The 72,089-nt window shown below is 37.7% G+C and overlaps 2 protein-coding genes and 2 long non-coding RNA genes across 10 annotated transcripts; 2 read left to right on the plus strand and 2 right to left on the minus strand.

Annotated features, from left to right (window-relative positions):
- Nucleotides 1-11,873: 11,873 nt before the first annotated feature.
- LOC140872668 (transcription termination factor MTERF6, chloroplastic/mitochondrial-like) lies at nt 11,874-13,007 on the plus strand. The gene is given in 3 exon segments (XM_073275556.1): nt 11,874-11,909; nt 11,911-12,696; nt 12,698-13,007. Coding segments are annotated over 3 exon segments (993 nt in total). The 3' UTR covers nt 12,869-13,007.
- Nucleotides 13,008-13,348: 341 nt separating this feature from the next.
- On the minus strand, nt 13,349-18,135 carry LOC140872447 (probable plastid-lipid-associated protein 14, chloroplastic). 7 transcript variants are annotated; one of them, XM_073275275.1, is made up of 14 exons: nt 17,979-18,135; nt 17,447-17,782; nt 16,978-17,021; nt 16,813-16,891; nt 16,455-16,568; nt 15,963-16,145; nt 15,772-15,858; nt 15,503-15,609; nt 15,303-15,390; nt 15,132-15,212; nt 14,975-15,051; nt 14,611-14,746; nt 14,206-14,268; nt 13,349-14,012 (listed from the first exon to the last, which is right to left on the minus strand). In XM_073275275.1, exons 2-14 carry the CDS (start codon nt 17,774-17,776, stop codon nt 13,365-13,367), a joined length of 2,037 nt encoding a protein of 678 aa, XP_073131376.1. In that variant the 5' UTR covers nt 17,777-17,782; nt 17,979-18,135; the 3' UTR covers nt 13,349-13,364. The 7 variants fall into 7 exon arrangements, with proteins under 7 accessions (XP_073131376.1, XP_073131375.1, XP_073131377.1 ...); XM_073275274.1 differs by having other exon boundaries at nt 16,978-17,024; XM_073275276.1 differs by lacking the exon at nt 16,978-17,021 and having other exon boundaries at nt 16,813-16,899.
- Nucleotides 18,136-26,411: 8,276 nt separating this feature from the next.
- On the plus strand, nt 26,412-48,159 carry LOC140872598 (uncharacterized). Its single transcript, XR_012147871.1, has 2 exons — nt 26,412-26,551; nt 47,933-48,159. It is a non-coding gene; the product is annotated as an uncharacterized lncRNA (long non-coding RNA).
- Nucleotides 48,160-58,460: 10,301 nt separating this feature from the next.
- On the minus strand, nt 58,461-59,286 carry LOC140872683 (uncharacterized). The gene is made up of 4 exons (XR_012147885.1): nt 59,247-59,286; nt 59,012-59,086; nt 58,814-58,914; nt 58,461-58,734 (listed from the first exon to the last, which is right to left on the minus strand). It is a non-coding gene; the product is annotated as an uncharacterized lncRNA (long non-coding RNA).
- Nucleotides 59,287-72,089: the final 12,803 nt, after the last annotated feature.

Below are 72,089 nucleotides of genomic sequence, written 5' to 3' on the forward strand. Positions count from 1 at the left end.
ACCATATGGCGGTTGGTGACGACATGTCCTACGAGGGTTTGGTAAGCCATTGTCACCAGGCGGAGGACAGCATTCGACGGAACAGGTCTTTCTCTCAGTCGAGACCTGCTAGTTCTTTGGGTCCCCGTGCCCAATCTTTCAAGAAGTCTGGATCTACTTCTTCCTCTGGTTCTGGAGGTGTTGTCCGTTTTGGAAAGAAGGACAAGTGTGATCACTGTGGGAAGAACCATCCATCCGACAAGTGCCATAAAGTTCTGGAGCTTGTTTTTGTTGCGGTGAGGTGGGTCACATCCGGAGGGATTGTCCGCTATCTGGGGGAGGCGGTTCTGGTTCTGGTTCAGGATCTGGTTCTCAGGCCACTATTCAGCAGAGGTCGCAGGGACAGCCTGCTGGGAGTTCTCATTTGAGGCCACGAGCTTCTGGCCAGGTGTTTGCCTTGAGGCATGATCAGGCAGTGGAGGAGAATGAGAAAGTCATCGCAGGTATATTTCTGCTTTATGGTATACCTGCTCTTGTACTTATTGACACTGGTGCATCTCATTCCTTCATTTCTGCACGTTTTGTTAAGAGGCATAAGTTACCATGCATTGCACTAGATGTAGTGATGTCTGTTTCTACTCCGATGGTCCAATCTGCTTTGGCTAAGAATCTAGTGATGGGTTTCCCTTTAGTGTTCGAAGGGAACATTCTGTTAGCGAATCTCATGGTTCTTGCGATGGACGACTTTGATTGCATTCTAGGAATAGATATGTTGAATACCTATCAAGCTTCAGTGGACTGCTATCAGAGATTAGTACGCTTTCATCCGGTTGAGGGTGATAGCTGGTTTTTCTATGGAGAGGGAGCGCGACCCCCGATGCCTTTGGTATTAGCTTTGAGAGCCTGTCGAGCTCTAGAGTCTGGCGGAGAAGGCTACCTTATCTATGCAGTTGATTTGTCCGCTGAAAGTATTGGGATAGAGAGTATTCCTGTTGTGGATGAATTTCAGAATTTATTTCCCGATGAGATTCCGGGTTTTCCTCCTGTTAGGGAAGTCGAGTTTGGCATAGAGCTGATGTCAGGTACTTCGCCTATTTCTTGAGCACCGTATCGTCTGGCTCCATCAGAGATGCGTGAGGTGAAGAATCAGCTACAGGATCTTTTGGACAAGGGGTACATTCGTCCTAGTGTATCTCCTTGGGGAGCTCCTGTTCTTTTGTAAAGAAGAAGGATGGGTCTATGCGGTTGTGCATTGACTATCGGCAGCTGAATCGAGTCACTGTGAAGAACAAGTATCTGTTGCCTCGTATTGATGACTTGTTCGATCAGCTGCAGGGCACTTCAGTTTACTCCAAGATTGACTTAAGATCTGGGTATCATCAGTTGAGAGTCCGTGATCAGGACGTAGCCAAGACTGCATTCCGTACTTGCTATGGGCATTACGAGTTTCTAGTGATGCCATTTGGTTTGACTAATGCGCCGGCTATATTCATGGATCTGATGAACCGTGTCTTCACGGAGTATTTGGACAAGTTTGTCGTGGACTTCATTGACGACATCTTGGTGTATTCACGTAATACGAAAGAGCATGTTTCTCACTTGCGATTGGTACTGCAGACTCTTCGAGATTAGCAGTTGTACGCCAAGCTGAGCAAGTGTGAGTTTTGGATGGATCGAGTGTTCTTTATTGGCCATATCATATCCAGGGAGGGGATTTCTGTTGATCCAAGCAAGATTGAGGCGGTGCTTAATTGGTCGCGTCCGACGACGATTGCTGAGATCCGTAGTTTTCTGGGTCTAGCAGGTTATTATCATCGCTTCATTCTGAACTTCTCTCAGCTAGCTCGACCTTTGATGCAGCTTACCCGCAAGGGTGTGGATTTCGAGTGGTCCTTCGAGTGTGAGGAGAACATCTGTGAGCTTCGATGGCGGTTGACTTCTGCGCCAGTGTTGGCATTACCGTCAGGATCTGGAGGGTGTGTAGTGTACACTGATGCTTCTCTTCAGGGGTTAGGTTGTGTCCTGACTCAGAATGGGCATGTGATCGCATACGCTTCTTGACAGCTGAAGCTTCACGAGGACAACTACCGAGTCCATGATTTGGAATTGGCAGGCATTTTGTTCGCTTTGAAGATCTGGCGTCATTATCTGTATGGCGAGAAATTTGAGATCTTTACCGATCACAAGAGTCTCAAGTATTTGTTCACTCAGGCGAAGTTGAACATGAGGTAGACGTTGGATGGACTTGCTTAAGGACTATGATTGCGAGATTAAGTACCATTCGGAAGCTGCTAATGTCACCGCTTATGCTTTGAGTCGCAAGGTGCGACTATCCGCACTTCAGACTTGTTCGATGTCTAGTGCGATCAGTGACTGTTGTACTTCGGGTTATACCTTCAAGCATAAGAAAGGTATGCAAAGTATCCAGATATTTGCGATATTATCTGAGCCAGCTTTGTATTCGCGGATTCGAGATGCTCAGATGTCTGATTCAAAGACCCAGCGTTTGGCTCGTCTAGCTAACGAGGGTAGCTCGTCTGGATTTCATTATCAGTCAGATGGCTTTCTGTGTTTGTCTGGTTGACTTGTGATTCCGCAGGATGTAGAGTTGCGAGAGGAGATATTGTCTCAGGCGCATCGCTCTAAGTTGAGTATTCATCCTGGGAGCAACAAGATGTACAAGGATCTACGTACTCATTTTTGGTGAAAAGGAATGAAACACAGTGTTTATCAGTTTGTTTCGAGATGTTTGGTGTGTCAACAGGTCAAGGAAGAGCACCGACGACCTGGAGGATTGCTTCACAGTCTGCCTATTCCTGAATGGAAATGGGAGTTTATCACAATGGACTTTGTGACCCATTTGCCGGTATCCCCGAGGAACTATGATGCTATCTGGGTTGTGGTGGACCGACTTACCAAGTCAGCGCATTTCATTGCCTATAGCCGAGAGTACAATGTGGATCGTATGGCTCGGTTGTACATTCAAGAGATCGTTCGACTTCATGGAGTGCCTGTGAGCATTGTCAGCGATCGGGACCCCAGGTTTACTTCTAGATTCTGGGGAAGTGTTCAGCGTGCAATGGGTACTACTCTCAGTTTGAGTACTGCCTATCATCCGGAGACTGATGTTCAGTCAGAGCGCACTATCCGTACTTTGGAGGATATGCTTAGAGCGTGCGTCATGGATTTTGGTTCAGCCTGGCAGGATCATTTGTCATTGATCGAGTTCGCGTACAACAACAGCTATCATACTAGTATTGGGATGACACCTTTTGAGGCGTTGTACGGGCGACGTTTCCGTACTCCACTCTTCTGGGAAGAAGTGGGGGAGAGACAGGCTAAGGGACCGGAGTTTATCCAGCAGGCGATAGACATTGTTGATCAGATCAAGAAACGGATTAAGACTGCACAGGATTGTCAGGCCAGCTATGCTAACACTAAGCGTAGGCCTTTGCAGTTCGATGTCGAGGAGAAAGTCTTTCTGAGAGTGTCACCTTTTCACAAAATTCTCAGATTTGGCCTTAAGGGCAAGTTGTCTCCCAGATTTATCGGTCCGTTTGATATCTTGGAGAGCATTGGCGACTTGGCTTATCGACTAGCTTTGCCACCGTATCTTTTCAGTATTCATGACATGTTCCACGTATCTCTGTTGCGACGATATATGGCGGATGAGTCCCATATTTTGCAGCGGTCTGAGGTTCAGGTGAGCAAGGATTTGACCTATGTTGAAAAACCTATTCGTATCCTGGATTATAAGGATAAGGTTTTGCGGAACAAAGTCATTCCTTTGGTTTTAATTCAGTGGCAGTGCCGAGACACTGAGGAAGCTACTTGGGAGCTTGAGGACAGGATGCGTGAAAACCATCCTGAGTTGTTTTGATTTTATTCTTAAGATGTATTCAGCTGAAAACTTTGTAAACATTTGATTTGAATAAAGAATGTTTCTGAATTCTGTATTTTATTCAGTACTTAAGATCTGATTTCGAGGACGAAACATCTTAAGTGGGGGAGAATGTAGTAGCCCGTACCCAAAATCAGTGATTAAGTGTTAATCAATTCATTAATCCTACAAGTTAAGAGTAAACATGATTAAGGGAACTCTTAATTGGTTAACGAAGTCCGGAATTGGATTCAGAACACTTGAAAATGGTTTGAGGGTCATCGAGTTCGGAGGCTCCGAAGTCAAGGTTCGGACAGTCCGAAATCAGGGTTCGGACGATCCGAAGAGTGGTTCGGACGCTCCGAACGTGCTGCCGATAGTCGTCATGGATGACGTTATTGTGCTGACGTAAGCAATGATGTATTATTGGGTTCGGACAACCCAAAGTCAAGATCAGATGGTCCGATCGTGTTTGGACGCTCCGAAGTCCAGTTCGAACGATCCGAACTCCGTCTATAAATAGGAGGGCCGAGATTCAGATTTAGACGCACCAATCACCTCTTCTCTCTCGATTCCTTAGCCTTCTAACTCAGATCTAGGAAATTCTAGGCGTCCCATTGGAAATCCGGAAGTGACATAGCAATCCAGGCGTCGTAGCGGAGCTGTGGCCTAGTTTTGAGGCACTCGACAGCAAAGGGCTAACGACAGACGAAGGTATAGCTTTTGCTTTCTAAAAATATTTAGGAGTATGCTTTAGCTTAGTTAAGGCTTTTAGAGCGCTATAATGATAGTAGTATCATTTGGTAGTGTAGCGCGGATTATAGGCGTGGACCTAGGGCTGATAGCACTTGCCTAGTATTTGAGGTACGAAAGTACTATTCGAGATATCCTGACTGAGTATTCATGTATTATGTGACTGCATGATTTATATGTCATTGATTTATGCTGCATTCATTTGCATACTGAGCTATCTCCTTCGAGATGTCTGTTAGTAGGGTTTTTCCCTATCCTGTTAGTGGTTGGACTTCCATCGATTTTGGTCCGGCATATCCACTGGTATTATGGTATGGGAGCCACCTCCTAAAGCAACGGCACAGCGTGCTACATACCAGGGCCCGATCTGTCTCTGTTATCTGATCCTTGACCTCGAGTTTATAGGGAGTTCACTTTGCATGCATGTATACTCATACTCTCGTACTGAGCATTTTATGCTCACGTCTCGTACTCTGTGTTTCTGGACACCCTATTCCATGGGGAAGGTTTGCGATTGGACGAGGCGGGTGGATCCAAGAGGGGCTAGTCAGTGTTTGGCCAGCTGGAGCTTCGTCTAGGTTTATTTTTATTGTTTTGGCTTGATACAGCTATTCGATTTGGTTGTATAATATTTGGATAAATTACAGATTCCTTTCCTTGGGATTGTATTTGTTTTTGGTTTCCGCAAGTTTATTCTGATATCTGTTTAATTAAGTTAATTGCATGCCTAAGTTCTGTTTAGTAGGTGATCCAGGTAAGGGTCACTACACTATCCTTTTTATATGAAGTAGGAAAGAAACGCTGATAAAACTCAGTCTTAAACACTACCTCAGTAATAACAGTACCTCGATTCTCCAAAGCTTTCTTAGTCATCACCCAACAACTCTTAGCCACATCAAGCAATTGATGTATAATCAATCTTACTCTACGGTCATCAGAGTAGTCCAATGACTCTAATAATTGTTCGATGTCTTCGAGCCAACTTTCACATTTGATTGCATTTTCCGTTCATTTCAAGGCCAGTGGCTTAAATGACTGAAATCTCTTCATTAATACCTCCATCGGTGTAGGAGTAGTGTCCATTGGCTCAGCGGCAGCACTACCCTATTTGGTCTTTGGTATTTCCACTGTTCGAGATATTTCCTCTGTCTGAGGTACTTCCTCTGTCCGAGGTGTATTTCTTGTCTTACGAGGAGCCATAACTGCAATACTGAGATCATACAACAAATCAAAACATCATAATCATAATCTCAGTTTAATCATTCTCAGCTCATTAAACTCGTGAGCATTCAAATTCTCATCAAGAATCAATCTAATTCGCTCGCTTTTCAAATCACACCTGCTTTACATTTTATGTCAAATAAGCACATAGGCACATAAGGGTAAGAACATTCGCGTGAAAACATTTAATTCAAGCAATGCAATTAATCTCATTCAAAGTAAATCATGCGACTCATTCTACCCCGCTCGCCAACTTCTAATGTAGACTCAATGTATCTTATCTCTATGATACCATCTAATGTGGAGACCCTAGGTGCAAATACATGAAAATAATCAATATGACATTTGACGATGCAAGCCTTACATTTGGCAACGCAAAAACACGTCACCAAAAGAAATGAAAATTTTCTTTTTTTTTTACTGTAGCAGTGAATAGTACCCGTCTAGGCGGGAAAATTTTACGGCCTAGGCGGAAAAGCTACTGGAGTACAAGTCATTCGTAGTACTAAAATCCCGGAATGAGCCACACAATATATTTTCAATTATTACAAATGCCCGGGGGTCTAAATCACATGAAATAACAATAAAATACAATGTGTTTGACAATACAAAATCTCGACAATGAAAATATAAGCCATTGTCCAAATGCAAACCCAAAAAAGAGCTAAACTCAGAGTTTCAATTCTAAACTCATCCCAAGTACTCATGGCCCTCTATGACTTGGCCCTGTATTACCTGTTGCAATGTACACACACAAGACAAAGCAACAGCCGGAATAACGGTAAGTATAAAACTTAGTATGAAAAACGAAAGCATATAATCAATATACAAGTTCAATGCATTTCTAAATCTATAAAACTCAAACAATACTTTTCAAAATATTTATGCTTTTGTAAAATGCATGATCAACGAATTATGGCTTCCAAATGATGGGTATCAAGTCATCGAGGTTCGTATTCGACCTCGGCATTAAGGTTCGCATTCAACCTTGGCAGCGATGTTGTAACTCGCCATCGCATCGATGTTGTAACTCTCCATTGATGGTGTTTAATTCATCGTCAATGTTATAACTCGCCATCGACGATAATTCAATTCAAAAGAACGCAGGCTCAATATGGATGAGATGATGCAATATACATATATCGATGTTGTAACTCATGCATCTAGTTCGTACTCGTGTCAAATCATCTCAACTCATATGCATGTTAACTCATTCGAATCATATGATGGCCACATAGTCAGGGACGGCTCCACATATGCTTCCGCCCCCCCCCCCCCCCCCCCCCCCCCTTGAATTTTTTTTTATAAATTAGTAATATATTTATAGTTTAAAAATTTTAATTTATGAACATAAATTAGGAACAAAACATGAAAATATAAAAGAGGGTCAAAAAATTTAAGTTAATTTTCATCGTTTAATGTGTGGAAAGTGACCCGAAAATTTGTGGCTCATAGTTTGTAAAAAATTGTAGCCCAATCACTACGTTTTTAAACCTAAATACAAATGAGTTTTAAGTTTTTTAAACCTAAAATTAAATTATTGAAGCAAGAATTGTTAGCTTACAAGCTTGTGAATTTGTCTTTTAATTTACGAGTCGCAACAACTGCAGTGTAAAGAAATTTTTTGCTGAGAAGATTATTACGCGAATATTAATTAATTATACTGAAATAAATAAATAAATATATATATATATATATATATATATATTAGTTTGTCGAATGAAGTTATTATTAATTATTTTGAGAAAATTTCAAGTCGTATGGGTAAATTGTAAGTGAAATTTGAAATCTAAAAATTATTTAAATGAGAGTACTACATTTAACATTTGTTATATGATGATTATTATTATTATATATATGTATATATGTATATATGATCTTTTATTATGTTTGACTGTCCTCTCTTGATAAAATTTCTAAATCCGCCCCTGACATAATAAATATCGGTAATCACCGAACAATATCAATTAAAGTTCATGCCATCAGTCAAATGCGTGAATCGAAACATATAATTCAATCAATAGCACATAAACAAGTAAAATGTGTTATTTTTCTCGGGACTCGAGAAATCAACTCATCTCGAAGTTCAATCTCATTCTTTCCTCGTAAATTCATACCTTCAAATCTTGGCTCCGAATAAGCTCAATCCACAAGCTACAATATACAAGACTCATGTCAATTCATATTAATCAAATATCAATATTTCCAAGGCTAGATTCAATTCAAACCTTGATCAAACTCCAACCAACTCGAATTCTTGCAACTTGAATTCGATATAATCCAATTAAAATCTGAAATAGATATTATGATTCATCAATATCATTCTCAATTTCATCAGTTCCATTAGGACTCAAAAACTCATTCAAAATTTGAATCGACGGCAAAACGGTTAACACCCGACATTTCTGAAATTTCTCAACATTAATAACATGATGTTTCTATCACAACATCATCATCAATTCTTCCTCAAATTCTCAATTTATACGCAGCCCCTTAAACGAAAATTTCCAGAAAATAATCCAAAAATAGAAAACATGTTCAAACGATGGTATTTTCTCAAACCGTCTTAGATATACCATCTCTATTAACTCTATAACATGTTTATCAAATAAATTCTCGAATCCAACAACACTCAAAAATTTTGAATTTGGTAGAATCTTACCAAACTTACGTCAAAACGTAGCTCTTGGCGCAAGGATTCCAAAACCGTGCTTGGATCGAAATGCTACCGGTCGAATGATCGGTTTCGGAGCTTGGAACGTGAATAACAATGGTGGCTATAGCTTCTCTCCTTCTTCTCGTTGTTTTCTACTAAGGAGAGAATGATGGTGATGATAATTGAGATGATAACATCTCATTAAATGATGTTTGTTCATTTTGTAGTTTAGTCCCTGAAATAATCAAAACTGTAGTTCAGTCTTTTGAAATTCTTTCAAATTTCAATTCAGTCCCTCAATTTATAATACTTATGAATTTAAATCCAAAATCCCGTAATTTAATTAATCGAGTATTTTTCGGGGGCATTACAACGTCAATTATATTATTTTATTTCATAGATGCCAAAACATCATATAAGATGATGTTTGGCCGACTGTTGCTTCATGAAAATGGGGTAGTTATTTCTACATGGCACCAATGTTTCAAATATTGTCAAGATGAGAATGATAAAGAAAGTTTAGCTTCATGTCATGACCGCATCAATTGTGATGTTTTCCATGTCGTTCGCCAAAAGATCGAGGAACTAAAAGCATTTAAATAAAAAAGATTGGAAGCGCAACAAGAACTTGAATGTTACCAAGCTTGTTTCTCTAGGCCATTCAACAAAAAAGTGCGATCGCACTCATTTCAAGCCGATGATTTGGTACTCACAGTGATAAGGCCCTATAATCACAACTCGTCGAATTGAAAATAAGTTTACATCAAAGTGAGATGACCCGTATGTGTATACACATTTGTGCTCCCGATGTCTTCATTGCCAGCGATGGCCGCAAAGTCGACGGCTAGGAGAGAATTAAGTAGAAATGGATTAGGCGAAGAAGCATAGTGTGATGTATTAAACGAATCAAATGAAAAAAAAAATATTAAAGAACATCAATAAACCACTTATCGGTGCTTGTCACAGCGCCACTATGGTCGGAGAGCATAAAAAATTGATGGCCTAGAGATAATTTTAGAAAGGATGATTGAACGAATTGGGAATTAAGGTTGATAGAATAGAGCAACGTGTTTTTAAGTTGGACCAAGATACTCACGTGCATCTCACGGGACAGATTCCGTTAAACACAAACAAAAAAGGGTAGATGGCGGAGATGGATTTGGCACAATTTGAAAAACATGAGGGATATGAGGGATATAAGTGGCCGCGCAAAAACTTAAGGAACATAATCTGGACTCGATTGAACCTAAGGTGATATTTTAATGAATTATAATGAGATTTAAAATTTTAATGTATTCGTTACATTTGTCGATAATCTTAAATAATTATCCATACACACATAATTATTATTTTTAACTGGATGAGATACTAATCAAAGCTTTTATAAGCAGTGTTCTAAATGGCGGTCGAGGCGGCCGCCTAGGCACCGCTTAGGCGGTAGGCGGCCCTCGACCGCCACGCCTCGGCATGAGGCGGTCGTTTCAGGCGGCCCAAGCTACGAGGCGGGCGAGGCGGGCGGCGAGGCGGTCGAGGCGGGTGCCCGAGGGTTGAAGCGGTTGAGGCGGCCAAAGCTTTTTAAATTCAGTCAAGGTTCATAGTCAACTAATTTTAAATTCTAGTCAAAAGTCAATACATTTTAAAATCCTAGTCAAAGTTTATTTATTTTAAAACCCTAGATCTTGACTCATTTCAAAAACACTAGCCACTTTTTTTCATTTTTGCTCTCCCACCCTCCACCACACACCGCCCGACGCCGCCGCCGCCCTCCACCAATTTAATATGATGATGAATTTTTATTAATTATCTTGTTAGTTTGAGTTTATATATTTATTTGCACCTTGTATATATGGTATTTTATTTATGAAGATTTTTTTTATGCATGACTATATATGATTACTCATAAAAATGCTTTAAAAAAATTCAACCGCCTAGGCGATAAGCGGTCTCGGACCGCACCACCATCGCCTCTCGCCATTTACAACACTGCTTATAAGGTATTAGTATTACTAGAGGAAGAAGATTAATATAGCAATATAAAACATAAGAAACACGGTTTCTTCGTGCGTGTCTCGTTACCACCCGCTTTCTATCATGTCGGAAATGCGACTTCTCTTTAGCGAATGAAACATGAACACTGTGTTTGGAATCACGGAATTGCATTGGATTTGGTGGGATTTGGAATTGAAAATACCGTTTTAGTGTTTGGTAAAACGGAATTTTAAAACGGGATTGGTATTTGATGGGATTTCATGGGATTTCATTTAACTAACTGAAATCCTTATAAAATTGGTCGGATTTCATGGGATTTCACGGGATTTGAGTTTATAAAAATAATAAAAATATTTTAATAATAAATATATATACTTTGGTTATAAATTTTAAGTTTTCTTCAAATTTTTTTTATAAAATATCATTTATATAAAATTTATACCATCAAATTCCAAAATATATTTTAATTTTTTTCCAAACACCAAAATGGAATTCAAATTTCATATATTTAAAATCCAATTCCAAATCCAATTTCAATTCCAAATCCAAATCTTATTTTTTAGGTATCCAAACACACTGGAACAGAAAATATGAACAAGACGAGCATGCATAAAAGATAAAAGAGATAAGAGTTCAACAGCTAATTTTTCAAAAGAAATTCAACTAAGCGATTGGAAAGCCACTTTGAACACTGAACCAAATTGCATGAGGTTTGATTCCTTCTCTAGTTTTCCTGTGTTCATTTCCGTACAGTTTTTGAGTTTATTGGATTGTTCTTCCTTTTATTTTCTGGTGACATTGTCTAGAGTAGAATGCTGAGCCGATGAATTGTTTAACTTTTGGAGTGTTGCTTTTTTTTTTTTTTTTTTGTCATGGATTTAAGTAGAAAAGTCCTAGAATTGAAATATAGTGGTGTTAAAATGGGATTGCTTTCCTTCAAAAAAAAAAAAAAAAAATGGGATTGCTTGGCAAAAGGATGGTCTTTTTCTACAATGTATGAAAAATTATGTCGGGGAAAAAATTTGGTGTTCCGTTAGAAATTAAAGTTCTTGTGATATTGAAAAGCACGCCGCGAAGGAGACCTTGCATTGCACCAAAGGCTCCAGGACTCCATCTCATATTTGGTATTCAATCATGAATGGTACTTGGAAGTTTTTCTTTGCTTGTACATGTTTGGCATCATATAATATAAGAATCAAATGTAATTATCTAGAAGAGATCTAAACCAAGTTTGGTTGTGGTTTCTCTTTGGGGGTCTTCCCTTGCTTTTACATGTTTGTCAAATGAATTATCCATTCAGAACTCTAAATTTAGCGATTTTGCCTGAAGATTTTGTCTTTGGTGTTAATTTTTTTCAAGTTTGTGACCGAATGTTTCCAATTTCTGTCAGGACACATGGAAACTAGTTGCCACAGGACTTCGATTTTGTGGTTTTTTCAAAGACACAGGCTTTGATGACAAAAGTATTCGTGAAATGTTCCAGAAGTGCAAGCCCCTTGAGGGTGTTGAAAGGGAAAAGGCCTCAGAAAACTGGGATTACTTGAAGAGTATAGGTATCCAAGAGAGGAAACTTCCTGCCATTGTTGGCAAGTGCCCCAAAATTCTTACTGTGGACTTGCATGAGAAACTCATTCCAGTGGTTCAGTGTCTTGTAACATTGCAGACAAAACCAAAGGATGTAGCTTCTGCCATAACAAAATTTCCACACATACTCTTCCACGGCGTGGAAGAGAAGCTTTGCCCCCTCCTTGCGTTTTTCGAAGCTCTTGGAGCACCTGAGAAGCTACTTGGCAAAATGATACTGTTAAACCCTAGAATCATCAGTTATAGCATTGAATTCAAGCTATCACGGATAGTGGATTTCCTAGCCAGCCTCGGCCTATCCAAAGACGGGATGATTGGTAGAATTTTGGTCAAACACCCATTTATCATGGGTTACAGTATCGACAAACGTCTCCGTCCAACTTCAGAATTCTTGAAATCATTAGGCCTTACAGATGCGCACCTCCAAAGGGTAGCAATAAATTTCCCAGAGGTTCTGTGTCGGGATGCCAATAAGATTCTTAGACCTAATGCCACATACCTCGAATCATGTGGGTTTGATTCAAGCCAGATAGCTGCATTGGTTGCTGGTTATCCTCCAGTTCTGATTAAGAGTGTCAGTAATTCTTTAGGACCAAGGATCGATTTCTTGGTGCAGGTGATGGGGAGGCAAATTTGGCGAAATTGCTGATTATCCTGATTTCTTTAGGCACGGTTTGAAGAAAAGATTAGAGTCGAGGCAAAAACTTTTGAAGCAAAAGCACATACATTGTAGCTTGAGTGAAATGTTGGACTGTAACCAGAAGAAATTTTTATTGAAATTTGGTTTAGCTGAGCAACTTGCCTAAAGTTGTATTACTATTCTTTCTTGTCTGACCAGGGGTTTTGTTAATCTATGGCCTGGATACGGTTTTGTATCGTATTATTTGAATTCGAACTTGTATTAAATTTGAATGAAATTAGCTGGTAGCATTAGGTACTGGCATCTTCGAATTTATTCAGTGTGTAGCAGCTAGAGACTGACCTTTCTTTTGTCCAAGCATTGTCGTGTTTGCCTTGCTATTTATTTTACTACCTGGAGGTGCTACTGTCTGACTCTGGACACTTTCTTCTTACATGAAACCCCTTTTTCCTATTGAGAACCAGCTACTTGGCTGCTGCATTTTCATTGTTTCCGAGAGCGTTTTGCGCAGAATATCACATACACGAAACTTCTTAGGCTCAGGGCACAAGCGATGGAACAAAAAACAAGACCATTCGACATTCTCCGTGGGAGAGATGCAACTGTGTTATCGACTTGATTGGAAATGACAACGTTAAAAACAAAATGCATAAAATCATGGTTTATATGGTGTCATTTACATGGGATCTGGTGAACAATAGGGCAGAACCATTCACACTACGAAGGAGAAGCAACCTAGAATCTACATATGTCCCACACACGATTTTCGACAACTCGAACAATTCAGGTGGTATTTGCATCCTAACCTCGCGGATAACATTCTTTGCAGTTTCGATATCACTACTCAACGGTTCGTCCAAACTCATGGTCACCTCAACATCACTGTTGGCGAGCTTTGCAACAGGAAGACTAGAAGGGTATTCTTTTATGGGCATGATCTTTCTCCATTTCTTACTAGAGAGCTTCTCTATAATAGAATCTCTGACATCTTGTGTAGCTGACCCGAAATTTGAAGTCGAGGTTTCCTCTTTTATATATAACCGTCGTCCGGCTCTTAATTTGGAAAGAGAGGTAACCTTCAGTTTTCCGTCTGTCCCTGTTTTGTCATGAGCCCAATCTCTGCCAATTATAACTTTGTAACCAATGTCTGATGTAATTGAAAACGTTGCTTCTGGCTTCAGAAGCTTGGATATTGTCAAATGGACGTTGCCGATAAGGACACGAGCTGGAGGCTGGCGCAGGGTTAGACCAATGTGCCTACCGGTGCTATAAAGAAGACGCCATTTTCCAGGAAGCAATTCCAGCCATTGCTGAAAGTGAACGAAAATTTATCAGAGCTAGTGGAAATTAAAACAATTGGTAATCTGCCAGATTCAATGCAGGGAGATTGTTCTCATATCATATAAACCTAAATCGTCGGTTGAAATACAAAATTCAACACCTGGAGGCAAGAAAAAAAGTTATAGGAGTTAAAAAAAGCCAAGTGATGAAGAAATTTATTACCCTTGGCTTTGAATGTGGGTTCAACATTTCCATTAGCTCAATAAAATGTGCAATTCTTCGTCGCTGAAATTTAACAAAATAGCAAAAACAGTTCACTTGGTCAGTGGAACTTCACACGATAATATTCAAAGATAAATATCGAAACTTTATAACTCAGTCTCTGACATTTTGATGATAAGTATGATGATAGATCCTTGAGGGAAACTTCGAAAATTCATTGAGCAAGGTTCAGGTTTCGGATTATATTGTGTAAATTTTGGCTTCATTTTCTTTGTTAAATTAAGCGGCCCTTACATCCAATAAGTATGTAAGACATGCAAATCTAAGATCATGAATATGAAAACTGAAATGTTGGGATTGCTTAGGGGTGACTGACATGAGTTAGAGAGAAAGTATTCATTAAACCTGCTGCTTGCCATAAATATATTCCTCAGCAATTCGAACTGCAGTTGAACCAAGGCTCCATCTGATCATTTCCATTGTTGGGTCCACTCGCCATCGTGGTCCACACAGGAAAGGGTGCCTTAAAGCATCCAAGCAACTGCAGATGTACCAACATAATTAAATTAATAAAAAAATTGGATGTGTCCAAATGCATCTCATCAAGTTTTCCTATATACTGATGGTGAAATGCAGAAAAGCTTGAGGTGCATAAACTTGGCAACAACTATATATAAATATTTTCCTCACTTGACGGCTTTGCATAGCTAATATTTAGTCAATGTGGGACCAACAAAGCACCAAACAGTAACTAACTAAGGAGTGGTACCTTATTCTCTGCAAAGGTTTCATTGCAAGAAGCAAGGACAGCAAGTTCCAACCTGCTCCCCAATTTTTATCAAGTATCTGCGAATAAGATACAGCCTCAGTACAAGTTGGTACAAGACTAGGAGTCAGCATTATGTGTTAAGGGGAAGTTCTCCAACCTGGAATCCAATTTTTCCAGATGAAGAGTTTCTATTGATAATACTAGTCAGAAACTCACGCAAGCAGGAAGGGTTGTTTCCCTGAAAGATGCAAACAAAAGAGAACGATGATGTTTCTGTTAAAGCAAATCATCCTAATTGATTTATAATATGGAATTGAATTGATAATACCTTGGAGAGAAATGATTTGAACTGTGAGAAAATCATGGGATCCATAAGGTCCCTCAGAACCATTTTGGCCATGATGAATCCAACACATCTAGCAAACGCATTTGGTGGGGGGGTGGGGGGGGGGGGGGGGGGGAAGGAAGTCATAAACAAAGGTTCTAGATTGTAACAAGAACACGAGAATTTCAGATTGTATTTTCAACCTCATGTCAAACGCAATCATCATTTTTCGTCTATCCATGTTGCTATCAAGTTTGCTATCAACAGGACTGGACTCGTGGAAATCGGAAGCATTTCCCAGTATTCCAACCTAAGATTATAAAGAAACAGAAAATGATGGTTCCTTATTGTAAAGCAGAAAGATAAAAGATCCGATTAACCGAGTCAAGTTTGGGATGGCACACCAAAAGCTAAGAGCGACAACTATAATTGCTTTGTTTCCATTAGAAGATAATGAATAGTTCATACTCACTTTAATATGTCTATCAACCGGGCTAATATGTAAATTTTCAAGTCTCAGCTCAGTATGGGCAAGTCCATGGCTGTGCAAGTAATTCACCTGGTACATAGCAAGGAAAAAAACATGGTAAACCACCAATGTGCTTTAGCCACAAAAGAAACAATTTACACATTTTTTGGAGATAGTATGACATTGATTCCTACCCCAATCAACAGATCTCGCATTAAGAGTCGAATAACGCGAAGCTGTCGGGAAACTGCCGGTCCTCCCACTGTATCATCTCCAACCTTCCTGACGGACTCCTCATCCAGAGCAAGAGTAGCTTCCAAAGTTGGAAGCCAATCAGATCGTTGAAACCAATGTCTCAAAGAAGAACTTCCATGATACTGCATGACAAATTCAGATAATTACATTGGACATCTGATAGCCTAATCAGTCAAGCAAGAAAAGAGAATTAATCATTAGACCATGAACCATCATAGCTTACAGTACAAAGAAAACACGTGGACATTTTATGAACTCCAATCACATAAAAAAATGAGTAAACTGAGTACAACAGTGGTCATACAATCAATTCCATCTCCTTTTTGTGAATTAATCCAATCATGTCTACACCTTATTAATGATTTCTATTTCCATATGCCTGGAAAATTGATGGAAAATAAGAAAAACAGGCACTAGAGGAAGCAACCTACTCCATGAACTAGAGTGAACGAATCACTATCCTCGGTTTTGGATGAGCACACATAACCATGTACTTGCATTGAGTAAGAATGATATAATCTGCGGCTTCCTAGTCTTCTCAACAACTAGAACAAATTTTCAAATCAAAAGAAAAGACAATAAGGTCAGAATAAGGTCGCAACTTTTTCAATAATATATAAAAAAAAAAGGGTGTAAATTGAAAATAATAGAAAGAAGGTGGGTGAGTGGGGGGTATTTCTGGATTAAAAAAATCCAGACCAAGACACCAAAACAGTTTTTTTAAGGCTCTCAGCCTTAGTATAGATAGTAAAGATAGTAAAGATAACTAAAAACATCAATATCGCTAACCTCCATTGCACGTCTTCCTCTTCGCTTTGCTAGTGTACTGGTCAGTTTCCTAAGCACAACTCTCGTGTTAAACAATTGACTGCATTTCTAGAAATAAACTGATATTAAAATCTCATAAACTTTCTTTCAAAACGAGCTTGATAAACTCCGGAAGCAGAAACAAACCTACGAGGGTCCTTCACAGTGGCTTCATAAACCACCTCATCACCCTGCTTCACAACTCATCCCAAACATAATAAAATGAGGATCCAATCATTGATAAGAGAATATTTTGTATAACAAGAGATTTTGGTAAAATATGCACTAATCTCAAAGATATGATTTTACGAAAACGTGTATAACCTTAAGCTTCTACATTGCTACCATTTATAAAATGATTGTCCGGTTTGACCAAAGTTCAATGATGAGTCAGTTTGAACAGCCAACTACATGCGAAATTATAATCAAATTTTAATTATGCTTTTCCATTTAAAAGTATCCAATTATGTCCGAAAGCCAGATCTAAGTCTTAGGAAGCCTACTTGTTCGTTACTTAGTTCGCCCTCAAATGTGCCAGTGCCGAACAACAGTTTAGATACAATAACATAACAGCATTTACACCAAGATATCAAATTCCCAAGAAACTGCCACATACCCTTTCACCAAGAGCAATGGAAACGCGGTCATGAATCTTAAAATCCGACATCTTGAACTTCATTACATGACTTAATTCATCATCCTCCTCCGAACAACTCACACCAGCATTATCCTCGGATTCTAATTCCTGCGATACATTGCCTCTAGAAGCAAAAACCTTTACACTCGACCTCCGATCTCTGAGCATAATACAGTGATTACTCCTTGCCACAGGCAAAGATGTCTGCATATCCGACGAATAATTTCTACAACTCGATAAACTCATCAAACACTGAACTTGAGAATAATCAAAAGCTGAACTGGAGCATACTCCAATTGGTACCGCCATCACAATCTAAACCAAACCAAAAAAAAATGAAAAATAAAAATCAACTTACTAATAAATTCAATTCCAGTCGAAGACTTAGCAAAACATCAATCACCGCTAAAATTCATAAATACAAAGCCTCAGCAACGGATCACATCCTACTTGCAAAAAAAAAATCAAACACACATTTTCCGACAATATGTAGACAGAGAATATAGCATACCTGAATGCGAGGAAATGGAAGCGTGAGAAATTAACATGAGAAAGTGGTAGAAATAGAGAACACGCGCGTGAGAGTTGCGTGCACGGAAGCTGTGGAAGCGTTGCAACACGAGCCAATCGCAAGTCTGCGTCCGCCCGCTGTGTAAATATCCCGGGGCTTGTCGTTCTATTGCAACTGCACTTTATATTCAATTCTTATTAGTCTGTTTTTTAATGAGCGTGAATGTTTGACGTTTAATGGATTATTATGGATAGAGTTGGAAAAAAATCATCTAAATTTGACTCCAAATTAGTAGCTATTTTGCTAATATTGTGTGTTTGTACAGTTTTTTTTAAGGCATGTTTGTACGATTTTTTTGTTTATGATAATTTTACCATCTTTTTGCCCACGGGGCATAGGCGAGTTGATAAGGCCTGAGATGACGTAAGAAGAAATTCATCAGCATTGCAGGTTCGATCATCATGTGAAGCATATCTCTTGCTGAAATATTGTGGGCATGTTTTGGGGTTGGCCATGTTGCTTCCTCCTTCAGGTTTCCGCGCTCATGCATATCCCTCGATTTAATCTCGCATGATCCAATGAATCTCTGACTCATGTGGAATGATGTCTCTTTCGGTATGAACCCTTCTAGATAATTTTACCTTTTTTTTCATTTCAATATTTTCAAAAAGGTTTCCTTCAAAAAAAAATATTTTAAAAAAGGTAGAATGTTGATCATAAAATTAGATAGCATGACAATTATCAAAATAAATATGGATAATATTGAAAAATGACAACAAATTCATACCATGGTCTATCACCGTTCTCATAATAAATGGAAAAAAATTTGTATTATAGATCATGTCAAAGTTGGTTAGTCTAAGTAACTCGTTATTTATATAATACTAGTGATCCAACTTTTAAGTTTTTTTTTAATAAAATTTGTTTTTTATTTCTGGTTTGGGAGAAAAGAACGTTCGTTTGGAAGACATATGAGAGAGATGTGAGATGAAATTAGAATTATGGAAGTTGTCAAAATGCTATTTTTCCCTTTACCTTCAGAAAAAAAAAAAGGAAGCTGCGCAGAGAACTCTCAATGAACAGGGGTAAAATAAAGAAGAAAATTGGTGTCATCTTGACACACCAAAAATAGTTATTAAAGGGTGCCCAAATTTTATATAATAGTATAGATATTAGCGTCTCGTCGCACCTAATGCATGCTTATATAATCATAATTTTTTTTATTAATGTTTCATATATATTTTTAATTAAATTGTAAAATAATAATATTTAGTAAAAAAAAACAAAAAAGTAAATCAAAGTTTAGAGAACGAAAGAAAAAATAAGGTCACTATTGGTATAATAAAAAAAAAATCTCACTAAATTCAATTACTATTCTTCTCTCTCCTTTTATTAATAGTATAGACAATATGATAATAAATATAATATACATGGTATAGATACACGATGTTTGTTAAGTTTGGATCGAATAACTTTGTTCGTTATGTTATGAAGAAGTATCGTATTATATATGTTGATTTGAACAAAAAATATTCAAATTATTAAAGTGTTATTGTTATCTACATTTCACGTCTAAAGTATTATTTTTTCATTGTAGCTATGTATTTTTTGTTAATTATGTTACAAAATAATATTGTGTAATATATGTTGATTTGAGATAAAAATAAAAGACATATGAAAAATATTGCGTTTATATCAAAAATATTATTTAACTGCAAAAGTATTGCTTTTAATGTCTAAAGTACATTGCGCACAATGCAATAACATCATTTTTCATGGTATGATTAAATATTGTGTTAAATGATTATTTGAGTCAAAAAAAATTTATGTCCAAATTATTTTTTTAAAAAAAAAAAAAGCGTATAATTTTTGTTAGTTACGTTTTGAGAAAATATCATGTAATATGTGTTGGTTTTAGTGAAAAGTACGATTTTTTGAAGTCAAAATTAAGTATCAATTTTCACTACGAGTATTAAACGGATTGATCTGTCTCTCGAATAATAAGTTACTAGCTGCCACACACACGTGTTGCGTGTGTAACATATATATGTGAGTGGGACTGAAGAATCGGTGTGTAATTTGAAATGAATTCAATGTATAAGAACACTGTGGTTCCCACTAATCCACTCCATGTTTGTGCATGCCGATTGTTTTAATGAAATGCATGTAAAAAAATTTAGGAGCAGCTGAAAAAAATGTGGGAGAAACGTGTGTACTAGATTTAATGGCGGAGCCAGGATTCGAAATCCATCCGGGCTAGAATTTTCGGCAAGAAAAAAAAATAATGCATAAAAATTAAAACGATGAATAAGATACTTGTTCATTGTGTTAGAAGGGTGTATTCCGAATTCTGAACAAAATCAGCAACAATCAGGAACAAGTCGAGGCGAGAGAATCTCTCTTTTCGCAAGACGAAATTGCCCGTTTAATAGTGCTTAACGTTGGCGGCAATCGTCTCTAAGATACAACGACTATACAACCGAGATATAGCAGCACAACAAATATCTCAATTTTCGTCGAACGAAAATAAATGTCAACTTTGACTTTGTGAGATATAGGAAAGAATATGCAGAGAAAATCAGAAAATCAATCGTTTGATGTTATTCCATCTTTTTCTATATGTTTCTCCGCGTTATATATATCATTTATATCAACTGAGTTCCCAAAGAATACGTCTAAAGGCCTAGGGATGCAACCCATGACAGAAAAGCCCAGAAAGAGTCGTGTCTTTTCGGACTGCAAAAGGTGCGCTCGATCGTTCAAAATTAACCGCCCGGGGGGCCCAATTTTGGCCAAACTTTCTGCCTCGGAAAAAGAAGGGTGCGCTCGGTCAGTAAATTTCCACCGATCGATCGGCCAACTTTTCTCAAGCATACTGTCTTGCAAGGTGAGGGCTGCGCTCAGTCGATAATTTATGACCGCTCGGGCGCACTAAAAATAATAATAATTTTTTTTTCAATTAAATTTTATCCAAAAAGAATAATTGATCATAATACCTTGCCACGTCACGCTTCGCCGAGCCGGCCGCGCGTGTGTTTGTTGTATCGACTAGCGTCTTGCCCCTTTACATAACATCGTGCCCTAAGAGCTTAATCTCATAATCCAAAGTTGGATTATATAATGTGAGCAATACATTGGAGTTATTCCAATGTGGGATAACTTTCCCTCCAATTTATTTCACTAAAATTCAAATTTTTGCATCAATTGGGACAAGCCTTTTGGACAAGTATTTCAAGCCCATTTCATGTCATTTTATTCCAACAATTTATTCAACATTTTTCCAACACATTGTAGTCTTAAAAAGCTTTTTATTAATAAAATTTTTAATATTTTTTTATGAAATCGTACATAAGATTTAAAAACTTTTGACTGATATCACAATTCAAATTTGTTTTCAATACAACATCATATCAGTAAACGATCAGTGCGATATATAATCTAATATAAATAGAAACTTGAACGGAACCATTAAACTTTTTTATGAAATAAAAAATTACAATTCTAAAAAAAATTCATTGCAATGTAGTCACTTTAAAAATAAATCAATATCACAAACTAAAAAAAAATAAAAAAACGCAAGAAGAAATCTAGGTTATAGAAGTAAAAATATTATTTAAAAGATGAATATTTATAGAGATAAAATTTAAATTTGAATCAAATCTAATCAAGAACACAAGGACGAAAAACCCCAATTTTGATACATATGGGTTAGTTAATTTTTTTAATTGATACATGCGGGCTATTTAATTTTTTAATTTGACTACTCGGATTAATATAGCATTGGTCAAAAAATAACATAACGCAAAAAAATATTTCTAAATATATATATAATACATTTTTTAAAAAAAGTTAAAAATGGGTCACTCGGGCTAACTTGTCTCCGCCCTTGATTATAGTTAGAAGGGTATTTTTTAAATTTACAAAATAACTCATAAAAGTTATTCTGTTTTTATTGTTGATATGAAAGATATATTTGACAAATCACATAAAAATACCAAATATGGTTACTATCAACTACTCTTGCTTTATTAAATCATAAGAGATAGTAAGAGATGAGACCATTGGATAGAGTTCAACCTACCTTTAAGGGTTTTATCCTAATCATCAATTCAATGTCTTATGATTTGCAACATCAACAATATCTCATTAATTATACTCATGTGTAGAGATATAGACCATCGAATACATGATTTTGGTAATACTCATATTGTACTGGAAAACTACTTTCTAACCGTAAGTCAAATTATTTCGATTTCAATTTCCTTGTAGATATTTCGGATCTACTCTTCCAACTTAATTGTCAGGTGAGTATTTTACTCGAAAGAAAGAAGGTAAGTTTTGTTGTCAAAAAAAAATATTTCGATCAAATAACTTCTTTTTAATCAAATAATCTTCTTTTAAAAATGCTTCTAGAAACACAAGAATAATGATAGTCAAAAAGACGAAGAAGCTGACCGGCATTTTTCTCCAATTTATCTATCTTTATCAAAATAAAAACCATCTCAATAAAATCGTATTTAATTAATAAATATCATAAAATAATCTATATTTTTTTATACAAATATCATTAACCAGAAAAAATGTGTGTGTGTGTGTATATATATATATATAGTAGTAAATGGTAATTGATGGGTTATTACCCCAATTTAACTTTCTTTTGGGCTCATGCCCAGTGAATCAATCCATTTGGGTCTCATATTATTTAGTTATTTATTTGGACACTTTATCAATACCCATAAATTCTTAAAAATCTATAAGAGACTGAAGCTCATGAAACTCTCCGACTATCTATAAGTAGCTCAAATTCTCTCATTCTTAAGATACGCACTCTATAGTCATATGCTTTAGTTCTTTAAAACTTTTATTGGACAAATACTGACTTGAGCGTCGGAGTGTTTTCGCTGAAAAACCCCCGGTACCACTCACTTTGCTATGTGATGCAGGTAACAACCCACGAAGTTCATTTTTGGAACAGTTCGAGTATTAATCCGGCTATCCAGATCTACAGAGGTTACCCAGACTTTCTCTAATCAGGTAATATCAATTTTTTGCTACATCATCTTGGCGCCTTTGGTGAGAACTTGCTCACTGCATCATTGAGAATGCATATTCCATCATAAATATTGTAGTGACCCTACATTTGAATCACTTACTAATTGGCAACTATGACATGCATTAATCTTAATTAAAACATAATTACTTACAGAGTAAAACGTGCGGAAACATAACCCATAATTTACATATCAAACTTAATACAACAGTTCAAGGCTTAATTCAGTAGTGATACAACCATATCGAAATAACTTAAAGTAAACATTTATATAGCTATAACAAATCCTGTTGTATAACATATCCAACCATGGCTCCGGCTCCCTAGTCCTGTCTCCAACTCCCAGCTCCGTCCATCCCGCGACCTGCCCCTTGAAATGGGGTGTCCAAGATAATAACTATGACGTGAGCGACTAACGCTCAGTACATAAATATGAGTAAACATATATATATGATGCATGCAATCGTGATGACTGGTAACGGGTCATCTGATAAGACATGCTCAGTACAGGCGCCACATGAGTGCTGCAACCTCACGGATTAACCTTTGGGTACAAGCACACTCGTCTAGTACACCGGAGTAATCAGACATACATGTCCCCGCCGTCGTGGTACTCCCAGTGATAGACTATATACAAGTATAGAGCTGAGCGGCTCAATAATCAGGGTATAACAAGGTATAGGCTCAACATGTATGTGCAAATAACATATGAATATCGAAAGCAGTAAAACCAGTGTTCTAAATTTTTCCCTAGGCGACCGCCTATGCGCTGCTAGGGCGCTGGGCATCGGGCGCCGGCTGACCGCCCCAAAAAAAGGCTAGTCGGTCACCCTAGGCGGTCCTGTTCGCCCCTTGGAGGTCCTGGGCGCCCCTAGGCAACGATGGCAAGAGAGGTGAATGGTTGCGGCGGAGAAAAATGGGTTCGACAGGGCGAGCTCCAAACTTAGAAAAATAGGTATTGGAAGAAAGCTCTTGCAAAGAGGATTCCAAATCTATGCTCAAATCAATTTTTCAAGCAACGAAGCGGCGTAGATCGGAGCTTGAAGTTTCGAAATGGTGATGAAATGAGGGAAAATATAGAATCTGACGACAGAAAATATGCGAGGAGAGAGAACTAAGAAAATGCCTAGGGATTTAAAAATTTTTTTGGGCTTTTACTATGCATCTTTTTATGGGCTTTTACTATGCATTTATGGGTTTTAGGATTTTTTTTTTTTGGCTCATAAAAATAACAACCCAATTAGGTAGAAAAAACAAATTAAAGGATGTTGCATATTTATATTGGGGTTTAAATATTTCTCCAACGTTCGAATAAATCAATTTATGTTGATATCATGGAATCCGCCTAGCTGTTCCTAGTCCTCGCCTAGGCGGCCTAGGCGCTGGTCCGGTGCCCGACTAGCGCCTAGAGAATTTTAGAACCTTGAGTAAAACATATATCACGCCACATAATAATGTCAAGTAAATGCAACATATAAACATGTATACTCGCTGGCAATCTCAGTCAATATTTACGTACCTTTAGGCTAGTTCGAGTCTAGTAGGACCTATGTTTCAAGCCTATATTCAAAAATTGACCGTATCACTACATAAGTTCTATAAGCCTTAACTAAGCTAATAAATACTTCCAAAACTTAATATGATTCCCGGACCATACCTTTGTCCGTCGTAAGCCCATTGGAGTCGGTTGTTCTGGAGGACTATAATAACACCTTTGTTATTCCAGAACCTCTCTATAAACCGATAGGGCCTTCAAGTATATACCTCACACTATATATAACTGAAGAAGGAAACTCGGGAATTCGTATTCAGAAATGAAGTCTGAAGACCCCTATTTATAGGCCAAGATCCGGCCAAGGTTCGGAGCCTCTGCTCCGGGTTCGGAGCATCCGAACTCTGCATGCATCTGCATGCGTGACACTTCACGATCGAAGCGTCCAAACTCGGGATCGGACCGTCCAATCTGATGACTCATGGACACTTGTAAAAACTCGTGGCTTAGTTATCTAAGCTTGCTGGCTGAGGGAGTTAGGACCGTTCGATCAGGGTTCGGAGCAACTGATCCTGCCCTGCCTCCAAAGTTAAATACTAAACTTCGTTGCCTCCGAAGTGCTGGGTTCGGAGCCACCGAACTGGCCCATGCACAAAAGTCCATCTTTTGCTTCTAAAGTCCCATTAAGCCTTAGAATTGGTTAAATAACAACTCTTAATCATGATTATCATATTATTATCTTAAAATGGAGTCTGAGTTACTGCATTCTTCCCACCTTTAGATATTTCGTCCACGAAATGAACTCTAAAGACAAATCAAGATAATAAGAAACAAAAAATCATGTTTTATTACAACAAATTGTAATTACACTGATACATGACAATAAAAAATACAAGGCAAACAACTCAGGATATTCTGCCCGCATACGACTTTTCTTTTCCCAAGTTGCTTCTTCCACGCCTCGGCGCTGCCACTGCACCATCACAAGTGGCATAGTTTTATTCCGAAACACTTTCTCTTTCCTGTCAAGGATACAGAGTGGTCGTTCAACATAAGACAAATCTGGTTCTAGCTTAACGTCAGTAGGCTAGATAATATGTGACTCGTTAACTATATACTGTCAAAGCAACGTGTAGTACCTAAAACCCAATCTACTAAATCGCATACATTAAATTTAATAAATATTAGGATTATTATTTTTAAGTTTAATTGATTTAAATTCTTTATTTGAATTATGTGCTAATAGAATATTTTATTAATTATTCAAATGATTTTATTGTGCAGTTTAAATTGTTTTAATATTTTAATGGTTTAAGCTTGCACATTTAAATAATTTTAATAGTTTAGTTTATCATTTAAATGATTTTAACTATTTAGCTTATTTGTTTAAATATTTTAGAGTGTCCAACTTATTTATTTTAAATCATTTAAGTTTAGCGGTTAGTTATTTTAAATCATTTTAAATGTCTAGCTTATTTATTTAAATTCTTTTTAATTATCCAAATCAGTTTAAAAGATTTTATTTCCTCTTGTGTATCTATTTAAATTATTTTAAACATTATTCTAGCCTGTTTAATTTATTTTAATCGCTCTGTTTATTGTTTAATTATTTTATTTATCGTTGCGACATCAAAATATTTAAAGTTTTGATTTTAATTCTAAGTAGTGTTTAATTTTTGGATTTTCAAACTTAAGTATTTGCGAAAATTTGGGCATAAAACTTCTACTCGCACCATTTAAAATATTACCTATTATATTATATATCATATTTCATATTTTTTGCACACTTAAAAATTCATGCTGGCTCGACCCAATTTCTATTTCCTTTTCTCCCTAGTCCAGTTCACGGGCCAATATAGGAATTCACACAGCCCAATCTCGGCCCATTTCCCTTACCCACCTCTCCAAGCCCTAAGCTGATATCAGACTTTCCTTTCTCCTCATCTCTCGCACGCGATCGACATTTCCTTTCTTCACTCCCAGCTTTCCGCCGCAGCAGCTCCATCTTTCCTCGGCGAGGCATACCTTCAGGTGAGCTGCACGAGCGTCATCTTTCCTTTTTCAGCTCGATTTCCAGCTGCTCGAGCTCCCCTCCCCATTTCTGATTTTTAAGCATGAGGCAAGATTCATGGGCTTCTTTGGCCACCAAGTGGATTATATACTGTGTGATTGTATTTCTTTCTCGCATTTCAAATTCTATTTGAATCTAAGTAGCCACTTGACTGATTATCGGTAGACGATCGATGCCCCTATTCTCTTTCCTTCATTAGCTGCCCGGTTCCTCTATAGGTTTCTGTGGAGATTTTTATGCATGCTTTTGGTTGTATTATAGTGGTCATTATGTGTTTTGAGTTATTCTTGTGAGTCTCCGAATTTTGTTGCATTTTTGCCCCTCCCCTGTTCGATATTTCTTCTGCCGCTATTTGAGTATGTGTTGCTTGAATGGTTGATTGGATGGTCATATAGGGGCTACCATGGGTGAGAGCGTAGCTCACATGGTAGCACCTAGGTTGTGTGAGGGGGCTGGCAAGATTTGAGGCGAGGGGCTGATTTTTGAGCTAATCTAGGCTTATGAAGGGGGTCGGTCTTATGGGTTTGAATGGGTCTAAGAAGTGGTCATGTCCTGTTAGAGTAGGTGCCCGTCGAACCATTATGTTGGCTGATGGTCCTTGAGAGAACTCTTGTATGACAATCTTTATTTTAATAATATTTTACATTATTTAATTTGGCATATCTTTATCTTTATACCCATGCTAGCTGCATAGATAATGCCCTTGAATATACAAATAGTAGAAAGAATATGAGATGGTCATGTGATGACTATCATGAAACTCATATTTGGAATACTGTATATTCTAAACTGTTTCTAGTCGATTCAGCCTCCATAAAAAAGGATAAAGGCCGCTCGAGCTTGAGACTAGTATTTGCGATGTGAGTACCATGTTTCATTGGTAGGGGACATGGAGATGTCCAAGCATGCAAATAGGTGCTCCTTGTAGAGTGCACTGAACAACCCTCCCTAAAGGACTTTTCAAGTGGTTCTCACTTATCGAGTGGAGAAGTCCTAGTTTATGGTTGTACACCACTAGTCCTTATGACCCGGGACAACATGGAGACTCTATATGCTAGTGCTTCACTTTGACTTGTTTATCGACTCATCTGGGGTCATCAGGTGGCAATGTTGGGTGTTGTGACGAAACATATAGGAGTCAATGCATTATAGTCGGGGATTCACCGCTTACCTACGGGTATGGATATCCTATGTGATCTCATGCATGCGTAGCTTGAAATCTCTAATCAGAGTAGGTGGTAATTAAGAAAGGAGTTTCTTGAATTACACCTTCGATGCAACTACGACATGACACATAGTTATCGATTCAATGACAACTCTCGATAAACCAATGGTTGTCAAATCGGTCGGGATATATGAGTTGAAGGGACCGTACTGTACGCTAACCATAATTGATTGGTTCTTGCAGGCACTATCATTTGATACCTAGGGAGTCATGTAAGCGATGCTGCTAGACGTTTACATGACTGGTTGGGTACTATCAGACTTGAGTTTTCTGACGTTCTTATTATCAATGTGTTGATCAATAAGAATGGAGCTATATAGGGTATGTTCATATAAGGGACTTGTTGATCCCGAATCACATGGAGATGTGAACCCACTGCTAGTTGTATCAATGAACCATTGAGGGTCACACAAGTACTAGCTTTCTAGATCCCGTTGAGATTAAAATTAGTTCAATATGTTGAACAACTTATAAAGGAGTTTATAAGTAAAATAAATTAGAAGTTTGACTTCTAAATTGGAGAATGAATGGAATAAGTAACTTTTAATTTGTAAATGTGTTTCAAGATTAAAAAGTTGACTTAAAATAATTAGTTTGTGAAAATGTTGATTTTCTAAACTATTATTTTGAACTTAATTAATTAATTCAAGTGTTGAATTAATTTTACACTAGTAGATTTTGTAATGTACAAATAATTAAATTAATTCAAGTATTGAATTAATTAAATACTATTGAGTCTAGTAGAGCTCAAATTAATATAGTGTTGTATAATTATTGATACTAGTGGACTTGAATGAGTTCAAGTTGAATTTAATTAATTGATTAAACTTAAATGGGTTTAGGTTTAATAATTAATTAAAATAAGTTCAAAATGCCATTTGAATATATATGTATTTATATATGTATATATATTAATGTGTATATATATATATATGATATATATACGTGTGTGTATGGAATGTGAAGGGTTAAAGCTTTGAGTGCAATTTTCCTTGCATGCTTTGGACTTTTTCATGCATGACTTAATTGTACTCATTTAATCCCTCATCTTTAATATATTATTTTTAATAATATATACACACACTTTCCACTCCATTTTTGATAGGTGGTGGCCGAACACTTTGAGAGAATTTCTCCAAGTTTTTCTTTTCATTTTTGTGGAAGAAGAAAAAAAAATCTCAATGCAAAATTCTCTAAATATTCTAGTGCATATTTAGAGCGGATCTAGATCGTCTAGTCGTGGACCTAATTCGAAGGCTTGAAGTGTTGAATCCATTTTGAGCAAGGTGTGCTCTTGGAAGCTTGTAGATAGTGTCTACCATTTCAAGAGCCTAGTTGTTTATCAACTTGGTTGGAGCCATAAATCAATCTTTGAGATTGATAGGTAAAATTTTAAACACCCTATGGTTGTTTAATTTTGAATGCTACACAAGTGCTCGGATCTCTTTTGTTAAAAATTTTAATATTTCCGCTGCGTTTATGGGCACGAGTTAACTGATCCCCTTCAGTGGTATCAGAGCATAGGTTACTCTTTTGTGTAGTATTTGATGGATATTATATTCAGGTCAATTTCTAACCGCATAAAAAAATCAAGATCTATCAATTTTGGGGCTGTTTTTATAAAAAAAATTCTTTTAATTTCGGGCAGCCTATGGGCTTCCCGAAGGGGCCCATACTTTTTAATAAATAAAAAAAAAAAAATTGGCCGGAATCCGGCGACGGAGTTTCGGTGATGACTATGACGGCTTGAGTTTTTCAAAAGGTGTTTTGGAATATCATGTGTCATAGGCCCTAAATTGTTAAATACATTATAGTTGATTTTTATAAAAAATTTAAACTTTATAATATGTGATTTTTCTCATAAAATAAATAGTTAAAGTGTGATTTTGATTATTTATAGTAAATTATGATTTACAAGAAATTCAATTATAAATAAATTAATTTGAAAGTAAACAAAGGTGTTTGTTTATTATGTTAATTTATTTTATAATTGTGGTGGTTAGTGATTGGACCAAGATATATAATATTTGATCCATTGATTATTGAGATAATTAATTGATGGTGTATGATAAGAGATATTATGCATGAAGAATGATCAAAAGCCCAAGACCAATTTGCTAGGTGTATGCTAGAATACTTTTGTGTTGAATGGTTGTAATAATTATCAAATTATAAAGTGGGCTTGGTTTATGGCCCGTTCCCACCCCATAAAATATATCCCTATTTGCCATGGATATTTTAATGTAAAATATTTGATAGCAGAAGTTCAAGATTGGAAGATGGTGGGCCATGATAAATTATGAAGAACCAAGACATGTAAATATTGGAAGCTTATTTAATTGTTGCATTTGCATCCCATGCATTCCCTAGGATTGGACTTAGGCCCATGTTTGGCTCACACGGGCCGAATAGTTTTGGGGCGATTGATCATCCTTTTTGATTTAATATTTATAATATATGCTTGATATATTATAAATAATGAGTATGTACATTATTATTTTATAATAACAAATTTGCATGAATCCGGCATACATACGATTAACATGGCGAGTTTTTAAAATTAATTAACGATGAGACCATTTCAAAATTAAAAACCCTCATTTTGAATTAGATTCAAAATTTATATCAAACCCGAAAAGGGGAATTATAAATTTGTTTATAATTTCTATGTATTCCATCGACAATGGATGCATGATGAACGCTACCCGTATTCAATGCTCGGCTCATTTTATTGGGGGGGCTTGGATGCCGGAAATCTATGACATCTATTGACATGGTGATGTGAACTACGTGGAACTCCGTGACTTCGACTCATATTATTGGGGGAACTCATGGCGACCGTCCATTAAGGTTCGATATCGATGGGTAAGGCTTGACACGTAAAGATGAACGACGTCATATTATTGGGTCCTAATCAAACGTGAGACAAAAGTTTACGTAAGGGTTGCATGGAGATGCAATTGGAAACTACCTTTTAGGAATTGTGATTGGCTGATTTTATTCTGGATCATGATTGGCTAAATGAACCTTATGTACCTACTGAGGAAAGGAGTTTCCCGTTTTCACTAGAGGGTAGTGATAATGTCAAAACAGTGGGAGTAAAAAATTTATAAAGTTAAAGTCCATACTTTATATCTTATTAAATATTTTAAAATAGTCATTGACATTTATCTGTTATTATTTTTCAGTACAAAGTTTTTGACAATGTCATCAATTCGCAATCCGCTATCTACAATACTCGACAAAAATTTACTGACCGGTCCAAATTACCTCGATTGGCTAAGAAATCTGAAAATCATCTTGAACTCGGAGAGGATTGCATATACACTTAATGAGTCGCCCCATGATAAGGCTCCGACTGATTGTAGCCCTGTAGAGCTACAGACTACAAGGATTGGTGTGACCATGACTTGAAAGCCAAGTGTTATATGCAGGCTTCTATGAATGATGAGCTTCAGCGACGTTTTGAGCATGCAAAACATGCTGCTGACATTCATTTGCATCTCAAAAAACTGTTTGGTAAACAAACACGCTCACTTCGACATGCGATTGTCAAGGAGCTAATCACTTTGAGCATGCGAGATGGGGCTTCGGTCCATGAGCATGGCCTGAAGTTGATTGGGCTCGTGGAGAAACTCGTTAGCATGGATCTTGTACTATCAACTGAGTTGACCACAGACGTGTTGCTCTTGTCACTGCCTAGCTCATTTGATCCTTTTGTGGTGAATTTCAATATGAACAAGTTAGATCCAACCCTTGAGGAGTTGGTTAACATGCTTGTTACGTTTGAATCCACAATAAAGAAAGAGAAGCCGGTTTCTTTATGTGGGATCTTCATCTGGTTCAAAGAATAGATCACGTGGGAAGGGAAAGAAGCGTTCTTTCCATGCTCCCAAAAAGAATGTGCCCTTGAAGAGGCAAGCTCCGAGTCCTGTTGTGGTAGCCACACCAGTTAAGGCTAACAAGACTAATGACGTCTGTCATCATTTCAAGAAACCTGGACATTGGAAGCGTAATTTCAAAGAATATCTTGACCATAATAGTTCTGGAAAAGGTATGTTCTACATTGAAGTAAACATTTCACTTAAATCTTCTTCTTGGGTATTAGATACCGGCTGTGGCTCACATCTCTGTAATGATTTGCAGGTGATGGCAAGAAGTAGGAGACTTAGGGATGGTGAGACCTTCTTGAGGATGGGCAATGGGGCAAGAGTTGCTGCCAAAGCTATTGGAGATGTTTACTTATTGTTGGACAATGATTTTAAGTTATGTTTGAGAGATGTTTTGTTTGTACCAGATTTGGTGAAAAACATTGTTTTCATTTCTATGCTTGATAAAGATGGATATTCTTGTTTATTTGGCAAAGGTGTTTGCAATATTTACAAGAATGAATATTTAATTGATACAGGACAATTGGAAAACGATCTCTATAATTTAAAATTGAAAGATATTCCAATGTATAATGTCCAAGAGATATCAACAACATCCAAAAGAAAACAAGATACTCTAAATCCAGCACACTTATGGAATGCTCGATTAGGTCATATATCTTTAAGAAGGATGAACAAGCTAGTGGGAGAATACATGTTTGATATGTCTGATATTAATTCTCTTACTACTTGTGAACCCTGTCTAAAAGGAAAGATAACCAAAATTCCCTTTAAGGGCTATGTGGAGCGAGCCAAGGGACTGTTGGATTTGATCCATACAGATGTGTGTGGTCCAATGAGCATCACCACTAAGCATGGACATTCTTACTTCATTACCTTTACCGATGACTTCTCTAGGTATGGGTATGTGTATTTGATGAAATACAAATCTGAAGCTTTTGAAAGGTTCAAAGAATTCAGAAATGAAGTGGAGAAACAATTGGGACGAAGCATCAAGGCACTCCGATCGGATCGAGGTGGTGAGTACTTGAGTGCTGAATTCCAAGAGTATCTTAGGGAGAATGGGATTCTCTCACAGTGGACTCCTCCTGGTACACCTCAGTTGAATGGTGTTTCGGAACGTCGTAACCGGACTTTGATGGATATGGTTCGGTCTATGATGGGGTTCACAGAGTTACCGCCATCCTTTTGGGGATATGCGCTTGAAACAGCGGCACTGTTGTTAAACAATGTCCATAAAAATGCAGTTGATAAGACACCATATGAGATATGGATGGGAAAGCCTCCAAAGTATTCTTATCTTAGAATATGGGGGTGCCCTACTTATGTGAAGCAGACAGTGGGAGATAAATTGGATGCTCGATCCATTTTATGCTACTTCGTGGGATATCCAAGGAATTCGGTTGGATATTATTTCTATCATCCCAAAGAAACAAAGGTGTTTGTTTCTAGGAATGCGACCTTCTTGGAAAAGAAATTTCTATTGGATAGAAAATGGGAGATGATAGAACTCGAGGAAGTTCGAGAAACACCCACGATTGTAGAGCCCACACCCAAACATCCAAGAGAGGAGATACAAGTTCCTAGAAGATCCGAGAGGATCTCGAGACCACCTATGAGGTATGGTCTGCTTCTTGAAGAGGGCCATGATGAGCCTGACCATGGATGTGATCCAAGGACCTTCAAGGAAGCATTTTCTGATGCCGATTCATCCAAGTGGCTTGAAGCAATGGAATCTGAGATGAATTCCATGTATTCGAACCAAGTGTGGAATCTTGTGGATCCACCAGAAGGAATTGTTCCTATAGGGTGTAAATAGATTTACAAGAGGAAGCTTGGGATGGATGGGAAGGTGGTGAACTTCAAGGCTCGATTGGTAGCAAAAGGTTATACTCAAAGACAAGGAGTTAAATTTGAAGAAACTTTTTCTCCAGTTGCAATGTTCAAGTCTATTAGGATAATGCTTGCCATTGCCGCATGGTATGACTATGAAATATGACAGATGGATGTGAAGGCAGCTTTTCTTAATGGGGATATTAAGGAAGAAATTTATATGTCTCAACCTGAAGGGTTCATATCTATCGAAAGTGAGCATAAAGTATGCAAACTTCAGAGATCTATTTATGGTCTCAAACAGGCATCTAGGAGTTGGAACCTCAGATTTGATGGTACAATCAAAGAGTTTGGGTTTACTAAGAATCCTGAGGAAACCATGTGTGTATAAGAAGGTCAGTGGGAGTGCTGTGACATTCCTGGTACTTTATGTTGATGACATTCTACTCATTGGAAATGATGTAGGAATGTTGCAATCAACTAAAGTATGGTTATCGAGTAAGTTCTCAATGAAGGATTTGGGTGAAGCATCTTTTGTATTGGGAATACAAATCTATCGGGATAGATCTAAAAGATTGCTTGGTCTCACCCAGTCCACATACATTGATACCATCGTGAAGAGGTTCTTGATGAATGAGTCTAAGAGAGGACATCTACCAGTGTGTCATGGCGTGTCTCTATCCAATTCCATGTCTCCCAAGAATGATGTAGAGATAGAGACAATGACACGCATTCCATATGCATCTGCAATTGGTAGTATCATGTATGCGATGATATCTACATGTCCTGACGTGGCCTTTGCACTAAGTGTTACAAGTAGATATCAATCGAACCCTGGTCTTCCACACTGGAAAGCTGTGAAAGACATTCTCAAGTATTTGAGAAGGACTAAGAATATGTTCTTGGTTTATGGGGGTGAAGAACTAAAATTGGAAGGCTATACCGACTCTAGCTTCCAAAGAGATGTTGATGATTCGATGTCAACTCCGATTTTGTATTCATGCTCAATGGTGTTGTTGTTTGTTGGAAGAGTTTCAAGCAAAACAGCACTGCGGATTCAACCACTGAGGCAGAATATATTGCTTCATCCGATGCTGCAAAGGAAGTTGTTTGGATTAGGAATTTCGTCCAAGAGTTGGGCGTTATTCCTAATGGAGTTGATCCAGTCCCGGTGTACTGCGACAACACTGGTGCCGTTGCTCAGGCAAAAGAACCAAGGTCTCATCAGAAATCCAAACATGTACTGATAAAATACCACATCATCCGGGAAATTGTGGAACGAGGAGATGTCTTGTTAGACAGAGTTGCCTCTGCAGATAATGTTGCTGATCCACTAACTAAGCCTTTACCAGGACCATTGTTCGAAAAGCATCGCGAATCAATGGGTTTGAAGAATATGGGTAGTTGGCTCTAGTGCAAGTGGGAGATTGTTAGAGTAGGTGCCCGTCGAGCCATTGTGTTGGCTGATGGTCCTTGAGAGAACTCTTGTATGACAATCTTTATTTTAATAATATTTTACATTATTTAATTTGGCACATCTTTATCTTTATACCCATGCTAGCTGCATAGATAAAGCCCTTGAATATACAAATAGTAGAAAGAATATGAGATGGTCATGTGATGACTATCATGAAACTCATATTTGGAATACTGTATATTCTAAACTGTTCCTAGTCGATTCAGCCGCCATAAAGAAGGATAAAGGCCGCTCGAGCTTGAGACTAGTATTTGCGATGTGAGTACCATGTTTCATTGGTAGGGGACATGGAGATGTCCAAGCATGCAAATAGGTGCTCCTTGTAGAGTGCACTGAACAACCCTCCCTAAAGAACTTTCCAAGTGGTTCTCACTTATCGAGTGGAGAAGTCCTAGTTTATGGTTGTACACCACTAGTCCTTATGACCCGGGACAACATGGAGACTCTATGTGCTAGTGCTTCACTTTGACTTGTTTATCGACTCATCTGGGGTCATCAGGTGGCAATGTTGGGTGTTGTGACGAAACATATAGGAGTCAATGCATTGTAGTCAGGGATTCACCGCTTACCTACGGGTATGGATATCCTATGTGATCTCATGCATGCGTAGCTTGAAATCTCTGATCAGAGTAGGTGGTAATTAAGAAAGGAGTTTTTTGAATTACACCTTTGATGCAACTACGGCATGACATATAGTTATCGATTCAATGACAACTCTCGATAAACCAATGGTTGTCAAATCCGTCGGGATATATGAGTTGAAGGGACCGTACTGTACGCTAACCATAATAGATTGGTTCTTGCAGGCACTATCATTTGATACCTAGGGAGTCATGTAAGCGATGCTGCTAGACGTTTACATGTCTGGTTGGGTACTATCAGATTTGAGTTTTCTGACGTTCTTATTATCAATGTGTTGATCAATAAGAATGGAGCTATATAGGGTATGTTCATATAAGGGACTTGTTGATCTCGAATCACATGGAGATGTGAACCCATTGCTAGTTGTATCAATAAACTATTGAGGGTCACACAAGTACTAGTTTTCTAGATCCCGTTGAGATTAAAATTAGTTCAATATGTTGAATAACTTATAAAGGAGTTTATAAGTAAAATAAATTAAAAGTTTGACTTCTAAATTGGAGAATGAATGGAATAAGTAACTTTTAATTTGTGAATGTATTCCAAGATTAAAAAGTTGACTTAAAATAATTAGTTTGTGAAAATGTTGATTTTCTAAACTATTATTTTGAACTTAATTAATTAATTCAAGTGTTGAATTAATTTTACACTAGTAGATTTTTTAATGTACAAATAATTAAATTAATTCAAGTGTTGAATTAATTAAATACTATTGAGTCTAGTAGAGCTCAAATTAATATAGTGTTGTATAATTATTGATACTAGTGGACTTGAATGAGTTCAAGTTGAATTTAATTAATTGATTAAACTTAAATGGGTTTAGGTTTAATAATTAATTAAAATAAGTTCAAAATGCCATTTGAATATATATGTATTTATATATGTATATATATTAATGTGTATATATATATATATGATATATATACGTGTGTGTATGGAATGTGAAGGGTTAAAGCTTTGAGTGCAATTTTCCTTGCATGCTTTGGACTTTTTCATGCATGACTTAATTGTACTCATTTAATCCCTCATCTTTAATATATTATTTTTAATAATATATACACACACTTTCCACTCCATTTTTGATAGGTGGTGGCCGAACACTTTGAGAGAATTTCTCCAAGTTTTTCTTTTCATTTTTGTGGAAGAAGAAAAAAAAAATCTCAATGCAAAATTCTCTAAATATTCTAGTGCATATTTAGAGCGGATCTAGATCGTCTAGTCGTGGACCTAATTCGAAGGCTTGAAGTGTTGAATCCATTTTGAGCAAGGTGTGCTCTTGGAAGCTTGTAGATAGTGTCTACCATTTCAAGAGCCTAGTTGTTTATCAACTTGGTTGGAGCCATAAATCAATCTTTGAGATTGATAGGTAAAATTTTAAACACCCTATGGTTGTTTAATTTTGAATGCTACACAAGTGCTCGGATCTCTTTTGTTAAAAATTTTAATATTTCCGCTGCGTTTATGGGCACGAGTTAACTGATCCCCTTCAGTGGTATCAGAGCATAGGTTACTCTTTTGTGTAGTATTTGATGGATATTATATTCAGGTCAATTTCTAACCGCATAAAAAAATCAAGATCTATCAATTTTGGGGCTGTTTTTATAAAAAAAATTCTTTTAATTTCGGGCAGCCTATGGGCTTCCCGAAGGGGCCCATACTTTTTAATAAATAAATAAAAAAAAATTGGCCGGAATCCGGCGACGGAGTTTCGGTGATGACTATGACGACTTGAGTTTTTCAAAAGGTGTTTTGGAATATCATGTGTCATAGGCCCTAAATTGTTAAATACATTATAGTTGATTTTTATAAAAAATTTAAACTTTATAATATGTGATTTTTCTCATAAAATAAATAGTTAAAGTGTGATTTTGATTATTTATAGTAAATTATGATTTACAAGAAATTCAATTATAAATAAATTAATTTGAAAGTAAACAAAGGTGTTTGTTTATTATGTTAATTTATTTTATAATTGTGGTGTTTAGTGATTGGACCAAGATATATAATATTTGATCCATTGATTATTGAGATAATTAATTGATGGTGTATGATAAGAGATATTATGCATGAAGGATGATCAAAAGCCCAAGACCAATTTGCTAGGTGTATGCTAGAATACTTTTGTGTTGAATGGTTGTAATAATTATCAAATTATAAAGTGGGCTTGGTTTATGGCCCGTTCCCACCCCATAAAATATATCCCTATTTGCCATGGATATTTTAATGTAAAATATTTGATAGCAGAAGTTCAAGATTGGAAGATGATGGGCCATGATAAATTATGAAGAACCAAGACATGTAAATATTGGAAGCTTATTTAATTGTTGCATTTGCATCCCATGCATTCCCTAGGATTGGACTTAGGCCCATGTTTGGCTCACACGGGCCGAATAGTTTTGGGGCGATTGATCATCCTTTTTGATTTAATATTTATAATATATTCTTGATATATTATAAATAATGAGTATGTACATTATTATTTTATAATAACAAATTTGCATGAATCCGGCATACATACGATTAACATGGCGAGTTTTTAAAATTAATTAACGATGAGACCATTTCAAAATTAAAAACCCTCATTTTGAATTAGATTCAAAATTTATATCAAACCCGAAAAGGGGAATTATAAATTTGTTTATAATTTCTATGTATTCCATCGACAATGGATGCATGATGAACGCTACCCGTATTCAATGCTCGGCTCATTTTATTGGGGGGGCTTGGATGCCGGAAATCTATGACATCTATTGACATGGTGATGTGAACTACGTGGAACTCCCGTGACTTCGACTCATATTATTGGGGGAACTCATGGCGACCGTCCATTAAGGTTCGATATCGATGGGTAAGGCTTGACACGTAAAGATGAACGACGTCATATTATTGGGTCCTAATCAAACGTGAGACAAAAGTTTACGTAAGGGTTGCATGGAGATGCAATTGGAAACTACCTTTTAGGAATTGTGATTGGCTGATTTTATTCTGGATCATGATTGGCTAAATGAACCTTATGTACCTACTGAGGAAAGGAGTTTTCCGTTTTCACTAGAGGGTAGTGATAATGTCAAAACAGTGGGAGTAAAAAATTTATAAAGTTAAAGTCCATACTTTATATCTTATTAAATATTTTAAAATAGTCATTGACATTTATCTGTTATTATTTTTCAGTTCAAAGTTTTTGACAATGTCATCAATTCGCAATCCGCTATCTACAATACTCGACAAAAATTTACTGACCGGTCCAAATTACCTCGATTGGCTAAGAAATCTGAAAATCATCTTGAACTCGGAGAGGATTGCATATACACTTAATGAGTCGCCCATGATAAGGCTCCGACTGATTGTAGCCCTGTAGAGCTACAGACTTACAAGGATTGGTGTGACCATGACTTGAAAGCCAAGTGTTATATGCAGGCTTCTATGAATGATGAGCTTCAGCGACGTTTTGAGCATGCAAAGCATGCTGCTGACATTCATTTGCATCTCAAAAAACTGTTTGGTAAACAAACACGCTCACTTCGACATGCGATTGTCAAGGAGCTAATCACTTTGAGCATGCGAGATGGGGCTTCGGTCCATGAGCATGGCCTGAAGTTGATTGGGCTTGTGGAGAAACTCGTTAGCATGGATCTTGTACTATCAACTAAGTTGACCACAGACGTGTTGCTCTTGTCACTGCCTAGCTCATTTGATCCTTTTGTGGTGAATTTCAACATGAACAAGTTAGATCCAACCCTTGAGGAGTTGGTTAACATGCTTGTTACGTTTGAATCCACAATAAAGAAAGAGAAGCCGGTTCTTTATGTGGGATCTTCATCTGGTTCAAAGAATAGATCACGTGGGAAGGGAAAGAAGCGTTCTTTCCATGCTCCCAAAAAGAATGTGCCCTTGAAGAGGCAAGCTCCGAGTCCTGTTGTGGTAGCCACACCAGTTAAGGCTAACAAGACTAATGACGTCTGTCATCATTTCAAGAAACCTGGACATTGGAAGCGTAATTTCAAAGAATATCTTGACCAGAATAGTTCTGGAAAAGGTATGTTCTACATTGAAGTAAACATTTCACTTAACTCTTCTTCTTGGGTATTAGATACCGGCTGTGGCTCACATCTCTGTAATGATTTGCAGGTGATGGCAAGAAGTAGGAGACTTAGGGATGGTGAGACCTTCTTGAGGATGGGCAATGGGGCAAGAGTTGCTGCCAAAGCTATTGGAGATGTTTACTTATTGTTGGACAATGATTTTAAGTTATGTTTGAGAGATGTTTTGTTTGTACCAGATTTGGTGAAAAACATTGTTTCCATTTCTATGCTTGATAAAGATGGATATTCTTGTTTATTTGGCAAAGGTGTTTGCAATATTTACAAGAATGAATATTTAATTGGTACAGGACAATTGGAAAACGATCTCTATAATTTAAAATTGAAAGATATTCCAATGTATAATGTCCAAGAGATATCAACAACATCCAAAAGAAAACAAGATACTCTAAATCCAGCACACTTATGGAATGCTCGATTAGGTCATATATCTTTAAGAAGGATGAACAAGCTAGTGGGAGAATACATGTTTGATATGTCTGATATTAATTCTCTTACTACTTGTGAACCCTGTCTAAAAGGAAAGATAACCAAAATTCCCTTTAAGGGCTATGTGGAGCGAGCCAAGGGACTGTTGGATTTGATCCATACAGATGTGTGTGGTCCAATGAGCATCACCACTAAGCATGGACATTCTTACTTCATTACCTTTACCGATGACTTCTCTAGGTATGGGTATGTGTATTTGATGAAATACAAATCTGAAGCTTTTGAAAGGTTCAAAGAATTCAGAAATGAAGTGGAGAAACAATTGGGACGAAGCATCAAGGCACTCCGATCGGATCGAGGTGGTGAGTACTTGAGTGCTGAATTCCAAGAGTATCTTAGGGAGAATGGGATTCTCTCACAGTGGACTCCTCCTGGTACACCTCAGTTGAATGGTGTTTCGGAACGTCATAACCGGACTTTGATGGATATGGTTCGGTCTATGATGGGGTTCACAGAGTTACCGCCATCCTTTTGGGGATATGCGCTTGAAACAGCGGCACTGTTGTTAAACAATGTCCATAAAAATGCAGTTGATAAGACACCATATGAGATATGGATGGGAAAGCCTCCAAAGTATTCTTATCTTAGAATATGGGGGTGCCCTACTTATGTGAAGCAGACAGTGGGAGATAAATTGGATGCTCGTGAAAGAGTGGGTGCCCAGTGAGCCAACTTGTGGCTATGGGCTTTGATGAATCTTTGTACAAACGATCTTTTGTTTAATATAATTTACACTTTTATTAATGGCAATGACTTTATCTTTCTTCATATTGTTATATTGTGATATACTATTGTTGTTTTGATAAAGACCTTGAATATACTATAGTGTATGTAAGATGTGGTAGAACATGGGGATGTCTATCATGAAATACATCTTATAGTCACTGTATATTCTAAACTGTTCCTAGTCGATTGAGCCGTCCGATAATAAGGATAAGGATCGCTCGAGTTTGAGACTAGCATTTGCGATGCGGAGTACCACGTTTCATTGGTAGGGAACATGGAGATGTTCGAAGCATGCAAATGGATATTCATAGGATGAATAATCGAACTACCCTATCCGGACTTTTCAAGTGGTTATCACTTATCGAGTGGATAAAGTCCGCGGTTTTGGTTGTACACCATTAGTCCTTACTACTTGAAACATCATGGAGACTCTATATGCTAGTACTGTGCTTTGACTCGTTTACCGACTCTATGGGGGTCATCAGGTGTCGGGATTGGGTACAGTTACAACACACATAGGAGTCGATGCATTGTTGTCAAGGATTCACCACATACTTGTGAGTGTGGATATCCTATGCGATCTGAGGAGATATTAGTGTGACGAATCTCTGGCCAGAGTACTTGATGTGATTTAAGAAATGGTTTCTTAGTAGCACATGCGATGTCACTAATTTGATCTTCAAGATGTATTGCATAGTTATCGAATCTTGAGCGACTCTCGATATACCAATGGTTGTTGATTCGATCGGGATATATGGATGAAGGGACCGTACTGTACGCTAACCAAAATCTACTGGTTCTTGTAGGCACTATCAGTGATACCTAGGGAATCATGGGGCGATGTTGCTAGGCGCTTTACCATGATTCGTTGGGCAAGTCGGAAATCGTTGTTCCGAGTCACAAGGAGTTGTGAGCCCACGGCTAGCTGTATCCCTGAACCATTGAGGGTCACACAGTGTAATGGAGTTTTAATCCCCGTTGAGATAGTTAAATTTAAAGAGTTAAATTTGATGAATAAAGAAGTTGGACTTCTTAAATAAGAGTAAGGGAGTAGGATTTCCTAAAATGACATAGGGATGTACATTTTTGGAAACCACTGAATTCGGATTCAGGAAAATTTATCTTGACTTTAAAATGTGCAGAAATGGTTTCTGTGCACATTGGTAAAATCGGTTTATCAATCGGAGTCACGATGAATTTTATATTAATTTCTGAACATGCGGGCTTTGCTTGTCGGGCCTCAACTTATGACTAATGGGCCCTAAGGTGTTAGTGGCCTGCATTATAAATAAGTTATTACAGTACAGAAATTACACACAACAGGTCATTATTTTTGAGACAGGATTTTCGAAACCCTCCTCTCTCTCTCAAACATATTTCGGCCGAACCCCTCCCTCTCTGTCAGAGAAATTCCGGTCTGTGATTTTGAATTGCAGTCAGGAATAACGAATCAGATTCGTTTAATCTCTTCGCAGAAAAACTTCTGATAGATTTTCTAGTGCAATCTATCAGAGGGATTTAAACCCCATTCGTGGACCTGATTGAAGGAGTTCATCAGTTCCTGGGAGAGAAAACAAGAGCAGATTAATTCTGTTGGTGTCCAATAATCTCGCTTCGAGATTGAAGGTAAAATTTAATTAATTGTTATTTGAATTTTACACACACAATATAATTTAATCGTTGAATGGTTGATACCCACACCATGGAATTGTTCCATGATAAAATTTTTAAACTTCCGCTGCACTGGGTATCAATCGTGATTGATCTGGGAACACGCCAGTTTTCCAACAGCTCGATCCATTTTATGCTACTTCGTGGGATATCCAAGGAATTCGGTTGGATATTATTTCTATCATTCCAAAGAAACAAAGGTGTTTGTTTCTAGGAATGCGACCTTCTTGGAAAAGAAATTTCTATTGGATAGAAAATGGGAGATGATAGAACTCGAGGAAGTTCGAGAAACACCCACGATTGTAGAGCCCACACCCAAACATCCAAGAGAGGAGATACAAGTTCCTAGAAGATCCGAGAGGATCTCGAGACCACCTATGAGGTATGGTCTGCTTCTTGAAGAGGGCCATGATGAGCCTGACCATGGATGTGATCCAAGGACCTTCAAGGAAGCATTTTCTGATGCCGATTCATCCAAGTGGCTTGAAGCAATGGAATCTGAGATGAATTCCATGTATTCGAACCAAGTGTGGAATCTTGTGGATCCACCAGAAGGAATTGTTCCTATAGGGTGTAAATAGATTTACAAGAGGAAGCTTGGGATGGATGGGAAGGTGGTGAACTTCAAGGCTCGATTGGTAGCAAAAGGTTATACTCAAAGACAAGGAGTTAAATTTGAAGAAACTTTTTCTCCAGTTGCAATGTTCAAGTCTATTAGGATAATGCTTGCCATTGCCGCATGGTATGACTATGAAATATGACAGATGGATGTGAAGACAGCTTTTCTTAATGGGGATATTAAGGAAGAAATTTATATGTCTCAACCTGAAGGGTTCATATCTATCGAAAGTGAGCATAAAGTATGAAAACTTCAGAGATCTATTTATGGTCTCAAACAGGCATCTAGGAGTTGGAACCTCAGATTTGATGGTACAATCAAAGAGTTTGGGTTTACTAAGAATCCTGAGGAACCATGTGTGTATAAGAAGGTCAGTGGGAGTGCTGTGACATTCCTGGTACTTTATGTTGATGACATTCTACTCATTGGAAATGATGTAGAAATGTTGCAATCAACTAAAGTATGGTTATCGAGTAAGTTCTCAATGAAGGATTTGGGTGAAGCATCTTTTGTATTGGGAATACAAATCTATCGGGATAGATCTAAAAGATTGCTTGGTCTCACCCAGTCCACATACATTGATACCATCGTGAAGAGGTTCTTGATGAATGAGTCTAAGAGAGGACATCTACCAGTGTGTCATGGCGTGTCTCTATCCAATTCCATGTCTCCCAATAATGATGTAGAGATAGAGACAATGACACGCATTCCATATGCATCTGCAATTGGTAGTATCATGTATGCGATGATATCTACACGTCCTGACGTGGCCTTTGCACTAAGTGTTACAAGTAGATATCAATCGAACCCTGGTCTTCCACACTGGAAAGCTGTGAAAGACATTCTCAAGTATTTGAGAAGGACTAAGAATATGTTCTTGGTTTATGGGGGTGAAGAACTAAAATTGGAAGGCTATACCGACTCTAGCTTCCAAAGAGATGTTGATGATTCGATGTCAACTCCGGTTTTGTATTCATGCTCAATGGTGTTGTTGTTTGTTGGAAGAGTTTCAAGCAAAACAGCACTGCGGATTCAACCACTGAGGCAGAATATATTGCTTCATCCGATGCTGCAAAGGAAGTTGTTTGGATTAGGAATTTCGTCCAAGAGTTGGGCGTTATTCCTAATGGAGTTGATCCAGTCCCGGTGTACTGCGACAACACTGGTGCCGTTGCTCAGGCAAAAGAACCAAGGTCTCATCAGAAATCCAAACATGTACTGATAAAATACCACATCATCCGGGAGTGGAACGAGGAGATGTCTTGTTAGACAGAGTTGCCTCTGCAGATAATGTTGCTGATCCACTAACTAAGCCTTTACCAGGACCATTGTTCGAAAAGTATCGCGAATCAATGGGTTTGAAGAATATGGGTAGTTGGCTCTAGTGCAAGTGGGAGATTGTTAGAGTAGGTGCCCGTCGAGCCATTGTGTTGGCTGATGGTCCTTGAGAGAACTCTTGTATGACAATCTTTATTTTAATAATATTTTACATTATTTAATTTGGCACATCTTTATCTTTATACCCATGCTAGCTGCATAGATAAAGCCCTTGAATATACAAATAGTAGAAAGAATATGAGATGGTCATGTGATGACTATCATGAAACTCATATTTGGAATACTGTATATTCTAAACTGTTCCTAGTCGATTCAGCCGCCATAAAGAAGGATAAAGGCCGCTCGAGCTTGAAACTAGTATTTGCGATGTGAGTACCATGTTTCATTGGTAGGGGACATGGAGATGTCCAAGCATGCAAATAGGTGCTCCTTGTAGAGTGCACTGAACAACCCTCCCTAAAGAACTTTCCAAGTGGTTCTCACTTATCGAGTGGAGAAGTCCTAGTTTATGGTTGTACACCACTAGTCCTTATGACCCGGGACAACATGGAGACTCTATATGCTAGTGCTTCACTTTGACTTGTTTATCGACTCATCTGGGGTCATCAGGTGGCAATGTTGGGTGTTGTGACGAAACATATAGGAGTCAATGCATTGTAGTCAGGGATTCACCGCTTACCTACGGGTATGGATATCCTATGTGATCTCATGCATGCGTAGCTTGAAATCTCTGATCAGAGTAGGTGGTAATTAAGAAAGGAGTTTTTTGAATTATACCTTTGATGCAACTACGGCATGACATATAGTTATCGATTCAATGACAACTCTCGATAAACCAATGGTTGTCAAATCCGTCGGGATATATGAGTTGAAGGGACCGTACTGTACGCTAACCATAATAGATTGGTTCTTGCAGGCACTATCATTTGATACCTAGGGAGTCATGTAAGCGATGCTGCTAGACGTTTACATGTCTGGTTGGGTACTATCAGATTTGAGTTTTCTGACGTTCTTATTATCAATGTGTTGATCAATAAGAATGGAGCTATATAGGGTATGTTCATATAAGGGACTTGTTGATCCCGAATCACATGGAGATGTGAACCCACTGCTAGTTGTATCAATAAACTATTGAGGGTCACACAAGTACTAGTTTTCTAGATCCCGTTGAGATTAAAATTAGTTCAATATGTTGAATAACTTATAAAGGAGTTTATAAGTAAAATAAATTAAAAGTTTGACTTCTAAATTGGAGAATGAATGGAATAAGTAACTTTTAATTTGTGAATGTATTCCAAGATTAAAAAGTTGACTTAAAATAATTAGTTTGTGAAAATGTTGATTTTCTAAACTATTATTTTGAACTTAATTAATTAATTCAAGTGTTGAATTAATTTTACACTAGTAGATTTTTTAATGTACAAATAATTAAATTAATTCAAGTGTTGAATTAATTAAATACTATTGAGTCTAGTAGAGCTCAAATTAATATAGTGTTGTATAATTATTGATACTAGTGGACTTGAATGAGTTCAAGTTAAATTTAATTAATTGATTAAATTTAAATGCGTTTAGGTTTAATAATTAATTAAAATAAGTTCAAAATGCCATTTGAATATATATGTATTTATATATGTATACATATTAACGTGTATATATATATATATATATATATATATATGTGATATATATATGTGTGTGTATGGAATGTGAAGGGTTAAAGCTTTGAGTGCAATTTTTCATGCATGCTTTGGACTTTTCCATGCATGACTTAATTGTACTCATTTAATCCCTCATCTTTAATATATTATTTTGAATAATATATACACACACATTCCACTCCATTTTTGATAGGTGGTGGCCGAACACTTTGAGAGAATTTCTCCAAGTTTTTCTTTTCATTTTTGTGGAAGAAGAAAAGGAAAATCTCAATGAAAAATTCTCTAAATATTCTAGTGCATATTTAGAGCGGATCTAGATCATCTAGTCGTGGACCTAATTCGAAGGCTTGAAGTGTTGAATCCATTTTGAGCAAGGTGTGCTCTTGGAAGCTTGTAGATAGTGTCTACCATTTCAAGAGCCTAGTTTTTTTATCAACTTGGTTGGAGCCATAAATCAATCTTTGAGATTGATAGGTAAAATTCTAAACACCCTATGGTTGTTTAATTTTGAATGCTACACAAGTGCTCGGATCTCTTTTGTTAAAAATTTAATATTTCCGCTGCATTTTCGGGCACGAGTTAACCGATCCCCTTCATGTCCTTGGTTTATAAGTTGGGTTAAAGGGTGTCCAATGGGTTAGTTCTAGGAAGGAGAATGGACTAAGATAAGTGAGCAGAATTTTGTAAGGATTGGGGCTTCCCGGAAACGAGTGTTTGAAACTGGGTAAAAATCAAATTTTGGTTATGAACTCGGGTCTAGAATTATTCTTAGATGTCGGGATTATATCGGTTCAAGCGGAAACGAATTCGATTAAGTGTTGGTCGAGTTTTAGGCTATTTATTGGATAGGTTCAGAATTTTGGATTGAATGAGGGGCTGTCCGGAAATGAATTTTTATAAAATGATTGGATGGGAATATTACCCCGAGGATGACTTTCTAGTTTATTTTAGAGTGCGCGGGAACCGTGGTTTCAAGCAGAATTCTTTTTGAATAAGAATCGAGTAAATTAGAACCTTTATGGGCGAACCGCTCGAATTGTCCTAAGCGTAAATTATGGTTTAGATTCCTACCTTTGGTTTCCTCCTTACATCTCCATCCCGATCATCCATGTGTGAGTCATCTGAATGATTATCGAGTAAATGTTTACAGTAAAGCATGAAAGAAAACATTTTTATGAACGAAGTGAGTTGGTTGTGACTATAGTAAAACATGTTTTTGGACGGGCTGGGAGAAGTCTTGGCTTTTCTTACCAAAATATTCATGTGTATGGACGGGCTGAGAGAAATCTTGGCTTTTCATACCATCCATAGGGCAAGATGGGTTGGGAGATATCCTGACTTCCTTGCGACATAGTGCACTGCAGCCATGATCGAGATCGAAACCACAAAGTCACAATTCAAGGATCTAAGTTCACAGTTACAGTTCAAAATTTATATGATCATGTTTCAGTACAGTTTATGCAGTTACATTGATTATGTTCGACTTAGCCATGCATATGTTCCATTCATGTTCACTTCCTTTTTAGAAATCTTTTGTTTAAGATAAGATCACAAAGTATTTTATTACAAGCTATTTTAATATTTGTGTGCATGTATTTATGTAGTACTCGTTATTTCTCCCATATTCTTGTTGGGCCACTAGGCTCACTCACTACATCTACTTGGTGCAGGTATATGTTATCATTGAGATTGAGGGGCAGGACTATCGAGCGGACTGTGATGCGGGCACGGCACATCCTCCGACCTATGCTAGTCTTCCGCAAAAGTTTATTTTAACATTTTATAGTATTTTATCCTGTTACTTGGATTAATATAAACGTAAAGATTTATTGATCGTCTTTGGGCATGTAAATATCAAATTATATGATTTATGGACGTTTGGAAGGTTGCATCTTTTTCTCCGGTTCTTGTTCATTTCCCGGTCTAGTTTATTTAATATTGTTGGTTGTATATTTTTTTTGTTGCTGTCTGTGTCAGACGGGTTTAAATATAAATAGACAGGTCATGCCGAAATTTTTTCTTAAAATCCGCATTTTCTCAAATCATGCTTTTGACGGAATTCCCTAATCTATCAATATACTATATTGAGCTATATTAATCTAATTAACGAATTGTAATAACCAAGTCTCCTTGTGTGATTTAACAATTGCAATTGCATTAACGATTTGTGGAATCCTATAGCTTTTGACCTGGTGGACTATGACTATCAACATGTACCCAACCTCATATCTCTATGCAAGTTGTAGATCCATGGATTATATTACCCTATCATGTCATAAAATATCCTCTCGGTATCAATTATAACACATAAAATCAATTCGAAGTTGATCAATCTCCAAGATTTCAATAAACAAAATAATATAATCAAGAATTCTTAAAAATCAAATTCAATCTTCAAAAATAAATCAAAACAAAGTTTTGGGGGTAGGATCCCCTAAATCCCAACAAATAAAAGAAATCTAAGAAGAAAAGAAAACTAGTGTTTGCGGTTGTTGTTCTTTCTCGAGTTCTTCACGATCTTCCCTCTTCAAGTTATTCTCTTTGATGGCGGCCGCTTCTCTGTTGCGTCTCTGAAGTCCAACCCTCAAAACGTTAGTCTTTGTTCTATTTATGTGGCCCAAGACTCCTTCCTTTCTGAATCACGATCAAAAATATTTTTTTCCTTTTTGCGGGCGCTCTAGGGCATTAAAAAATGGCCGTCCGAGTGCACCCCTACATTGTCCCAGGGTCAATTTTCATTGCTGGTGCTCTCGGGCGGTAAAATATTGATACTAGGGCACGGCCCTATGTTGTCCCAGCGCGCAATATTTTTGAAAAAATCATAACTTGAGTTCTAACCGTCGGATCGAGCTGAAATTTTGACATCAGTTTTAAAACATCCTAAACTATAATCGGAATGGTGAAGATTGGATTTGGATTGTAGTGACCCTTACCTGGATCACCTACTAAATAGAACTTAGGCATGCAATTAACTTAATTAAATGGATATCAGAATAAAACTGCGAAAACCATAAACATTATACAATCCCAAGGCAAGGAATATGTAAATAACCAAATATTATACAACCAGATTGAACAACTGTATCAATCCAATAACAACAGAAATAAAACCTAGGCGAAGCTCCAGCTGACCAACCACTGCCTAGCCCCTCTTGGATCCACCCGCCTCATCCAATCGCAAACCTGCCCAATGGAATAGGGTGTCCAGAAACACAGAGTATGAGACGTGAGCATAAAACGCTCAGTACGAGAGTATGAGTATACATGCATGCAAAGTGAACTCCCTATAGACTCGAGGTCAAGGATCAGATAACAGAGACAGACCGGGCCCTGGTATGTAGCACGATGTGCCGTCGCTTCAGGAGGTGGCTCCCATACCATAATACCAGTGGATATGCCGGACCCAAATCGATGGAAGTCCAACCACTAACAGGAAAGGGAAAAACCCTACTAACAGACATCTCGAAGGAGATAGCTCAGTATGCAACAACAGAAATAAAACCTAGGCGAAGCTCCAGCTGACCAACCACTGCCTAGCCCCTCTTGGATTCACCCGCCTCATCCAATCGCAAACCTGCCCAATGGAATAGGGTGTCCAGAAACACAGAGTACGAGACGTGAGCATAAAACGCTCAGTACGAGAGTATGAGTATACATGCATGCAAAGTGAACTCCCTATAGACTCGAGGTCAAGGATCAGATAACAGAGACAGACCGGGCCCTGGTATGTAGCACGCTATGCCGTCGCTTCAGGAGGTGGCTTCCATACCATAATACCAGTGGATATGCCGAACCCAAATCGATGGAAGTCCAACCACTAACAGGAAAGGGAAAAACCCTACTAACAGACATCTCGAAGGAGATAGCTCAGTATGCAAATGAATGCAGCATAAATCAATGACATATAAACCATGCAGTCACATAATACATGCATACTCAGTCAGGATATCTCGAACAGTACTTTCGTACCTCAAATCAGTGCAAGCTCTATCAACTCTAGGTCCACGCCTATAGTCTGCTCTACACTGCCAAATGATACTACTATCATTATAGTGCTCTAAAAGCCTTAACTAAGCTATTGCATACTCCTAAATATTTATTGAAAGCAAAAGCTATACCTTCGTCCATCGTTAGCCCTTTGCTGTCGAGTGCCTCAAAACTAGGCCAAAGCTCCGCTACGATGCCTGGATCGCTATGCCACTTCCAGATTTCCCACGGGACGCCTAGAATTCCCTATATCTGAGTTAGAAGGCTAAGGAATTGAGAGAGAAGAGGGGAATTGGTGCACTCAAATGTGAGCTCGGCACCCCCTATTTATAGACGATGATCAGAACCTCCGTTCCTTGATCGGAATGTCCGATCCCGACATCGGAGCTTCCGATCTCGCTTATCTGCCACGTGTCAAAATCTCACTGGTTGAATTTGGATAGGGGTGATCGGAACTTCCGATCCTGCCACACGTCATGCCTGACGTAATTCGATCGGAGCTTCCGATCGTTCCTTCGGAGCTTCCGATTCTGTTCGGAGCTTTCGAACTCACATTCGGAGCTTCCGATCTTGTTCGGAGCTTCCGATCCTGCCTTCGGAGCTTCCGAACCCTTTCCAAGTAATTATGATTAATTTCTTAATCACTGATTTTGGTTACGGGCCACTACATGGATCAATCTAGGGCCAAAATAAATTTTGGACCATTAATGCTTTGTGATTCCTACCTGTGTCACTTCTCTGTGCTCAAACTCTTCTTTTTCTCCATATTTTGCCTACAACCAACCAAAAATCATGAGGAGTGATCCGAATGAAACAAATATGTAATAACTAAAAATGAATGGCCTTAACAACATGAAATCATGCAAAATGATACTATAAAACACGTAAGAACGAGTCATGTCAGTTTATGATGGGTAACGACCCAAATTTTACTATATCTTGGAACAAGAATATCTGACTTCTACTACAAGTCTCCAACAAGATTACTCCAAAAACTCCTACTCTCGGTCATCTTGCTAACACGACATGCGCGATAGTGGGGGGCTTATGATGGGTTATTACCCAATTTGACTTTATCTTGGGCTCATGTTCAGTGACACAATCCATTTGGGTCTCATATTATTTGGTTATTTATTTGGGCACTTTATAAAGATCCATAAATTTTTAAAAGCTCATAAGAGGCTCAAGCCCATGAAACTCTCTGACTATCTATAAATAGCTCAAGTTATTTCATTCTTAAGGTACACACTCTATAGTCCATTCTCCAGTTCTCTAGAACTTTTATTGGGCAAATACTGACTTGAGCGTCAGAGTGTTTTTGCCGGAAAACCCCATGCACCACTCACTTTGCTTTGTGATGCAGGTAACAACCCACGAAGTTCGTTTTTTGAAACATCTCGAGTATTAATCCAACTATCCAGATCTTCTAAAGTTACCCAAACTTTATCTAATCGGGTAATATCAATTTTTTGCTACATCAATAATCATAAGATAATAGTAGTCATTATATACATGCTATATGTGTATCTACTTACCTAATTTAATTATATGTGTTTATAGGATCGGTATTGGGGGTTGTTACTCTCTGAAACTGCTCAACAGGTGAATGCTAACTTACCAAGATCAAGTTGTTGTAGCAATTGACCCTTGAATCTACTAAGTTGAGTTTAGTTGAAGTTAGTCAACTAAACTGCTTTCCTAGCTCGTGTGTCTACGTTAATTTAACCAACTTTAAATAAGTGCGGAATGAGGTCGACTAATAGATTGAACTTATTTAAGATGACTTGAATGAATGTGTGAGTGCTTGACAGATACTAAACAACACAGGAATTTTTTTATGGATATGTTCGGAGTCAAATCTCCTATGTCACCTCTTCTTCTATCTCGAAAGTATTCACACTAGAAGACTTTGACTATTATAACACTTTGCAACAGCTTACTCCAAGACTAGGACTTACACTCAACTGCATCCCAGAACTCCTAGACTCAAGAACTCCGCACTCGACTGATTCTTGTTACAACGAGGTTTCCAACACCTTAATTGATAAACTAATACAACACTTTTATCACAACTCAACACTTAGCACAATATGATCCTAAGTGATCTGGTGCACTAATATGCATGCTTGTGTTCTTCAACTTCTTTATGAGTGTATATTTTTGAGTAAACTGAAAGTGTTCAGTTTACCTTTTGGTAGCTTTGAATATATTCACGAGTTCTTTATGAAGACGGATACTTCTTCAAGCATTACTTGATATCTATTTATACTCGGATTTGTAACGGCTCTTTCAAATTCAAATGGTGGCCGTTATCTTTTCTTGTCATCGAACATCTTCTAGCATGATAGTACACTATTATGCTTTTGCTTTTGCAGCGTAAACTATGTACGGAAAAGTCTATCCACAGAAATAAGATTGATGTAGTGAGTTCAGTTTGGGTCACAGTATTTGGATAGTTTCAGTCTTGTAGTTCAGCTTTGGTAATTTAGTTTGGCTCAGTAGAAGTAGTTTAGTTCTGAGAAATTTATTCAGTTTAGCTCCCTAAACTAAATTCAGTTTACTAAAAAAACACAATTTAGTTGACCTGCATACTTGATAATTTCAGTTGGACTCTGGTCAAAGTCAACTCAATTTATGTCTGCAGTTTTGCTCGAAAACTTGTCCAGTCTTCTTCTTCAGTTTTGCCTGTGGACACGTGCAGTTTACCTCTGAATTTTGCTTATGTAATTTTGTCAACATGAAAACCACATATGTTCCAACATGTCTCAAGTAAAAATACTTCCCAATGAAATTTTCGGCGTGACGTTAAAAAAAGTGCGAGGTAGTACTTCTAGCACCAATTAGAAAACTAGTTGCTCTTTATTTTTCATTTTTTAATAGTATTTTTTTAAAAAGAGTAAAATTTATTTTAATACACATACTATTGATAAAATATCAAAATGATACATAAACTATTGAAAATTACTTGATTAATAAACGATCCAACTAAAAAAAATCGATTTTATCCTTTAATAAAAAAATTTAAGTCCTATTTTTAGTAAATTCAACTAAAACCACATTTTATTTTCAAATTAATTTTTATTGATTAAAATTGTAAAATTAAATTTATATTTATTAAAAAATTATAAGAAATAAGTATCTTAATATTTTTAAAATATTTTTATATTTTACTCATTCATAAATTATTTATTAAAATATAATATAATTTTAAAATATTAATAAATATACAATAAAATTATATTTTTTCGTTTTTCTATCTATATCAAATCATCATCATTTTTGATATAAAAATTTGATATAGCGTTAGGATCGTGAGCGTATGTAAAGAGGGGAGGGGTGAATACACACTTAGTATAATTTTGAAAACGTTAAACTGGTTTAGCAGCTCGAATCGAAAATATTTTGCTTAAATATATTATGCTCTAAAGAACTGATCTGGATCAGGCGAAATATTTCTTTCGTACAAAATTGAACTGGATAGCTACGGCAGATTAAGTAAATAAATGAAGTAAGTAAAATTAGGGAACAAGAGATTTTTATGAAAGTTCGAATTAAAACTTCTACGTCTCCCCTTATTCATTTTTTAGAAGAATTTCACTAGAAGAATTTGATTTACATAACAACTTGTACAAATCCGATCAAATCAACCATTAAAAAGAACTCAATATCAACTTCTCTAATCTGATCAAAACTCTGATTGAGTTACAACTTAGATTCAGTAAGGGATATGCTTCAACAAATTGGTCTGACGTTCACAGAATGATTTCAATCAATTGATCTGATAAAGCAATAAGCTTGAATTCTAAGTTTGATCTTTGATCTACTTCTTGTTTGTGTATATAATCTAAAAGTTTTCTTATAAAGGCTTGATGATCTGAATTACGAGAGCAAGATTTATGAATTTCTGAGTGTCAACAAGTATTTATAGGTTGTATTCAATGTTAAAAAAAGTAGCCGGTAGAATATTTGTCTATGTTATATCTGACATTCAATCAGGAGATGCCACGTGTCCTCGTACCCTTTCCAAATATAGTGGAGAAATTTTAATCATTGTCGAGTACGGAAAATAACGTTCATATCACAATAAATTTTCTTGTCTTTTAGTCTAACAACTCGGATGAGATTAGGTTGTGTAGATTGATCTGATCCCTTCTTTATCTTGTCTGATTGACGATTATTTTAGAAGAGATAACTTATCCAGATCAATATACCAGACTTTCTTAATATTAGAACGATTTGAGCCAAAGTACTTTGTTCTTGATTTTGTTTTATCTTATCCGATTGCTCTGGTTTATCATCACCAAAATTAAAAGCATATACTTCAACAATTTCCCTCCCCCTGTTGGTGATGTCAAAACTAGGTAACATATTTATAGAACAAATTTATTATAGATCATAAATCATCCAGTAGATCTTGTCAAGTCAAGTAAAGAAAATAGAATCTATCTTCTGGGAGTTTGGTAGTGACTTGACCCTCCGTAACCTCTACTTCGGTCTTGACTGCCGGAAGGTCCTCTGTCATCTGTATTGATTGGTCTTTTGGGTGGAGGAAAATTTTTTCGTGATGAAGAAGCTCCTTTTTTCCACTTTTTGTCATCACCATAATGTTGGAGAAAATCCATAATCTCCGTGAGCTATGTGCCAAAGGTAGACCGCATTTCCTGAAATTGATCTTGCATTGAAGTATGTACACTGTTGATATGACAAATTGTGTCCACATTTCCCCTGACTTGGAGATTATGCATGTGTTGAATGGAGGCAGACAAAGCTTCAATCTTTCCAATGACTATCTGCTTGAATTCATCAATGTCAGGAGAAGTGAGAGCTTTATCCATATGAAAAAAAAATATAGCATCAGTCAACTTCCCTAGATCAGCAGTAATTAATTTTGTTTGTTGAGGAATCAATGAGGGTGTAGGAACTAGAGAATTGTCTTCAACAATTGGTAACTCCGGATCAATTTCAGTTACAATAATGTCTTGTATACCAATTGGAGAAGGAACATAAATATCTTCAATAATCTCAATCGAATCTTGATCAGATGGTGAAGATGATAGAGAAGCTTCCTCAATTTTCGTGTCTTATTGATTGATTATAGGAGGATTTGGTACAACTACCAGAGCAAGCTCAATCAAATCAACATCTTCATATGAATCATTTGTATTTAATATCAGAATAGATGTTATGACATGAATAATTGCATGAAATGGATCTGATGTAGGAAAATAAATGTCGTCAATGGTCTTCAACATATCATATGTTTATGTTAGTGATAGTTCAGGCAAATGATTTGAAAGTTGATCATATCGATCTTGCTGAGGGTTCATAATCTCTGATTGTTCTGTAAAAGTAATCTTGTCTTGATTAGAAAAATCTTGATATGCAGAAGTTTCAACCGGAACAGGTTCGACCAGAGCAAGAGCATTTTCAGGGTCAAATTGTTCTAGCTCAGAGGATTGCTCTTAAGTTTGATTGAAATCAATTGGTTCTTCAGTGATGGACAAATTTAGATCCTGGGGCATGTTCTTGACAATCATTTCTAGAAATAAAGCATCCATTTTGAGTTGACTCATCACAATAGATTCGTCAAAAGCATTTGACTGCGAGGATTATACTGAGCTTACTTGTATCTCAGAAGTTGCCGCAACATACTCTCCTTTATCATTGTGGCAATGAATTCTTTGCGTTGAAGGGCTTGAGATATGTCTTTGGTTTCAACCCACTCTAAGATCTTTTGTTCAACATCATTGGAACGAATAAAGAAATTCAAGAAGTTATGATGTACTTGAAGGAAGAATTCGAAATGAAGGATCTTGAAAAAACCAAGTATTGTCTGGGTTTGCAAATCGAACAAAAAGAATGTGGAATTTTTGTTCACCAGGCAAATTATACAGAAAAGATCCTTAAACATTTTAATATGGATAAATCAAATCCATTAAGTACTCCAATGGTTGTAAGATCATTAAACATAGAAAAGGATCCATTCCGTCCATGTGAAGATGATGAAGTTATTCTTGGTCCAGAAGTACCATATCTAAGTGCCATTGGTGTCCTTATGTATCTTGCAAATTGCACTAGATCTGATATATCTTTTGCTGTAAATTTATTGGCAAGATTCAGTTCATATCCAACAAAGAGGCACTGGAACGGAATTAAACATATATTCCGTTATCTACGAGGAACGACAGATTTGGGACTTTTGTACTCAAAAGACACCAATCAAAGTATCATTGGTTATGCTGATGCTGGATATTTATCTGATCCACATAAGGCACGTTTCCAAACCGGATATGTATTTACTCGTGGAGGCACGTTCACAGAAACAAACACTCGTAACAACTTCATTAAATCACGCCGAGATTATTGCATTACATGAAGCAAGTCATGAATGTATGTGGTTAAAGTCAATGACCAAAAATATTCAAATATCGTGTGGATTGACAGTAGACAAGAAGTCTGTGACACTGTATGAAGATAATGCTGCATGTATTGCTCAAATGAAATAAGGATACATCAAAAGTGACAGAACCAAACATATACCCCCAAAGTTCTTTGCCTACAATCAAGAGCTTGAGAAGAATAAAGATATTGATATCTGTTACATTCAATCAAGTGGAAACTCATCAGATCTCTTCACAAAGGCACTTTCCACGACGATATTCAGAAAGCATATATACAACATTGGGATGCGCAATCTACGGAATATATGAAGAATCACTCATGTTAACATGAGGGGGAGTTTACGTGGCTGCACTCTTTTTTCCTTACTATGACTTTTATCCCACTGGGTTTTTCCTAATAAGGTTTTTAACGAGGCAGTATAAAACACGTAATGAAGACAGTCATCATATCACGATCATCATCACAAGGGGGAGTGTTGAAAAATATATTATTATTATTATTATGTTGAATATTGAATATTGAATGTTGAATGTTGAATATTGAGTTATAAAATGTGAAAAATTAGTGTGTGATGATGTAGATGATTATGTATTAATTTTTGGACTAATCTCAAATGTGGATCTATAAATAGGGCTTCATTTGTGATGAAAAATACAATTGAGTTGAGAGAAAAATATTATAAAGTATAGAATTTGATATATTTTGAGTTTTAAATTTTTTACTTTTTACCATAAATTTTTACTTTTTCACAACAATTATATCAATATTTCAACACTATAATATTATAAACTCAATTATATAAATAATGACCATTATTTCACACATGCAATGCCTGCGTGTATACTTCACTAGTATGAGTAGTGAATCACTAATGAATTATAATATTTGTTAAAAACGACAAAGAAAAAGAAAAATCATATTCCTAAGTACATTGGTGCCAGTATATCATGGGCTCTGCAATTATAAAAGAGCAGCAAAGAAAAACCACGTTCGTCTCTACTGCTAAAACACCAATAAATACTATTCTGGTTCGACTTTTTTTTTTTTTTTTTTTTTTTTTGTCATTGATCTTTTTGTTTCTAAATTTTTTTTTTGTTTCTAATTATTTTTGTTTCTAATTATTTGAATAGAACTAAGTTGTGGATCTATGGCTTCCACAATTTAGGCGGCGGAGCTGGGGTTCACGGCGTACTAAGAACATACAGGTAGGTAAATTGCCTTCTACCAGAATTACTAATTCATGCTACAATTGTTAATTTTCTTATCTCGTACTATAGATCGTGTAATGACTTTTAAATTAGTAATAATATTTGAATTATTGGGGTGTTAAAAATTAATTTGTTTTGTTCAATAGAAAACCTACAGTTCTGGTTTTATAAAGACTTCCGTACCGTGTGTAATATGATTATTCCAAGGCCAAACAATTTTAAATAAATTTATTCGGTGTCCATTGGTTAATCTACGATTTTTGTTGCAAATGGCAAAAATAATTTATCGAATTATATTAAAAGGAATAAGAAGCTATATAACTTAGGATCAAGCGAAGGAGGTTTTGGTCCAATAAAATTTTCGAGTCGGTAAAATACATGAATTTCTTACTAGTGACCCTCTCTTGACCAATAAGTCAAAAGTTCGATTATCTTATCAATATCTTTTCGAACGAGTTTGTCCGATACGATTTACCTAACTTATTGCATTAGCATGAGGTTAATCTTGTGCACGTAAAAAAGTAACGACGACATATTTTCTTGTCGTTGAAAAAACGAGAGAGACAGAAATCTTTCAAAGAATTGCCATTTTGAACTCAAATTGTATGCAAGAGCTAGTGTTGCCTATTATTTTAAATGTTATAAATAATGTTCTACATTAAACCCACCAAAAAATTATTAAAATTTCCTACGAATCAAGAAGAAAAATAACAAAGTTATCTGAGGTCTGCTGGCACAGAGAAAATGGTTAGGATCCCTTCCAATTATCATACTATCTTGTAACCTAATTCATGAACTTCCGACAGCTTGAAGCTTTACACATGCAAGGGACTTTAAACTCATCGGGTTCATCTGGATCGAACAAATAATCGTACCTGCCACGATGCAACAAAGCAATTCGTGAATTAAAGTAATTACACTGTGTTACCGCATTTTATAAAGAGAGAGATGTACGTTAATTCGTCACCGGCAGGCACGTTTGCCTTGGCGATTAGTACAATCCGGCTTTCATCATCGCCTACACTCATGATCCTCGCATAGCAATTGGGCATACACTGTAAGAAATGGCAGTGGTTTCAACTAGAATCAACTCAAACAATGCATCAAGAAAAGGGATGGATAGATGGGTGAAATATTGTGGGGGGAACTTACCGAATGGTTGATCAACCGAGCGATATTTCCTGCATCTGTGGCATCAACTACCACTTCTTCACTGATTTTGAATAACTGGAGCAAAAATAAACGAATTTTAACTCGACGATCTTGGTTTGAAGAAATGAGGTCGTGTGGGAAAGAAAACAGCGGTAGAACCAGCAAGGGATAAAGAGAATGGCACCCTTCTAACATGAGAAAATTAATTTTTTATCGGTAAAAGTTCGAAACTCACATAGCAGTCTTTGCCCTCCGCTCGATAGCGTACTTCCCTAAAATTAATTTTTTATCGGCGAACCGCTCGAATTGTCCTAAGCGTAAATTATGGTTTAGATTCCTACCTTTGGTTTCCTCCCTACATCTCCATCCCGATCATCCATGTGTGAGTCATCTGAATGATTATCGAGTAAATGTTTACAGTAAAGCATGAAAAAAAACATTTTTATGAACGAAGTGAGTTGGTTGTGACTATAGTAAAACATGTTTTTGGACGGGCTGGGAGAAGTCTTGGCTTTTCTTACCAAAATATTCATGTGTATGGACGGGCTGAGAGAAATCTTGGCTTTTCATACCATCCATAGGGCAAGATGGGTTGGGAGATATCCTGACTTCCTTGCGACATAGTGCACTGCAGCCATGATCGAGATCGAAACCACAAAGTCACAATTCAAGGATATAAGTTCACAGTTACAGTTCAAAATTTATATGATCATGTTTCAGTACAGTTTATGCAGTTACATTGATTATGTTCGACTTAGCCATGCATATGTTCCATTCATGTTCACTTCCTTTTTAGAAATCTTTTGTTTAAGATAAGATCACAAAGTATTTTATTACAAGCTATTTTAATATTTGTGTGCATGTATTTATGTAGTACTCGTTATTTCTCCCATATTCTTGTTGGGCCCCTAGGCTCACTCACTACATCTACTTGGTGCAGGTATATGTTATCATTGAGATTGAGGGGCAGGACTATCGAGCGGACTGTGATGCGGGCACGGCACATCCTCCGACCTATGCTAGTCTTCCGCAAAAGTTTATTTTAACATTTTATAGTATTTTATCCTGTTACTTGGATTAATATAAACGTAAAGATTTATTGATCGTCTTTGGGCATGTAAATATCAAATTATATTATTTATGGACGTTTGGAAGGTTGCATCTTTTTCTCCGGTTCTTGTTCATTTCCCGGTCTAGTTTATTTAATATTGTTGGTTGTATATTTTTTTTGTTGCTGTCTGTGTCAGACGGGTTTAAATATAAATAGACAGGTCATGCCGAAATTTTTTCTTAAAATCCGCATTTTCTCAAATCATGCTTTTGACGGAATTCCCTAATCTATCAATATACTATATTGAGCTATATTAATCTAATTAACGAATTGTAATAACCAAGTCTCCTTGTGTTATTTAACAATTGCAATTGCATTAACGATTTGTGGAATCCTATAGCTTTTGACCTGGTGGACTATGACTATCAACATGTACCCAACCTCATATCTCTATGCAAGTTGTAGATCCATGGATTATATTACCCTATCATGTCATAAAATATCCTCTCGGTATCAATTATAACACATAAAATCAATTCGAAGTTGATCAATCTCCAAGATTTCAATAAACAAAATAATATAATCAAGAATTCTTAAAAATCAAATTCAATCTTCAAAATAAATCAAAACAAAGTTTTGGGGGTAGGATCCCCTAAATCCCAACAAATAAAAGAAATCTAAGAAGAAAAGAAAACTAGTGTTTGCGGTTGTTGTTCTTTCTCGAGTTCTTCACGATCTTCCCTCTTCAAGTTATTCTTTGATGGCGGCCGCTTCTCTGTTGCGTCTCTGAAGTCCAACCCTCAAAACGTTAGTCTTTGTTCTATTTATGTGGCCCAAGACTCCTTCCTTTCTGAATCAAGATCAAAATATTTTTTTCCTTTTTGCGGGCGCTCTAGGGCATTAAAAAATGGCCGTCCGAGTGCACCCCTACATTGTCCCAGGGTCAATTTTCATTGCTGGTGCTCTCGGGCGGTAAAATATTGATACTAGGGCACGGCCCTATGTTGTTCCAGCGCGCAATATTTTTGAAAAAATCATAACTTGAGTTCTAACCGTCGGATCGAGCTGAAATTTTGACAGCAGTTTTAAAACATCCTAAACTATAATCGGAATGGTGAAGATTGGATTTGGATTGTAGTGACCCTTACCTGGATCACCTACTAAATAGAACTTAGGCATGCAATTAACTTAATTAAATGGATATCAGAATAAAACTGCGAAAACCATAAACATTATACAATCCCAAGGCAAGGAATCTGTAAATAACCAAATATTATACAACCAGATTGAACAACTGTATCAATCCAATAACAACAGAAATAAAACCTAGGCGAAGCTCCAGCTGACCAACCACTGCCTAGCCCCTCTTGGATCCACCCGCCTCATCCAATCGCAAACCTGCCCAATGGAATAGGGTGTCCAGAAACACAGAGTACGAGACGTGAGCATAAAACGCTCAGTACGAGAGTATGAGTATACATGCATGCAAAGTGAACTCCCTATAGACTCGAGGTCAAGGATCAGATAACAGAGACAGACCGGGCCCTGGTATGTAGCACGATGTGCCGTCGCTTCAGGAGGTGACTCCCATACCATAATACCAGTGGATATGCCGGACCCAAATCGATGGAAGTCCAACCACTAACAGGAAAGGGAAAAACCCTACTAACAGACATCTCGAAGGAGATAGCTCAGTATGCAACAACAGAAATAAAACCTAGGCGAAACTCCAGCTGACCAACCACTGCCTAGCCCCTCTTGGATCCACCCGCCTCATCCAATCACAAACCTGCCCAATGGAATAGGGTGTCCAGAAACACAGAGTACGAGACGTGAGCATAAAATGCTCAGTATGAGAGTATGAGTATACATGCATGCAAAGTGAACTCCCTATATGTAAGAGTGGGTGCCCAGTGAGCCAACTGTGTGGCTATGGGCTTTGTTGACTCTTTGTATAAACAATCTTTTGATTAATATTATTTACACTTTTATGGCAATGACTTTATATTACTTCATATTGTTATATTGTGATATACTATTGTTGTTTTGATAAAGACCTTGAATATACTATAGTGTATGTAAGATGTGGTAGAACATGGAGATGTCTATCATGAAATACATCTTATAGTCACTGTATATTCTAAAACCGTTCCTAGTCGATTGAGCCGTCCGATAATAAGGATAAGGATCGCTCGAGTTTGAGACTAGCATTTGCGATGCGGAGTACCACGTTTCATTGGTAGGGAACATGGAGATGTTCGAAGCATGCAAATGGATATTCATAGGATGAATAGTCGAACTACCCTATCCGGACTTTCCAAGTGGTTATCACTTATCGAGTGGATAAAGTCCGCGGTTTTGGTTGTACACCATTAGTCCTTACGACTTGAAACATCATGGAGACTCTATATGCTAGCACTGTGCTTTGACTCGTTTACCGACTCTGAGGGGGTCATCAGGTGTCGAGATTGGGTACAGTTACGACACATATAGGAGTCAATGCATTGTTGTCAAGGATTCACCACATACTTGCGAGTGTGGATATCCTATGCGATCTGAGGAGATATTAGTGTGACAAATCTCTGGCCAGAGTACTTGATGTGATTTAAGAAATGGTTTCTTAGTAGCACATGCGATGTCACTAATTTGATCTTCAAGATGTATTGCATAGTTATCGAATCTTGAGCGACTCTCGATATACCAATGGTTGTTGATTCGATCGGGATATTTGGATGAAGGGACCGTACTGTACGCTAACCAAAATCTACTGGTTCTTGTAGGCACTATCAGTGATACCTAGGGAATCATGGGGCGATGTTGCTAGGCGCTTTACCATGATTCGTTGGGCAAGTCGGAAAGTGTTGTTCCGAGTCACAAGGAGTTGTGAGCCCACGGCTAGCTGTATCCCTGAACCATTGAGGGTCACACAGTGTAATGGAGTTTTAATCCCCGTTGAGATAGTTAAATTTAAAGAGTTAAATTTAATGAACTAAGGAGTTGGACTTCTTAAATAAGAGTAAGGGAGTAGGATTTCCTAAAATGACATAGGGATGGACATTTTTGGAAACCACTGAATTCGGATTCAGGAAAATTTATTTTGACTTTAAAACGTGCAGAAATGGTTTCTGTGCACATTGGTGAAATCGTTTCATCAATCGGAGTCACGATGAATTTTATATTAATTTCTGAACGAGTGGGCTTTGCTTGTCGGGCCCCAGCTTATGACTAATGGGCCCTAAGGTGTTAGTGGCCTGCATTATAAATAGGTTATTTCAGTACAGAAATTATATACAACAGGTCATAATTTTTGAGACAGAGCAAAAATCGAAACCCTTCTCTCTCAAAGAATTTTCGGCCGTCCCCCTCCTGCTCTGCCCGAGAAAATTCCGGTCTGTGATTTTGAATCGCAGTAAGGAATAACGAATCAAATTCGTGTATTCTCTTCGCAGAAAACTTCTGATAGATTTTCTAGTGCAATCTATCAGAGGGATTAAACCTCTGTTCGTGGACCTGATTGAAGGCGTTCATCGGTTCCAGGGAGAGACAACAAGAGCAGAATTGTTCTGTTGGTGTCCATTAATCTCGTTGCGAGATTTGAGGTAAAATTTATTTAATTGTTATTTAAATTTTACACACACGTAATTCAATCGATGAACGGTTGATACCCATACCATGGAAACGTTCCATGAAAAATTTTTAAACTTCCGCTGCACCGGGTATCAATCGTAATTGGTCTGGGAACTCGCCAGTTTTCCAACAGTGGTATCAGAGCCAGGTTGCTCAGATCAATCGATTGAATTAATCAATTGTACAAAATTTTTGAGTCTCGGTTTTTGAAACAAAATAAATATTTTTAATAAAAAAAAAAATTTTTTTTCCGGGGGCGAAACCCGGGCAGCGATTGGATCGCTGCCCGGAAGGGGCAGCGATGGTCGCTGCCCCCAGGGGCGGCGCACGGCGCCGCCCAGGGCGGCGACCGTCGCCGCCCAGGGCGGCGCACGGCGCTGCCCAGGGCAGCGCTGTGCGCTGCGCAGGGCAGCGCTGGGCGCTGCGCAGGGCAGCGCTCGGCGCCGCCCAGGGCGGCGCACAGCGCCGCCCAGGGCAGCACGCGTTGCTGCCCTAAGGGGGCAGCCGGGCTGCCCCGGCCCGCGCCCCGGGTGCGGGCCAACCCGGGAGTGTCCCGGGTGGCCCGCGGGAAAAATTAATATTTTATTAAAAATTAATTTTAATATGTTAAAATTTTATTTTTGGTCCGGTCAAAAATTGTTTTTGATTGGTTCACGAGATTTCGCATCGAATTGTTCGAGTCCGTAAATTTTAAAATTGATTTTGGATAAATTTGAATTTTTGGAAAATTTTAATATTTTATCCGTAAATTGAATTTTGAAATCAATTATTTTGGTACAATTGATGATAAGATATGATCTTATGATATATTGAGTAAAATATGATTTTATTTGTAAAATTGGATTTTATAGATAAAATATGATTTTATTTGATATGGAGATAAAATATGATTTTATATGTGAAATATGATTTTATATATAAAATATGATTTTATCTTGTTTAAATTTGAATTGCCACAGCATGTTATCCAATAAATTAATTTTGAATTAAATGTTATTGGATAAGGATGATCGATTGCCATGACCAATTTTGTAGGTGTATGTTAGGAATTTACATTTTGTCTTTATTGTTGTTGGTTTTATTAATGGGCCTGGTTTATGGCCCGATATGAATGTCATATGTAATAAAAGTGGGCTTGGTTTATAGCCCGTTCCCACCCCCTAAAAATGTATCCCCTACTTGTCATTGTTATTTATTGTAAATACATTAGATTTAGTGGGAGATCAAGATTTGAAGATGGTGGGCCCAGCAGACAATGAAGACTGAAAAAATGTAAATTGGAAGCATATGTAATAGGATTGCATTTGCATACTGCATATTACCTAGGATTGGACTAAGACCCGTGATTGGCAACCACGGGTCAATTAGAAATGGAATCGATCATCCTATATAATATTTGATATTATGATTGTATGCATGTTTAGACATAAATTGCGTGAATCCGGCAAGCATGCAATAAAATGAATATGATGAGACAAATATTTTTATAATAAAATCCCTCATTTTAAATATGATTTAAAATTTATATCAAGATAAATAAAGGAAATTTAAATTTGTTTAAATGTTCCCACCTTCCATCAACGGTCAATGTATGTGACGCTACCCGCGGATACGGTCCGGCTCATATTATTGGGGGGGCCCGTCCGTCGGAAAGCTGTACATTGGATCGACAAATGTTGTAAGTTGGGTGGAACTCCCATGGGATCGGCTCATATTATTGGGGGATCCACATGGCGACCGTCCATCACAACTTAATATTGATGGGTCATCTTGACATGTCACTTTAAACGGCGTCATATTATTGGGCCCTTATTGGACATGAGGTAAAAACATGGGGGTTGCTTTGGAAGCAATTGGGCTCTACCTTTTGAAAATTATGGTTGGCTGATATTATTCGGGACCATAAGTTTGTCAATTGGACTCCATGTTCTCACTAAGGAAAAAGTTTCCCGTTTTCACTAGAGGGTAGTGAAATCGTTAAAATAGTGGGAGTGAGATTCATAAAATTAAATTCGCCTATTTTATGTCTTAGTAAATTGCTTAAACAATCATCGATAATTGTCTGTTTCATCTCAGTAATCCACATGTTTCTATTCTCCAACAAAACAAACTTATTGGCGCAAACAATACAGAATGATTCCATAAGTTAAGATTGTCCTAAGTTCGGAAAGGATTTTCTAAAGTGTTAGAAAAGGCTTCTCCGAAAACAGCCCCGGCTGATGTAACTGCCGAAAGGTTGGCCGAACTAGAGAAATGGTTGGACCATGATCTCAAGGCCAAATGTTACATGCAAAATTGGACAAGTCTAAACAAGTTTGCCATCACTGCAAGAAACCCGGTCATTGGAAACGTAACTGCAAGGAATACCTCAAGCAGTTGCGAACTGCAAAGGGTATGTTTTACATTAAAACGTTTTTCTTAATACTACTTCTTGGGTATTGGATACCAGATTAGATCTCATATTTGCAATGAGTTGCAAATGATGACAAGAAGTCGCAGGCTTAGAATGGGTGAGACCCAGCTGAGGCTCGGGAATGGTTCCAGAGTTGAAGCTACGGCCATTGGAGATGTTTGTTTGATATTGCAGAACGGTTTTAAATTATTGTTGAGAGATGTTTTATTTGTGCCAGATTTAATTAAAAACATTATTTCTATTTCTATGCTTGATAGAGATGGTTATTCTTGTAATTTTGTGAATGGGATTTGCAGTATTTACAAGAATGAATGTTTAATTGGAAATGGACAACTTGAAAACGATCTATATAATTTAAAACTAAAAGACGTTCCAGTGAATTGTATTGACAAACCGGCAACAACAAACAAAAGGAAAATCGATAGTCAAAACCCGGCAAACCTATGGCACGCTAGACTAGGTCATATTTCCTCAAGGAGGATGAACAAGCTAGTGGGAGAGGGCATGTTTGATATGTCTGATATTAACTCTCTACCTACTTGTGAATCCTGCCTAAAAGGGAAAATGACTAAATCTCCTTTTAAGGGGAAGCCTGAGCGTAGTCAAAATCTGTTGGATTTGATCCATACAGATGTTTGTGGTCCATTTAGAGTAGGGACTCAACATGGCCACACCTACTTCATTACCTTTACTGATGATTATTCTAGGTATGGGTATTTATATTTAATGAAATATAAGTCTGAAGCATTTGAAAAGTTCAAAGAATTCAAGGCTGAAGTAGAAAACAAGCTAGGTAAAAGTATTAAAGCACTTCGATCGGATCGAGGTGGAGAATACTTGAGTACCGAGTTTTTGGACTATCTAAAAGAGAATGGGATTCTCTCTCAGTGGACTCCTCCTATGACACCACAGCTTAATGGTGTATCGGAGCGTCGTAATCGAACTTTGTTGGACATGGTTCGATCCATGATGAGCTTCACTGAGCTTCCACCTTCGTTTTGGGGCTATGCGCTTGAAACGGCGGTATTGTTGTTGAATAACGTCCACACTAAAGCAGTGGACAAAACACCATACGAGTTATGGAATGGCAAAGCTCCTAAGTATTCGTACTTGAGGATTTGGGGATGTCCTGCTTACGTGAAGCGGACAGTGGGAGATAAGTTGGATAGTCGATCCAGCTTGTGTTATTTTGTGGGGTATCCGAAGAATTCAATCGGATATTATTTCTATTATCCTGCTGAAACAAAGGTGTTTGTTTCACGGAATGCCACCTTCTTGGAGAAGGAGTTCTTATTGGATAAGAAAGGCGAGATGATGGAACTCGAAGAAGTTCGAGAAGAACACGAAATACAAAATAACGATCCCACACCTCAGGAACCATTGCTGGACACGCCTGCACCTAGAAAATCCGAGAGGACTTCTAGACCTCCAATTCGATATGGTCTTCTTCTTGAAGAGGGTCAAGATGAACCCGACATTGGATGTGATCCAAGAAGCTTCAAGGAAGCAATTTCTGATGCGGATTCGAATTTATGGCTTGAAGCTATGCAGTCTGAATTGGATTCGATGCATACAAACCAAGTTTGGTCTTTAGTAGATCCTCCCGATGGAATTGTTCCGATAGGGTGTAAATGGATCTACAAAGAAAGCTTGGGCCTGATGGTAAGGTATTGACCTACAAGGCGCGATTGGTGGCGAAAGGTTATACTCAAAGGCAAGGAGTTGACTATGATGAAACCTTTTCACCAGTTGCTATGTTCAAGTCCATAAGAATCCTTATTGCCATAGCTGCATGGTATGACTATGAGATATGGCAAATGGATGTGAAGACTGCTTTTCTTAATGGAGACATTAAGGAAGAAATCTATATGAAGCAGCCAGAGGGGTACACATCCATGGGAAGCGAGCATAAGGTATGCAAACTTCAGAGATCAATTTATGGTCTAAAACAAGCATCAAGAAGTTGGAACCAGAAATTTGATGAAACAATAAAAGATTTTGGTTTCATCAAGAACCCGGAGGAACCTTGCGTGTACAAGAAAGTAGTTAAGGATGCGGTGACATTCTTAGTACTTTATGTTGATGACATCCTACTCATTGGGAATGATGTAGGGATGTTGCAGTCAACGAAGATATGGTTATCAGGTAGATTTTCGATGAAGGATTTGGGTGAGGCATCCTACATTCTAGGGATTCAGATCTATAGAGATAGATCTAAGAGAATGATAGGACTCACTCAATCAACCTACATCGATACCATATTGAAACAGTTTTCAATGGATGGGTCCAAGAGAGGACATCTACCCATGTGTCATGGAGTTTCTCTATCCAAGTCTATGTGTCCCAAGACTGATGAAGAGATAGAGAATATGACACATGTACCATATGCGTCAGCTATAGGTAGTATCATGTATGGGATGATATCTACCAGACCGGATGTAGCATTTGCTCTGAGTGTCACGAGCAGATATCAGTCTAATCCTGGTCAGATGCATTGGAAAGCCGTGAAGGACATTCTTAAGTACTTGCGAAGGACTAAGAATATGTTCATGGTTTATGGAGGACGAGAACTCAAACTGGAAGGCTATACCGACTCTAGCTTCCAAAGTGATGTGGATGACTCGAAGTCAACCTCTGGATTTGTGTTCATGCTCAATGGCGGTGCTGTCTCTTGGAAGAGTTCCAAGCAGGACACCACAGCGGATTCCACCACTGAGGCTGAATACATTGCAGCATCAGCTGCTGCTAAAGAGGCCGTTTGGATGAGGAATTTCGTCCAAGAGTTGGGCGTCATTCCTGAATTTGTTGGTCCAGTCCCGGTGTACTGCGACAACACGGGTGCCGTTGCTCAAGCAAAGGAACCAAGGTCTCATCAAAGATCCAAACACGTACTGAGGAAATACCACATAATCCGGGAGATTGTGGAAAGAGGAGACATCATTGTCGAACGAGTGGCCTCTGCAGACAATATCGCTGATCCACTTACTAAGCTTTGCCAGGACCATTGTTTGACAAACATCGCGAAGCAATGGGTCTACGTAGTATGACTAGTTGGCTATAGGGCAAGTGGGAGATTGTAAGAGTGGGTGCCCAGTGAGCCAACTGTGTGGCTATGGGCTTTGTTGACTCTTTGTATAAACAATCTTTTGATTAATATTATTTACACTTTTATGGCAATGACTTTATATTACTTCATATTGTTATATTGTGATATACTATTGTTGTTTTGATAAAGACCTTGAATATACTATAGTGTATGTAAGATGTGGTAGAACATGGAGATGTCTATCATGAAATACATCTTATAGTCACTGTATATTCTAAAACCGTTCCTAGTCGATTGAGCCGTCCGATAATAAGGATAAGGATCGCTCGAGTTTGAGACTAGCATTTGCGATGCGGAGTACCACGTTTCATTGGTAGGGAACATGGAGATGTTCGAAGCATGCAAATGGATATTCATAGGATGAATAGTCGAACTACCCTATCCGGACTTTCCAAGTGGTTATCACTTATCGAGTGGATAAAGTTCGCGGTTTTGGTTGTACACCATTAGTCCTTACGACTTGAAACATCATGGAGACTCTATATGCTAGCACTGTGCTTTGACTCGTTTACCGACTCTGAGGGGGTCATCAGGTGTCGAGATTGGGTACAGTTACGACACATATAGGAGTCAATGCATTGTTGTCAAGGATTCACCACATACTTGCGAGTGTGGATATCCTATGCGATCTGAGGAGATATTAGTGTGACAAATCTCTGGCCAGAGTACTTGATGTGATTTAAGAAATGGTTTCTTAGTAGCACATGCGATGTCACTAATTTGATCTTCAAGATGTATTGCATAGTTATCGAATCTTGAGCGACTCTCGATATACCAATGGTTGTTGATTCGATCGGGATATTTGGATGAAGGGACCGTACTGTACGCTAACCAAAATCTACTGGTTCTTGTAGGCACTATCAGTGATACCTAGGGAATCATGGGGCGATGTTGCTAGGCGCTTTACCATGATTCGTTGGGCAAGTCGGAAAGTGTTGTTCCGAGTCACAAGGAGTTGTGAGCCCACGGCTAGCTGTATCCCTGAACCATTGAGGGTCACACAGTGTAATGGAGTTTTAATCCCCGTTGAGATAGTTAAATTTAAAGAGTTAAATTTAATGAACTAAGGAGTTGGACTTCTTAAATAAGAGTAAGGGAGTAGGATTTCCTAAAATGACATAGGATGGACATTTTTGGAAACCACTGAATTCGGATTCAGGAAAATTTATTTTGACTTTAAAACGTGCAGAAATGGTTTCTGTGCACATTGGTGAAATCGTTTCATCAATCGGAGTCACGATGAATTTTATATTAATTTCTGAACGAGTGGGCTTTGCTTGTCGGGCCCCAGCTTATGACTAATGGGCCCTAAGGTGTTAGTGGCCTGCATTATAAATAGGTTATTTCAGTACAGAAATTATATACAACAGGTCATAATTTTTGAGACAGAGCAAAAATCGAAACCCTTCTCTCTCAAAGAATTTCGGCCGTCCCCTCCTGCTCTGCCCGAGAAAATTCCGGTCTGTGATTTTGAATCGCAGTAAGGAATAACGAATCAAATTCGTGTATTCTCTTCGCAGAAAACTTCTGATAGATTTTCTAGTGCAATCTATCAGAGGGATTAAACCTCTGTTCGTGGACCTGATTGAAGGCGTTCATCGGTTCCAGGGAGAGACAACAAGAGCAGAATTGTTCTGTTGGTGTCCATTAATCTCGTTGCGAGATTTGAGGTAAAATTTATTTAATTGTTATTTAAATTTTACACACACACGTAATTCAATCGATGAACGGTTGATACCCATACCATGGAAACGTTCCATGAAAAATTTTTAAACTTCCGCTGCACCGGGTATCAATCGTAATTGGTCTGGGAACTCGCCAGTTTTCCAACACTATAGACTCGAGGTCAAGGATCAGATAACAGAGACAGACCGGGCCCTGGTATGTAGCACGCTGTGCCGTCGCTTCAGGAGGTGGCTCCCATACCATAATACCAGTGGATATGCCGGACCCAAATCGATGGAAGTCCAACCACTAACAGGAAAGGGAAAAACCCTACTAACAGACATCTCGAAGGAGATAGCTCAGTATGCAAATGAATGCAGCATAAATCAATGACATATAAACCATGCAGTCACATAATACATGCATACTCAGTCAGGATATCTCGAACAGTACTTTCGTACCTCAAATCAGTGCAAGCTCTACCAACTCTAGGTCCACGCCTATAGTCTGCTCTACACTGCCAAATGATACTACTATCATTATAGTGCTCTAAAAGCCTTAACTAAGCTATTGCATACTCCTAAATATTTATTGAAAGCAAAAGCTATACCTTCGTCCATCGTTAGCCCTTTGCTGTCGAGTGCCTCAAAACTAGGCCAAAGCTCCGCTACGATGCCTGGATCGCTATGCCACTTCCAGATTTCCCACGGGACGCCTAGAATTCCCTATATCTGAGTTAGAAGGCTAAGGAATTGAGAGAGAAGAGGGGAATTGGTGCACTCAAATGTGAGCTCGGCACCCCCTATTTATAGACGACGATCAGAACCTCCGTTCCTTGATCGGAATGTCCGATCCCGACATCGGAGCTTCCGATCTCGCTTATCTGCCACGTGTCAAAATCTCACTGGTTGAATTTGGATAGGGGTGATCGGAACTTCCGATCCTGCCACACGTCATGCCTGACGTAATTCGATCGGAGCTTCCGATCGTTCCTTCGGAGCTTCCGATCCTGTTCGGAGCTTTCGAACTCACATTCGGAGCTTCCGATCTTGTTCGGAGCTTCCGATCCTGCCTTCGGAGCTTCCGAACCCTTTCCAAGTAATTATGATTAATTTCTTAATCACTGATTTTGGTTACGGGCCACTACATGGATCAATCTAGGGCCAAAATAAATTTTGGACCATTAATGCTTTGTGATTCCTACCTGTGTCACTTC

Source organism: Henckelia pumila, unplaced genomic scaffold (assembly GCF_033568475.1).
Source record: "Henckelia pumila isolate YLH828 unplaced genomic scaffold, ASM3356847v2 CTG_466, whole genome shotgun sequence".
Taxonomy (NCBI): Eukaryota; Viridiplantae; Streptophyta; class Magnoliopsida; order Lamiales; family Gesneriaceae; genus Henckelia; species Henckelia pumila.

Coding starts and splice junctions, on each gene's coding strand:
- LOC140872447 (XM_073275274.1), bottom strand. CDS start 17,776: ATGGCGGTACCAATTGGAGTATGCTCCAGTTCAGCTTTTGATTATTCT. Junction 16,146..16,454: donor CGTTCACTCTAGTTCATGGA/GTAGGTTGCTTC, acceptor TTTGTCATGCAG/TATCATGGAAGTTCTTCTTT. Junction 15,610..15,771: donor CGGTTGATAGACATATTAAA/GTGAGTATGAAC, acceptor TTATAATCTTAG/GTTGGAATACTGGGAAATGC.